At 41.6% G+C, this 69,786-nt stretch overlaps 1 protein-coding gene across 1 annotated transcript; it reads right to left on the bottom strand.

Annotated features, from left to right (window-relative positions):
* Nucleotides 1-14,835: 14,835 nt before the first annotated feature.
* Nucleotides 14,836-19,724, bottom strand: eif2s2 (eukaryotic translation initiation factor 2, subunit 2 beta). The gene is made up of 9 exons (XM_039015136.1): nt 19,581-19,724; nt 17,464-17,644; nt 17,245-17,345; nt 16,810-16,942; nt 16,602-16,705; nt 16,187-16,335; nt 15,646-15,702; nt 15,443-15,528; nt 14,836-15,110 (listed from the first exon to the last, which is right to left on the bottom strand). The coding sequence occupies exons 1-9, from the start codon at nt 19,596-19,598 to the stop codon at nt 14,935-14,937; spliced, it is 1,005 nt and encodes a 334-aa protein (XP_038871064.1). The 5' UTR covers nt 19,599-19,724; the 3' UTR covers nt 14,836-14,934.
* Nucleotides 19,725-69,786: the final 50,062 nt, after the last annotated feature.

Below are 69,786 nucleotides of genomic sequence, written 5' to 3'. Positions count from 1 at the left end.
CTCTTGGAAGTTCCCCTCTGTTGCCTCTTTTGTAGAGGGGTTATTTCTTATCGCTCCTGAAGCCACAGAACAATTCTTATCAATATTTGTTCTTCATTAACTATTTAAACACATCATGTTTCAGATTCAAAACTGTCTCCAGGTTTAATCAAAGTTATCTATATTACCAGAAAGTGAATTCATAGACTAATAAAAACTTACTGTGAACAATGCTTTTTAAAGCTAGCTGCCTGAAAGAGATCTTATGTCCCAAACCAGTCCAGTTACAAAGCCTGGACAGGTTGTTGGAGAACAGGCAGGTAAACATCCTCCTCACTCAGTCTTTGACGGACTTGCCCTCTTTAGCAGCCAAAAACCTCACCTGTAAAATAAATTGTCCATATTTAGTGGTCTTTAGAGCAGTGAAACTACAGGTTTAAAGTCCCTCCAAAGAAATGCAGTGGGGAGCTCTTCCGAGTCAGACTTTATAAGCACCCAATTACTTAACATGTACAATATCCCAAGAGTCTGCACTTTATTTAATCCCATAGACAGAGCTCTAACGATGATAAAAAGTGTCGCTGTCCAAAAACTTCTGGTGTCAACTGTATGTAGTGTGATACCATGTTCTTGCCAATTAACAATTTATCCTGAAGCTCCTCATTCCCAGCAAGCCGATGTTCAAGCTCCTCCAGCATTAGCCTGTCCTTCAGAGGAAGCACAATGTCCTCTGGCAGAACCATGTCCCCATGAGACCCATTGGTCAGTTGCATTAAGAGGTTCCTGTTTACCTTAGTCTGGTATTGCAACTCTGACATACTCTGCCAATTTCCTCAGGTGCTGAAGAATCCGGCTGTGGAAATCTTAACATATGACAGTGGGCAAGTTATAAACTTTGGAAACCTATTCCTTAAAAGATAAAAGCAGATTTGATTCTGAGTTATGGGACGCAAGGGCCAAACGTGCACAACCAATGCTGACACTAAGCCAGTGTAAGCTGCTGTCATTTACAGTAAATGTAAAATTATTATAATTTATAACTGTATAACATTCCACTTTATGTAATTATGGAGCCCTTCACACTACAACTAAGAAGCACATATTGCAGTTACCTTCAGACTGACGAGCAGCAGGGCCCAGTGATGAGGAAGATTGAGCTGTTTGAGATGAGAATTTTCAAAATAACTACCTAAGAACGCAGCTAATAAGACTACTTCTTATTTTTATTTAAATTATATTTACAGAATTGATGCTGGTAGTAGCCAGACTTTGCTTTTCTAATAGACTCTATGCAGTAAAAAGTGTACAGTGGAATACTTTAAATTACTGTGGACTGCTGCCAGAAAATCTTCTGAGGAAGAGGCATGGGAACAGGGTCTTGATGATTCTGTTGCAAATTGAGCACAATACACAAATGTAGAATTTCAGTTAAAGTAAGTAGCGCCCACATCTCAACTGGGGAAAAGTATCCAGATACAGTGACTTGGCTAGATATTCCCAATGGGAAACTTTCGCAAGGGCAAAGGGAAGCCCCCTTTACAACAATGTTTCCCACAAACTGCAACTGGCCATATGTAGTAGCATTACTAGCGCTAAAATAGCAATTTGGAAGTTAGCTACTGCTGGAGGAATGAACCACATGCAATCTTAATCAGTTAACTGACATGTTTCACAAGTGAACACATGGAGTGAACAAGACAAGTTTGTTCATGGCTAGCTAGCGGTGAACTTTCCCAGTTGGACAGCGTTTTGATTGCAAGGATTCACTTTCGACTACTTGCTAGCAAAGGTATAAAAAAAAAAACACTTTCCATTAACGTTACATTTTCTGTCACATTTTTCCGTTAATTCTATATCCTACTTGTAACATTTGTTTGAATTAAATCTAACAAATGGTTGTGTTGATAGTTGTTGCATGAAAGCAATAATTATAGTGAAACACACCCATGGTAACTTGCTGACAGAAACAGAAGTTTTTTTTAGATTAACATTGTAGAGCATTTCTCCCTTTACACCTCAGATAATATGAAGAGCAAGATCAGGTACCTTCAGACTGGTGAGCAGCTAGCCCCTGTGACGAAGAGGACTGAGGACCTGTACAGATCAAAGTTAGGCATAGTTATTTGTCCTATACATCTAGTTCACAGGCAAACTATTTCAGCATTCCTTCAAAAAACGCATTATAACATTACTAGTTCTTCAGCATAATGTTATGTAATATACGTCATTACATGCAGTACATAAGAGGCACTTACCCCCAGCAGAGAGTGACAAAGAGAGAATATATCTTTGCCATCGCGGGCCAGAATCATATTACAGGACTATACATCATGTGTATGACTGTGTTGACAGATATATCTACTGTAAATCACATCCAGATGTGCTACTTATTTTACTTTTTTCACATGCACAGAAATAAACAACATCCATGTTCTCCTTTTGGTAGGTGTTCTCATTATTAAACATGCAATGAACTGCAAAGAGGGAAAAGTACAAAAGTGTGCATTCAACACCACGGACAGAACTCTTGTTAACGAGTACAGTGGTTCTTCCTTTAAAAGTTGCAGCGTACTGCGGCGCAGCTTGCATGGTGCCGCAGAACTCTATGGCGCGTTATTTAAGTGTGAACCACTGGTACCATTAATGCTAGTTAGTGCTCGTTTGACCACCAGATGGCATCTTTGAGAAGCGTTTGATAACCTTCAATAGTGGCTGTACTAGAGAATGCAGGCACGCAGGAGAAAATAGTAAAAAATAAAGAAAAATCCTGGAATGAGTAGGTGTGTCCAAACTTTTGACTGGTACTTGCTTAATTAATTTGATTAATATTATGGTGTTACTATTCCAAGAAAAACAAAAAACCCTCTGGGTTTCCATTAGGATGGAACGGAAAATAGCACACTGTACAACGTGACTGTCAGGAGTACAGTACTGGGCTATTTAGCTAAATGGGGATCAATTCCCCGACGGGAGGAAGGAGTAGGCTGTCCTTGTAATTAAGAATTTGTTCTTAACTGACTTGCCTCGTTAAATAAAGGTTACATTAGGATCATAATATTTCTACATCCTAATTTTCTAATTCTAGTCTAACGAATACCCAAATGGAGATTCACTGAAAAATTAAAAATCTCATTGATTTATCAAGACCAGTCCCCATACTTGTCTCAGAGCAGCGCGAAACGGTGCTAAAATATTTGTAGGCTATTGCTTCTAACTTAATAATAATCATCGCTTTGTTTAAAAAATAAATATTTTGGAGATGATTTCATTTTCAAATAACGTAAAATGAGCGAGAAAAAGGACATTCTTGAACATGGGGTGAGCATTGTTACTAATTTGGAAATAAAGTCAGTTTGTTATTTAGAATTATTTATTTCTGCTTTTAGAGGGAGAGAAACCAAAAACCTACAATCTTCTCATGGGTCTCCCAGTAGAGGGTGGCACAGGTATTGAACCAGCATCTGTAGCAACACAGCTTGCACTGCTATGCAGTGTCTTAGACCGTCGTGCCACTCAGGCGGGAGTGGCCTACAGTACTACAGTAAGAGCAAAATAATCCTAACAAAACCAAATAATAAAAACCTTAGTTTTAGTAAGTAATACTGAAGTCGTGCACAATTATCAGTTTCTATATAGGTTTATGTAGCCCATTCATTGTCAGTCAAAGACACAGTAGGACGCAAAAGCATAATCAGTGTTCTAACTCCCCCTTGCGCTGGTCTGGAACAATGAAGTGGTGACGCAGGGAACCGTACTAAACCACAAATTAAGTCCCGCAGCACAATTGCAAAACTTTTAGTGGAGCAACCACTGTATGCACTAAAACACAAGAAAGACAGAGAGAGCTCAATACTACATTTAAACTACTCAATCAGTGTGAGGAGTGAAGTCTAATGGGCATTGACTAGAGCAGTGAAGTCAGGTATAGTTTCTGATGTTGCTTTGCGCAGGATTGCTGAGAAGTGAGAGTCAGTAAGGGATGATCTGTGCTTTGAAATCCTGAAAACGATGAGAAAACTTCCCGTTCAAAGCATGCAGCAGCGATGTATACTTATCCCGCTGGTCATCTGATAGGGAACAGGCTAGTAGTGTCGGAAGGTGGGTGAGATTGTTAGCTTCTACTATCACAACCGGCCGTGATCAGGAGTACCATAAGGCGGCGCACAATTGGCCCAGCATCGTCCGGGTTAGGGCAGGAGTAGGCCGTCATTGTAAATAAGAATTTGTTCTTAACTGACATGCCTAGTTAAATTAAGGTTAAATGAAAACATATCTAAAAAATGATTCATTTCTGTCAAGTTGGCTGTTGATCATTGCTACACAGCCATTTTCAAGTCTTGCCATAGATTTTAAAGCAGATTTAGGTCAAAACTGACTAACTAGTCAACCCAGAAACATTCAATGTCGTCTTGGTAAAAAACTCAAGTGTATATTTGGCTTTGTGTTTCAGGTTGTTGTTATGCTGAAAGGTAAATTTGTCTTCCAGTGTCTGTTGTAAAGCAGACTGAACCATGTTTTCCTCTAGGATTTTGCCTGTTTAGCTCTATTCTGTTTCTTTTCATCCTAAAAAACTCCCTACTCCTTGCCGATGACAAGCATACCCATAACATGAGGCAGCCACCACCATGCTTGAAAAAAGGGAGAGTGGTACTCAGTGATGTGTTGCGTTGGATTTTTGTTGCAGTTTTACTTTAGTGCCTTATGTTTTGGAATATATTTTGTACTGAATTCCTTCTTTTCACTCTGTCATTTAGGTTAGTATTGTGGAGGAAATACAATGTTGTTGATCCATCCTCAGTTCTCCTTTCACAGCCATTCAATTCTGTAACTGTTTTAGTCACCTCATGGTGAAATCCCTGAGCAGTTTCCTTCCTCTCCGGCAACTGAGTTAGGAACGACACCTGTATCTTTGTAGCGACCGGATGTATTGAGACAATATCCAAAGTGTTTTTAATAACTTCGCCATGCTCAAATGGATATTCAATGTCTGCTTTGTTTTATTTTTACCCATCTACCAATAGGTGTCCTTCTTTGCGAGGCAATGGAAAACCGCTCGTCTTTGTTGTCGAATCTGTATTTGAAATTCACTGCTCAACTGAGGGACCTTAGCATATACTTTTATGTGTGGGGTACAGAGATAAGGTAGTCATTTAAAAATCATGTTATACACTTTTATTGCACACAGAGTGAGTCCATGCAAATTATTATGCGACTGGCTAAGCAAACGTTTACTCTTTCCATAACTAAGGGGTTGAATACTTATTGACAAGTCATTTCAGATGTACATTTTTTGTTAATTTGTAAAAATGTCTAAAAACATAAATCCACTTTGACATGATGGGGTATTGTGTGTAGGACAGTGACAGAAATTCTCAATTTCATAAAAAAAAAAATTGGAACACAACAAAATGTGGAAAAAGTCAACGGGTGTGAATACTTTCTGAAGGCACTGTATATGTTCGAACCGTTGGCTTCTAGCGACGAAGAAGATGTGAATTCAGAAAACGATGTTCAACTACCCTTGCCCACGACATCTTTGAATGGTATGTAACGTTATGTAGCCTAGCTAAAGTTTTTATAGCTAGTTAACGTTACCTTGTTAAATGTATCTCTAGCAGGCACGACACTGAAAGTTCTGACAAAGCCTGTAAATAAATGTTAGCTGGAAACATTATAAACTGGAGCCTTACTGATTTGTTTATTTACTGGTTCTGAGCATACCTACTACTTGCCTGGCTACCCAGACTCTTTGCTCCAGCCAAAGGCTACGCCACGCCCACAGACATTCGTTGCTTCTCCGCAATGTGTCTAGAACTGATTACCTCCCCGACCCTTCAGCCAGGGCCGGCATTATAGGCGGGCCTTAGGGGGCCTGCCCTGCCATACCTCTTGCCCGTCTAAATAAAATATTGAAATATTTATAATTTATTTGATCGAGACGCGTGCCAACAAAAAGATGCATAAATTTCAGTTAAGCATCCAAGCGAATGAAACAGCGCCCCTCTGTCTCAGTATGTGTAGACCATGTATCTGATGCTGTCTGGACCAAAAGAGTATGGCATATCATATTCTTTCTAGCCAGACAGCATAAGATACATGGGCTACATATAGAGGGGCTCTGTTTTGCTTGCTCGGATGCTTTTTCCAGTGATTCTGTCCTATATAAGCCCAATGTGTTTCTATGGGAATAATATGCAGACCTAAGCTTGTCACCTGCCTTTCCACCTTTGGACAAAGACTCCCATTGTTAGGGTGGAGAAATGAGCATCTCGTCATTATATACAGATCGTTGGTTTCAGCCTCTTGTGAATTAGAAAGGAGAGTTGGTTGGTGCACAGTGCTGTGTTAGAATGCTGCATTGCCCTAAAGTAAATTAATGTTTCGCCAAAATTAGATAATTACTCCTGTCTAAATAAAATCATTGAAAATACTTCACCAGGGAGCATGTCTTATACACAGAGGATCATTAGTTTATTTATTTATTTTCTGTAGATTGTTTCAAAACACAAGTGTGTTTGGGAAGCCCATGATTTGGGTAGTGTGCGTGGCAATAGGTCTCGCTGATTGAGTTGCGGCTGTCACTGAAAAGCGTTAATAAATATGTGTAAAGATAATGTGTCTTGAGTATAATTTAAAATGTTGCATCAAGAAGAAGGGGAGGGGGGTGTGGCGAAGATATGGTATGTCTCTCTCCACAAGCATGCATATGTAGGAAAGTACCCATTTGGCAATGTCTGATATCTGATTGTCTTAACTCACCAAGTACACCACTCATTTTTTCTTCGCCTCACACAAGTCAACAAAGTCTGTTTTTTAATATCCATTGCGAAAGATAGTTCCTCAGTATTTGAAAAATCTTTCCAACACTTCCGGCCTCGATAATCAACAAGACCTGTGAAAGAGCAAAATATCATGACCTGATGATCCCATAAATCCACTGGAAACTTAATAAAAAAACGACTTTCTGTCCCGAGCTCACTGGCGCAGGAAACTCTGAGGGCCTGGAATAGGCTAGATGATACAATGTTGCCAGTTCGCTAGCAAAAGCTCAAGTCAAGACAGATAGAAAGGGAGGCAGACAGGCGGGGTAGATAAAAGAATGTGATTGGTAGAACCAGAATTTTCATCATCAGGACCAGGTGATGATTTGATACAATGTTGCACTTCACTAGCAATAGCTCAAGTCAAGACAGATAGAAAGATAGGCAGACAGGCGGAGTAGATAAAAGAATGTGATTGGTAGAACCAGAATTTTAATCAGAATATTTTCTACTGTTTGTATTTGTTGGCTTTAGGCCTATGTATTTTACTTAGATGACGTTGGAAGTTATAGGCCTACAGCTGGGCCTACTGCTGCATCTTTGAGTTCTATGTTTTAATTTCTTTAGCCGCCAATGCATCAGCCTGTGTCAATGTGTCCATATGGCAGAGGCTAGTGCTCTCAGCATAGTTGAATTTTTACTTTTAGATTTTTAACATTTTACTTCAGATTTTGATAAATTAAAACTTTATTATTGAAATGAAAGTGTTCCGAGAAAATGTGCATATAAAACCTGCCACGCAGATCAATCTTCTCAGTGTAACAGTTGGGATAATGGTACAATGTATTTCTCATCCCTGGGTTGAGGTACGTTTTCCGAGCCACATCTCTTGCCGGCTCCGTGGTGCCTTAATGCTGTCCGACCCTAGTGCAGCTGTAAGCAAGTGGGTTGGATCTGCTGTCTATAAGTGCAGGAGCATACAGGTCAGGAACTGAATAACTGCAGAAGACAGTCTTCATAGATAATGTACTTAGTAGACAAGAGCAAAGGGGTCGGGGATGACCTGAAACAAAAGCAAATAACTACATAAACATAAAGCCAAAGATTTCGATAACTAACCCTAGTTCTATCTGTGATAAAGCCGAGCTAGTAGGTGCAAGTCTAATACACATCATGTGATCAAGCATCATGATACCACAGGTGAATGGGGTTAGTTAGCATAATCTTTTGACCATACGTTGTAGCTAGTACATGCCAGGTCGTTGTGTGTGTAGCTAGCTAGCTAGCCTATTTGCGAGGCAATGTTCTTTTGCATTGTCACTGAAAGATGGTGGGCAATTATGCAGGAATTTTGCAAACGTGTTCCCATTATCATGCTTTGTTTACAGAATTGACTTTGTTTAGCAAGCAAAGGCAACTACAGCAAAACGTTAGCTTGCTTGGGAAGCTAGCTAGATAACTAACTAGCTAGCAAGCTAAATATTCAAAACAGTTTTTAGATGACCAGGGCAAAACATTTATACCAAGGCAAACACATTACTCATGACAACAGCAAAGGTGAGCTAGCCTACCTTTCTTGTCCGTCCTTTTTCGGTTTGGCTGTACTGTGACTTTCTCCAAAACAATGCTACTGGATTACCGACAACGGTAGTCAACTCTGCGTCCAGGTAACCTAACCTACAGGAGGGGTGGGGTTACGGCCGATGACTTAATGCCTTCCAGTTGTGGAACCTCGGTCTGGGGGAGGTCACTTAGAACCCACAGAAATTAACAGACGATTTCTACACACAATACTCTTCAGCACTCAGCGGTCCCGTTCTGTGAGCTTGTGTGGCCTATCACTTCGCAGCTGAGCCGTTGTTGCTCCTAGACGTTTCCACTTCACAATAAAAGCACTTGACCGGGGCAGCTCTAGCCGTACAGAAATTTGACAAACTGACTTGTTGCAAAGGTGGCATCCTATGATGGTGCCAAGTTGAGAGTCACTGAGCTCTTCAGTAAGGCCATTCTACTGCAAATGTTTGTCTATGGAGATTACATGGCTGTGTGCTCGATTTTATACACCTGCCAGCAACAGGTGTGGCTGAAATAGCTGAATCCACTAATTTGAATGGTTGTCCATATACCTTTGTGTATATATAGTTTAGTTCCTACATGATAGGGCTTGCTTTGTTATCCAACTGATCGTGTGTCCTTTATGTCATCCTGTGAACCCTGTTCATTGCTGCTCGCAGCTATATTTTTGGTTCTGTCTCCACTTGTTGTAGTGTGGACAGTTACCACACCACTGATATTATCTGAGTATTTCCCAGGTAATGAAGAAATTATGTAGTAACCAAATACACAATTGCTAACTTTCTGGTTCCGATTTACACGTAATGGTTATTTGAATGAATCCTGAAGAAAATAACAATTATTGGTAAGCATTGTGTAATTACCATTTTACCATGCAATTTCTCAGTCCCAGGCAATTAGCATACAGTTCATTTGAAAAATATTCTACGGTACTTTTGTATACTTTTTAGCCAGTAGTTCTGAAAGTAGCACTCATGGACCAAAAGTGGTCCCCACACATTGTGTACTGTCATATACAGTATGTGAAGATACAGTGCATTCGGGAAGTGCTCACCCCTTGACTTTTTCCACATTTTGTTACTGTAGAGCCTTATTCTAAAATGGTTCAAATATTTGTTTTCCCTCATCAATCTACACACAATACCCCATAATGACAAAGCAAAAACAGGTGTTTATGTTTGCAATTTGCAATGTTTGCAAATGTTTAAAATGTTAAACTGAAATACCACATTTGCATAAGTATTAAGGACTTTACTCAGTACTTTGTTGAAGCACCTTTGGCAGGGATTACAGCCTTGTGTCTTCTTAGGTATGATGCTACAAGCTTGGCACACCTGTATTTGGGGAGTTTCTCCCATTCTTCTCTGCAGATCCTCTCAAGCTATGTTAGGTTGGATGGGGAGCGTTGCTGCATAGCTATTTTCAGTTCTCTCCAGAGATGTTCGATCGGGTTCAAGTCCGGGCTACTCAAGGACATTCAGAGACTTGTCCTGAATCCACTACTGCGTTGTCTTGGCTGTGTGCTTAGGGTCGTGGTCCTGTTGGAAGGTGTACCTACGCCCCAGTCTGAGGTCCTGAGCAGGTTTTCATCAAGGATCTCTCTTTACTTTGCTCCGTTCATCTTTGCCTCGATCCTGACTAGCCTCCCAGTCCCTGCCGCTGAAAAACATCCCCACAGCATGATGCTGCCACCACCATGCTTCACCGTTGGGATGGTGCCAGGTTTCCTCCAGATGTGACACTTGGCATTCAGGCCAAAGAGTTCAATCTTGGTTTCATCAGACCAGAGAATCTTGTTTCTCATGGTCTGAGAGTCCTTTAAGTGCCTTTTGGCAAACTCCAAGTGGGCTGTCATATGCATTATACTAAGGAGTGGCTTCCATCTGGCCACTCTACCATAAAGGCCTGATTGGTGGAGTGCTGCAGAGATGGTTGTCCTTCTGAAAAGTTCTCCACAAAGGAACTCTGGATCTCTGTCAGAGTGACCATCGGGTTCTTGGTCACCTCCCTGACCAAGGCCCTTCTCAGTTTGGCCCGGGAGGCCAGCTCTAGGAAGAATCTTGGTGGTTCCAAACTTCTCCCATTTAAGAATGATGGAGGCCACTGTGTTCTAGGGGACTTTCAATGCTGCAGAAATCTTTTGGTACCCCTCCCCAGACCTATGCCTCGACACAATCCTGTCTCGGAGCTGTACGGACAATTCCTTCGACCTCATGGCTTTGTTTTTGCTATGACATGCACTGTCAACTGTGGGACCTTATATAGACAGGTGTGTGCCTTTCCAAATTATGTCCAATCAATTGAATTTACCACAGGTGGACTCTAATGAAGTTGTTGAAACATCTCAAGGATGATCAATGGAAACAGGATGCACCTGAGCTCAATTTCGAGTCTCATAGCAAAGGGTCTGTATACTTATGTAAATAACGTATTTCTGTTTTTAGAAATTTTTTATACATTTGCAAACATTTCTAAAAACCTGTTTTCGCTTTGTCATTATGGGGTACTGTGTGTAGATTGATGAGGAAATACATTAATTTAATTCATATTAGGATAAGGCTGTAACGTAACAAAATGTGGAAAAAGGAAAAGGGTCTGAATACTTTCCAAATGCACTGTATGTGCCTCAGGTAATTTCTCTCTCCTTTCCTCGCGCTGCAACCGCATTGGAAAACGCTGGGCAGGCCTCGTTCTAGCTGTCACTCAAGTGCGAGGGGCTGAATCTCATTGGAGAGAACTTGAATTACTAGTGGGCTGGCCCATGTGGGGGGAAATTGAGAGAAAATGGAGTGGCTCAGCTTCAAGAAAACAGTTGGTTTCAAACTAGGGATTTCGTGGCTCGTTGAGGTAAAACAGTAACTCTGCTAATAGATTATCCATGTATGAACTACACAGACACATCCAGCCCAAAGCGGGAGGTTTAAAAAATTATTTCTTAAGTCGCCAAAGTACAGGAGCATGTCTTAAAAGTAAACCATAGCAATTAAGTGTGATTTCCTACACAACCATTACCCTGATTATGTGGTACTACCTTTGAAAAAATATCAACATGTGTTCACTATACAGATCCACCATACTGCTCAACCAGTTACCTCAAACCAACTCCTGGGCAAAGAAGTCTCCTTCCAACTGAAATATAGCCCTATTGAGTAATGGCATACTTTATTCTTGGTTAATAGCTGAGCAATTTCTCTGACATTTTCATTGGAGCCCAATTACCCATAGGCTTATGGTGTGAGGCTATCACAGTTAGTCAGCCCTGGATATTTCTGGAAGTTCATGCTGGCTACACAATCATGCCTGACTGTATTTCACTCTCTCCAGTTGAGCAGATCTAGGAATGCATGTGGAAAGGCCCCCTGGAATGAACTCTTACTCAGAGTAATCCATCAGATCATGTCCACAGCGGTGCTGTGGGGCTATCTCAGAACTTGTGCAAGTCACTCAATTATCAGTAACTACTTGTAGCTCCATTACTTCTAGCCAAGGCTTGTGACACTAGCAAGATACACTTTAATTTGGAATAGATCAATCTGAGGTAAGTGAAGGGTTTCCAAAATGTTTGGCAAGGGAAACTACATCTTGTGCAATTAGCTACATAAATTATATCCTAATTGATTTGTCCTTCTTGTTCTTTCAAGTTACATATGACTTGGATGAGCGAACCTTTGAATGTCCAATGTTTTTAAGTATTTACAGATTTTGGAGCTGCCTTCTAAGACATTCCATCCCTTGACTATGTGGAAATATGCACTAGTTTTAAAGAGCCTTCTGCTCAGTCTCAGTAAGGTCAGGCTAGAAAACACGCTCATTATTCATGAATGCCTCACCTCCTCTCGGAGTGTACGGTGATGTTAACCAGGAGGGTCACATTGGAGGACATGCTGCTGCGGAGGCTGTGTGAGAGCAGCACTGGGCCTTTAATCATTGGATTAAGCACATCCTGTGTCACATGAAACCATTTTAACAAGGAGAAAAAGCAGAGCTGTTCGTGAATCGTGTCACAACAGCTGCCAGTGAACATACCCCCTTTTAGTGTGAGATGGAGTCGATTAGAGGGAGTAAAACAATTGTTGGCCTTGCTAGCATTTCCTTGCCTCCATATAAAATTAGTTATTTTTTCCCCAGACCTGTGCCTCAACACAATCCTGTCTCGGAGCAGTACGGACAATTCCTTCGACACCAAGACTCTTCCTAGAGCTGGCCGCCTGGCCAAACTGAGCAATCTTGGGAGAAGGGCCTTGCTCAGGGAGGTGACCAAGAACCCGATGGTCACTCTGATAGAGCTCCAGAGTTCCTCTGTGGAGATGGGAGATCAATCAGGCCTTTATGGTAGAGTAGCTAGATGAAAGCCACTCCTCAGTAAAAGGAACGTCAGCCCGCTTAGAGTTTGCCAAAAGGCACCTAAAGGACTCTGACCATGAGAAACAAGATTCTCTGGTCTTATGAAACCAAGATTGAACTCTTTGGCCTGAATGCCAAGCGTCACGTCTGGAGGAAACGTGGCAGCATCCCTAAGGTGAAGCATCATGCTGTGGGGATGTTTTTCAGTGGCAGGGACTGGGAGACTAATCAGGATCGAGGGAAAGATGAAAAGTACAGAGAGATCCTTGATGAAAACTTGCTCCAGAGTGCTCAGGACCTCAGACTGGGCCAAAGGTTCACCTTCCAACAGGACCACGACCCTAAACACACAGCCAAGACAATGCAGGAGTGGCTTCGGCACAAGTCTCAATGTCTTTGAGTGGCCCAGCCAGAACCCAGACTTGAACCCGATTGAACATCTCTTGAAAGACCTGAAAATAGCTATGCAGCGACGCTCTCCATCCAACCTGACAGAGCTTGAGAGGTTATGCAGAGAAAAATGGGAGAAACTCCCCAAATCAGGTGCCAAGCTTGTAGCATCATACCCTAGAAGACTCCAGGCTGTAATTGCTGCCAAAGTTGCTTCAACAAAGTACTGAGGAAAGGGTCTGAATACATATGTAAATGTGATACTTAAGTTTTATATTTGTAAGAAATTTGCAAACATTTCTAAAAAAACAGTTTTTGCTTTGTCATTATGGGTATTGTGTGTAGATTGAGAGAAAAAATAAATAAAATAAGACTAACGTAAAAATGATGAAAAGGTCAAGGGGTCTAAATACTTTCCGAATGCACTGTCAGCCATCTCTCACACTTGCTTTTCCAACTGTTATTTCCTCAAGTCACAAGGAGAGTAACATGATTCATAGTGGTCATATTCAAACAAATGTATCTGGCTGAGAAACCATGCAGGGGGACAGGTTTTAGGAGTTGGCCTATTACCATCACATCTTCTCTACCATCTTACCTTCAGCAGGAAAAAAGTAACCTTTTCGGACTTATTCGAGACCCGCCCCGGATACGGAGAACTCTGAAAATGAGCCTTAAATCCTGTTCAGCAAACTTTTAATGGTGCATTCAAACCAAAAAGCATGTCCGATGCAGCGTTAGAGAAATGATCTGTAAAAAATGTAAATTAGCATAGTACAAAAATACTCATAAAAAATCTGTCCGTTTAAGCTGACAGATGTATCTCAATCCACCGATGTCACATTTTATGCATCTGTGCTGAAAGGTGACAGAGCGGTTTGTCAGGCCATGAGACATCCCAAAAATTGGCATTCTCAGTCATCTGTAGCGTCCGGTTAGGCCTACTAACTATTATGACCCCTTTATGGAAAAATGTAACTCTCACAGTGGTGTTCTTCCTTTTGCTCTACGGCCCCCACAAGCGTCTTGGGACTCGTCTTCAGTCAATCTGCAAACTTCTGTCTGTTGCATCCAAACAGTTTGGGCTACACACTAGGTGAGACAAACACATCAGCTGTTTTGTTCTAGGTCGCCTATTAGGCTCAAGACTCAGCTTAAGGTCCTCCGTAACAATTTAAGAAATTCATGTAAGTATACATGGGTTCTCTAAATAAAAAATAAATGCTTCCTGATCTTATATCTCGCAGATTTTAATTTAACAAGGTAAGTCAGTTAAGAAAACATTCTTATTTACCATGACAGCCAAACCCTAACCCAGACGACGCTGGGCCAATTGTGCACCGCTCTATGGGACTCCCAATCACGGCCGGTTGTGATACAGCCTAGAATCAAACCAGGGTCTGTAGGGACACCTCTAGCACTGAGATGCAGTGCTTTAGACTGCTGCGCCACTTGGGAGCCACAGATTATAGGACAGATACTTCAGACCAAACCTATATATTTTGGGAGGGGGGGGGTAAACTGTTCCATGTAGTGGATCTGTTAATGAATAATAAAAAATACGCATCAGTTTGTCTGGTTTGAATGCACCCTAATACAGCCCTTTTAACTTTGGCATTCATAACACTGAGCTTTCTTTTGAAAAATGGGAAAACCTGGTGCACACACAGTGAAGGTCTGGACAAAATAATTGATTTCAAAGTAGTATAGAGTAGACAACACATTAAGTTCATCACCTTGGCCCTCCATAGTGATGGGATGATAGTATTGGGAAATATAGACAGCGTCTGATCACACAGATGGTATGCGATTTATTAATTTCTTTACAATAGGCAGCGGTAATAAATCCACAGACAGTCCATAAAAGCTTCCAGCCTGGACCATCCTAATTGGCTTTGGCGCGGAGCTGTGCCCTCTTGCCCGTGACGGCCTGGAAACCAGCCTTGATGCTGGCAACGGAGCAGCGGGAGTGGCATGTCTCGCACTGCAGGAAGTAGAGTCGTGTGTCCTTCTGGAGGATGGTGTCGGGGGAGCGGCATGTATGGCACGTCACATACTCCTCTGTGAAGAGGGAAAGAAACACTGGCGTGAGACTGGGAAGTAAAGCTAATTTATCGAATTAATCTTAACAGTAAGTTATTCAATATGCAATAAAAGAGCCTACGCTACGAATTGACATAACATGATCTCTGGAGAAACATCTCCAGCAGGTCTGGTTATGAACATGGCTTGCGAGCAATGTTGCATCCCTATCATATTAAACACATTTTTGTAAGTACAGTAGATAAACACCATCCTCTCATTTGCAATTATATGATTAACTGAAATCTGAATTATATCAATTAAATAGAGATGTGTACAAAGGTAGGACAATTGTCAACACAAACACTTACTAATATATCTTCGTAAGACATTCTCTATCTGTTTCTGCTGGAATCGTCCTTTGATGATGAGCTGATTAGTTCCGTCTATAGAACCACTGTTGCAATAAAAACAGTTTCATCCATGAATCCATAGCCTTCTTACACTCATTAATTTAACAATTATTTTTTAAGCATGATAACTGTTTTTCTTCACTTGCCAACCCAAACCGTACCTTGTTCCAAGCTCAGCCAACAAGAAGGCCAGGAGATGTTTTGGCTGGCGATGCAACCTGTCAAGAAATTAGCAAATGAGGGTAAGGGAGACTAATGAGCAAAATAATGAGATTCAACAAGTGAGAGTGAAAGTCAAAAACTCCACATCTCTAAAAAAAGGCAACAGGGGATCTCTGGGTACTGGCATATACGGTTGGCCGGTACCCAGATTTTCATAGTCATAACGTTTCTGTACCATACATTGGGTATACGGTATTTCCGGAACGGCACACAAGGGGCGCTATAAAAAAAGAGAACTTTAAATAAATTGGAACAGGGATCTTGATCCAGTAGGGATTTAATGTAGCTTGATCTTGACATCTAGTCACTTAGCTAGCAAGTTAGAAAACCAAATGCATTGCTGGAGCCCTGCGCTGGATATTATTTGACATCTTAGATTTCTTAAAGTTATAACGTATAGTTATAAGCAGTGGCATAATACTGTCTGTATTTTGAAATACCCCGGTATATCGCCCAAGCCTAGTGGCATATCATTCTCACAGTTTGCAGATGTCTGTGAAGTTAACGAAGGAGGACTTCTTGGTGCCCACTCGGACCACCTGGGGAGGCTTCATGACAAACTTCCTCTTCTCCCCAGCCACCATGTCAGGGTTCTTCTCCCGCATGATGTTGAAGACGCGGTTCAGCAGCTATAAGGGAGGGAGATGAGTCAGCCTGGATTTTAGGATGAAATACTTGGGAAACACCACAAAAAAACATTCACGTCAACAAGACGTGACCAGTTAATTTTCTAAATGAAGATATGACTAACCATTCCTTTCTTTAAGGTCATGATGACCAGGTGTCTTGTCCTACATCTTAGGTCTCTTATGAAAATGTTCAGTTGGTAATAACTTGGGTGTAATATTCCTCTAAAATCTTAAAAAGTCTCTCTTGACCCAGACTTAGACTGTACCTCGTCATATGTGTAGTCTCTCTCTGAGCCCGCCCACGCAGGGCCCGACTGTGTGCTGCTGAACGTGATGTCGTCAGTGTTCTTTCCATCTTCATCTTCCTGGGCTGTAAACCACAAGGTATGACAGACCAAAGGTCAGTTTGCATGCTGGTTGTATTAATTAAACTCATTATAGCTTTTATCCAGCCTGTAAATTTGGTACACTCACCATCATCTTTGATTTCCATGTCGTCATCCATGTCGAAATTCACAGCCTTTGACTTCCTTTTCTTTTTTCCTAGTTCTAACATCAAGTCGTCCTCGTCGTTGGTTTCGGAGGGCTCTGCCTCAATTTTCAGCTCCTGTACATCGACAGTTTTGCAATACAGTCAATTTAATACATACTACAATGCCATGCCACAATAGATACACGGTATAATAGAAACATAACATTTTTACTTTCTACATATGCAAGGATATATCTTATCCCTAAATATGAGACATGAAGTGGACAAACTACAAGGTTGAAAGGAATCCATGTTGTAGATAAGGCAACAAACATCATTTAATAGACGCTCTTGTGAAAACGTGTTAAAAAAGAAGGCAACAACCTACACACTAAGGTCCACTGGCCAGCTCTCTGGACACTTGACCTAAAACGTACCTTCATTCCATCCTCTACGTCATTGTCAAATGTCTTTGCTTTCTTCTTTTTCTTCTTCTTCTGGTTGAAGAAATTTAAGTCGTCCAGGTCATCTGAGATTTCTGGAAAACAAACAAACCAAGACCAAAAAGTTTTACTTACAACAGGTCTTAGAAAATTCTGACTACATGCAAACTCACCCTTTAGGTTTATATTATGTTAAGGTCTCGCCTTCCTCACCTTTCCTCCTTCCCTCATCCTCATCAAAGTCCACCTCTCTGTCCTCTCCTCCATCCACCTCCACCTCCTTCGTTTCTGGCTGTGGAGCATCCTCACTGGCACCGTCCCCTCCTTCTTCATCCAACATGAAAGGCTTCTTCTTCTTTTTCTTCTTCTTGGACATGTTGGGGTCAAATATCATCTGCAAAGCACAAAGCACAAAGCCAAAAGAAAAGTGTTACAAATGGCTGACCCCTATGACACTGTCAGTATTACATCTTGCAAATATATCTAGTTTAAAAAGCCTGTTGGAAATGACAAATATTGGCAGATTATGTGTTCCTAGTCAATGTTGCATCATGATAAGGAATTAATGTGTAATGTTAGCTAGCTTGCTGTCAATATGATAAAGAACAGCTGTCAGTAACTAGTTGGTATTTCACAAGTCTGATTGTGCATTTTCACTTGAAAAATTAATTGGTATATACAGCCTGACGTTAATGCCTCCAAAATCTTGTAAATGTTCCTTACAAGCCAGAATATTGAATACAATTACATTTAAACTCTGGCTCCCGAGTGGCACAGCGGTCTAAGGCACTGCATCTCGGTGCTAGAGGTGTCACAACAGACCCTGGTTCGATTCAAATCAAATCACATATTATTGGTCATACATTGTCATACAAAAAGCCTTTTGGAGTTTTTTATTTATTTAAATGTTCTATTGGGCAAATCTTAACTTGCATTTAAGTCAGATTTTCACTTAGTCATGCATTGATGTCATTTTTGTCGCGAACGTTGTCGAGAACGCGATGTCGCGAACGCTCTTTCCGGTGGATTCCTGGGCATAACGCAGCAAACAAACAGAGGTATTTGGATATAAAAAATATCTTTATGGAACAAAAGGAACATTTGCTGTCTAACTGGGAGTCTCGTGAGTGAAACCATCCGAAGATCAAAGGTAAATGATTAATTTGATTGCTTTTCTGATTTTCGTGACCAAGTTACCTGACGCTAGGTGTTCTTATTGTTTTGTCGAGCGATCGATAAATTTACACAAATGCAAGTATTGCTTGCGCTGTAAAGCATAATTTCAAAATCTGAAACGACAGATGGATTAACAAAAGGCTAAGCTGTGTTTTGCAATATCGCACTTGTGATTTCATGAAATTATATTATTTAAATAAATACTTCCTCCACTGGTTGTCTGAGGTTTTCCTTATAGAGTGCTGGTAGGTATATGGTTAGGCACAGAGATAGTTAGATTTAAACTGGACATTTTGTTTCTCTCCTCAGTAACTATTGAAACAAGCAATATTGACAAAAATGTCATTGAAATCAGGGGAGGATGGAGAACAAAAACATGTGTATATATTTCTTTATCCTCCTGATTCAGAAAATACTATTTGTATTGTCATAACATGCTTTGTTCAATAGCTAGTTAACGAGAGAAATCGAATATCCAATGTAAAACTAATTTTACATCCGTACTCTAGATAAACAATCCTTTCTTTGGATATTTTGTCTCACATTTTGAGCAGCTAAATGACAAACCGAAGAGATAACCGGTAGTTTAAATGTAATTTTATTCAACATTCTGGCTTGTAAGGAACATTTAGATGATTTTGTAGGCATTACCGTCAGGCTGTAACTACTATAAAGTAATTAGTTGTGTTAGCTAAACAATGTATCCAATTCCTTAGTGGAGCCGTATATGCTCATATTTAAGATGGCAACAACAATTAGACTGTTGACCATATGGATGGAAACTAGCAACGACGAATCACTTCCATTCGAGCACACATTGACGAAATGTCTGTTCGCTAACTATAGCAGCTAGCTAGCTATTGCATTGTCAACCACGAAACAACCACTAACAGCTGACGACTGCTTGTCAATGTCAGCCAAATTAAATTGAATCAGAGACTTTCACACAATGCCAAATAGTTCGCAAACTACATAGCTAGGATTTGACTATTTTTTTTCGAAATGAAGCAGCTAAGGGGTGGCTAACGTTAGCCAGTAGTTAGCTAGCTAGCTTACTGCCTCATGTCATGCTCACACATGTGTAGGCCATAATGACGTTTCTCATGAAGACGAATTTACAATGGTAAATCACTATATAAAACGGGATTAGTTACCTCGTCGTCTCCAGACATGTTTCCAGACTATGATAACGATTAAAATCCCGTGCAGTATGTGTTTTAACCAACCAAATCATTCAGTTTCGGGTTTCTTGCATCAGCTACCGGGCACTAGAAGATGCGCAAGCGCAGAAGTTCCATCTTTCATGCGCATGTGTAGAAATATCTACTGGGATATGTTGTTTTTGTGCTCCACCTCAACCTTTAGGTCAATGTCAATATCTACGAAGATGGAACACCTGCACACAATAGGCTTTAAAGCAAGTACCTTTCACAAATGATGCATTACTATTATTTCTAACTTTTTAACTATTTATTTTTTAAGCCACAATAAAAATCTTTTCCATAGTTTTCTTTGCATACTATTTATATTTACTACTGTATTTATATGTACAGAGCCTCCATTGAGATCCAAGGTTCACAACATGTATTTAATGCATGTTATAGCAAACTATGTGTTAGTTGCTGGAGCATTTTACTCAGAAACCCAGATATTTCTCCAACAATTTTATGGTCTCAAAACATAATTATTTTGCACATCAAAACACATCAAAACGAAACATAGGTAGCCTAGTGGTTAGAGCGTTGGACTAGTAACCGAAAGGTTGCAAGATTGAATCCCCGAGCTGACAAGGTAAAAATCTGTCGTTCTGCCCCTGAACAAGGCAGTTAACCCACTGTTCCTAGGTCGTCATTGAAAATAAGAATTTGTTCTTAAAACATCTTAGGGCTGCGATCCCGTTAATGGGATCGATATGACAACAGCCAGTGAAAGTGCAGGGCGCCAAATTCAAACAACAGAAATCTCCTAATTAAAATTCCTCAAGCATACAAGTATTTCACACCATTTTAAAGATACACTTCTTGTTAATCCCACCACAGTGTCCGATCTCAAAAAGGCTTTACAGCGAAAGCACCACAAAAGATTATGTTAGGTCACCACCAAATCACAGAAAAACACAGCCATTTTTCCAGCCAAAGACAGGAGTCACAAAAAGTAGAAATAGAGATAAAATGAATCACTAACCTTTGATGATCTTCTTCAGATGACAATCATGGGACTTCATGTTACACAATACATATATGTTTTGTTCGATAAAGTTCATATTTATATCCAAAAACCTCAGTTTGGATTGGCGCCATGTTCAGAAATGCCTCCAGAATATCCGGAGAAGTTGCAGAGCCACATCAAATAACAGAAATACTAATCATAAACTTTGATGAAAGATACATGTTTTACATAGAATTAAAGATAAACTTGTTCTTAATGCAACCGCTGTGTCAGATTTCAAAAAAGCTTTACGGCAAAAGCACAATATTCAATAATCTGAGAACAGCGTTCAGCCACAAAAGCAAGCCATACAGTTACCCGCTAAATTGTGGAGTCAACAAAGTCATAAATAGCATTATAAATCTTCACTTACCTTTGCTGATCTTCGTCAGAATGCACTCCCAGGACTCCCACTTGAACAAGAAATGTTCGTTTTGTTCGGTAATGTCCATAATTTATGTCCAAATAGCTACTTTTGTTAGTGCGTTTGGTAAACAAATCCAAAGTCACAAAGCGCGTTCACTAAAAGTCAGCTCATGGCAGACCTTACTCATTCTCCTCTCCTTCGGCCCCACTTCACAGTAGAAGCATCAGACAAGGTTCTAAAGACTGTTGACATCTAGTGGAAGCCGTAGGAAGTTGAAAACCTACAAACCTCAGATTTCCCACTTCCTGGTTGAATTATTTTCTCAGGTTTGTGCCTGCCATATGAGTTCTGTTATACTCACATACATCATTCAAACAGTTTTAGAAACATCAGAGTGTTTTCTATCCAATACTTATAATAATATGCATATATTAGCAACTGGGACTGAGGAGCAGGCAGTTTACTCTGGGCACGTCTGGGCACCTTTTCATCCAAGCTACGCAATACTGCCCCTGCAACCATAAGAAGTTAAAACTGACTTGCCTAGTTAAATAAAGGTAAGATAACTTTTTTTTTAAACAATACATAACACAAGACATTGTGCACTATACAAACAACAATACAATATCACAATGTGAGTGTGTGTTAGGGGAGGGTTTCCCAAACTCGGTCCTGGCCCCCCGGGTGCACTTTTTGGTTTATCCCCTAACACTGTACAGCTGATTCAAATAACCAAATCATCATCAAACTTTGTGATTTGAATTACAGAGTATATTACTTCCAAGTATATTACTTGCTAAAGTTCAGTCCCTGGACGATAAAGTAGACGAGCTCAGGGCGAGGATCTCCTTCCAGAGAGACATCAGGGACTATAACATACTCTGCTTTGCAGAATCATAGCTCTCTCCGGATATATTGTTCCAGTCCAGCGGGGTTCTCTCCACTGTGACGATTAGAACTTATCCAAACCAAAAGCCGTGGATAGATGGCAGCATTCACGCAAAACTGAAAGCGTGAACCACCACATTTAACCATGGCAAGGTGACTGGGAACATGGACGTGTACAAACAGACCAGCTATGACATCCGTAAGACAATCAAAGAGGCCAAACGACAGTACAGGGACAAAGGGAAGTCACAATTCAATGGCTCAAACACGAGACGTATGTGGCAGGGACTCCAGACAATCACGGATTATAAAGGGAAAGCCAGTCACGTCGTGGACACCTACGCCTAAGCTCCCGGACGAGCAAAACACCTTCTCAGCCCGCTTAGAGGAAAACACCATCGTGCAATTGGCATACCAGGTGGTGATACAGCCCGACAGAATCCTCTCAATGGTGTATCTGTAGACGTTTGAAATGGTCCACCCACACAGACAGTGTGGTGAAGAAGGCGCAACAGCGCCTCTTCAACCTCAGGAGGCTGAAGAAATTTGGCTTGTCACCCAAAACCCTGACAAACTTTTACAGATGCACAATCGAGACCATCCTGTCGGGCTGTATCACAACCTGGTACGGCAACTGCACCGTCCTCAACCGCAAGGCTCTCCAGAGGGTGGTGTGGTTTGCACAACGCATCACCGGGGGCAAACTACCTGCCCTCCATGACACCTACAGCACCCGATGTCACAGGAAGGCCAAAAAGATCATCAAGGATAACAACCACCCGAGCCACTGCCTGTTCACACCGCTATCACCCAGAAGACGAGGTCAGTACAGGTGCATCAAAGCGGGGACCGAGAGACTGAAAAACAGCTTCTATCTCAAGGCCATCAGACTGTTAAACAGCCATCACTAACATTGAGTGGCTGCTGCCAACATACTGACTCAACTCCAGCCACTTTAATAATGGAAAAATTGATATAATCAATTTATCACTAGCCACTTTATATTATATAATGTTTACTTACCCTACATTACTCATCTCATATGTATATACCAGTGGTGGGCCGTCAGGGCCTGCAAGGCCTTCTCTGCTGGCCTAAACATCATCAGAATATAATTTTTTTTTAAATATATTTTCCCACAAATATGTATTAAATTATTCCCCAGAGTAAGAGTTATACTCTTCATTTCATAGCTTTCCTCTTGGTTGCACTGCTTCCAGCCCCAGGTTGAGATTTTGAGGGCTGGTCTTTATGTTAGATCTTTTATCCAATCATATTCAGCCATCATGTGTTGCCAGGGGTCTAAAATCTGCCCTCAGGCCTTCAGAATCAACAGTGCGGGCGCTTGTAGCTTATAGTGAATGGAAATGAAAATTTAGTGTCAACCAATCAGCTTTAGAGTTGGCTATTGTACGCCTTCTGGCTGGCTCCAGTGTTACACAGGAGCCAGCTAGCAGGCGTAGTGCGTGCACGTCTTTTGATTGGATTACCAATATTGAGAGGCAGGTCCTATGGAGATCTAGGAAACTGAATTTGATAAACAAATTAATTTGCGTACTACTAAGCTGTTTTTTCAACCCACAATGGCGGAAGGAGGAGAAGATATCGATTTGGTCGAGGATATAATTATAACGCCATTCTCAAGACGAACTTTTCAAGAAAAGTTAGACATTGTAAGGAGAGGTCGCCCGACGCCACAAAGCCTGTCACAGGCGGGAAAGTGCTTCGTTCGCTCGCCACTTTCAAAGTTTCAACTACGAGCGCTGTCAATGGCTCACAGGCTCCTTGGCTCCGAGAAGCACTGCGAACTGTACTGCTGGGAATGCCTATTATTTGCAAGTGATCGATTTGGTGTTTGGAGCCACACTGGCTTTGCAAACTTGAGTTGTCTAACCAAGGCAGCAACGAGACGCCAAAGTACGGCTGGGCACTAACAAGCAATGGTGCTTTTGAAAACTTTTGGGGACACCGGAGTGGATCGACAGCTCAAAGAACAAACGCGCAGGGCAACGGAGCTGCACAATGAAAAGGTGAAGGGAAATATTGAAAAGACTCATTGATTGTGTCATGTTTTTGGGTAAACACTGTTTACCCAAAAATGTCAATTTGTCAATTTCAAGGTGACGCAACGCCTGGTTATACTGTGTTTCTGTCTAAATGTATAGTTTCTAGAGCCATGGCATCATAATGAGGTGGATTAATTCGGGTGGGACTGTGTAGTACCTCACTGAAGGCCCAGGCCCCAGGCCCACGGCACGCCACTGGTATATACTGTACGCTATACCATCTACTGCATCTTGTCATCTTGATGTAATTAAATGTATCACTAGCCACTTTAAACAATGCCACTTTATATAATGTTCTCATACCCTACATTACTCATCTCATATGTATATACTGTACGCTATACCATCTACTGCATCTTGCCATCTTGATGTAATGTATCACCAGCCACTTTAAACAATGCCACTTCATATAATGTTTTCATACCCTACATTACTCATCTCATATGTATATACTGTACTCTATACCATCTACTGCATCTTGCCTATGCCGTTCGGCCATCACTCGTTTATATATTTTTATGTACATATTCGTATTCATTCCTTTACACTTGTGTGTATAAGGTAGTTGTTGTGAAATTGTTAGGTTATATTACTTGTTAGATATTACTGCATGGTCGGAACTAGAAGCACAAGCATTTCGCTACACTTGCATTAACACCTGCTACCCATGTGTATTTGACAAATAAATTAGATTTGATTTTGATTTGAATTATATATATTTTAAATGTTCCATCCTCGTATGTCTGATTGAAAATGGGGTAAATCTGACTCACGAAATGTCCAGCGCCCCAACTATTTGACCTGTTTTGGCATTGAAAATCATCATGCTTCTTCACATGAAGGTGACATATGTCAGCATACATTTGCACCATATTCAGTGGTAGGCTATACAAGGCACGGAAAGGCAAACATTGTCAAATTTAATCAAGTCGCTATTTCTATCACGTTTTAGGGAAGACCCAGATGCAGATAGTGTCAAAGTAACAAAAGTGTATTACTAGAACAGGGGGAGGCACAACGACAGGTCAAGGGCAGGCAGAGGTCAGTAACCAGATCAGAGTCCAAAAGGTACAGAACGGCAGGCAGTCTCAGGGTCAGGGCAGGCAGAGGTCAATAATCCAGTGTGGTGTGACAATTTACAGAATGGAAGGCAGGCTCAGGGCAGGTAGAAATGGTAAAAACTGGAAAAACAAGAAAACAGGAACTAGAAACAGATAGGAGCAAAGGGAAAACCGCTGGTAGGCTTGACGAACAAAACTAACTGGCAACAGATAAACAGAGAACACCGGTATAAATACACTGGGGGTAATGGGGAAGATGGGTGACACCTAGAGGGGGGTGTAGAAAAGCACAAAGACAGGTGAAACAGATCAATGTGTGACAATTTCCAAAGCACATCTCTGCTATTTCTGTTTAAAAAACGCAGCATAGCAAATCCAGAGCTCCAATCACAACACGTTTTCTGCAAAGATGCAAACGTAGGCCAATCTTTGCAAATCATTTATTTTGTGTTTAACATAATTTTTGTTTTTTACACCTTTAATATCCCTGCCTGCCCTGTTTGTTATTATGGACGATGCGATGCGTGCAGATTGGGTCATCAGCGGCGGTCCCTCGCAGTCCAGTCCCAACTTGGTGGTAGAGTGTTGGTGTGTGATCCACTGCAAACTGTCAATGCATAAATCATGAATCAAAATTGTGTCGATACTGCAAGAAAATATTGTCATTTCACATAACCATACCACAAGGTAGCTACTCTTCCTTCTTCATTCATTACGAGAAAACTAACTGGAGCAAGCAAGCTAGCCAAGTTTTTAAGTAGATTGGCTAACTAACCAGTAATACAAAATATGCCTAAACATTTTACAACGTTAGCTGTCACCTTGAGGATTGATAGGGGGTAAAAATGTTCTTCCATAAAGGGAAAGCAATTTCGTTATTACTACACAGTAAAAGTGACATTCAAGAAAATGTTATTCTGACAAAGATTTTTTTTTTTTTTTTTCCACCTTTATTTAACCAGGTAGGCAAGTTGAGAACAAGTTCTCATTTACAATTGCGACCTGGCCAAGATAAAGCAAAGCAGTTCGACACATACAACAACACAGAGTTACACATGGAGTAAAACAAACATACAGTCAATAATACAGTAGAAAAATAAGTCTATATACAATGTGAGCAAATGAGGTGAGATAAGGGAGGTAAAGGCAAAAAAAAGGCCATGGTGGCGAAGTAAATACAATATAACAAATAAAACACTGGAATGGTAGATTTGCAGTGGAAGAATGTGCAAAGTAGAGAGAAATAATGGGGTGCAAAGGAGCAAAATAAATAAATACAGTAGGGGGAGAGGTAGTTGTTTGGGCTAAATTATAGATGGGCTATGTACAGGTGCAGTAATCTGTGAGCTGCTCTGACAGCTGGTGCTTAAAGCTAGTGAGGGAGATAAGTGTTTCCAGTTTCAGAGATTTTTGTAGTTCATTCCAGTCATTGGCAGCAGAGAACTGGAAGGAGAGGCGGCCAAAGGAAGAATTGGTTTTGGGGGTGACCAGAGAGATGGAGCGCGTGCTACAGGTGGGTGCTGCTATGGTGACCAGCGAGCTGAGATAAGGGGGGACTTTACCTAGCAGGGTCTTGTAGAAGACCTGGAGCCAGTGGGTTTGGCGACGAATATGAAGCGAGGGCCAGCCAATGAGAGCGTACAGGTCACAGTGGTGGGTAGTATATGGGTCTTTGGTGACAAAATGGATGGCACTGTGATAGACTGCATCCAATTTGTTGAGTAGGGTATTGGAGGCTATTTTGTAAATGACATCGCCAAAGTCGAGGATCGGTAGGATGGTCAGTTTTACAAGGGTATGTTTGGCAGCATGAGTGAAGGATGCTTTGTTGCGAAATAGGAAGCCAATTCTAGATTTAATTAACTTTGGATTGGAGATGTTTAATGTGAGTCTGGAAGGAGAGTTTACAGTCTAACCAGACACCTAGGTATTTGTAGTTGTCCACATATTCTAAGTCAGAACCGTCCAGAGTAGTGATGTTGGACGGGCGGGCAGGTGCAGGCAGCGATCGGTTGAAGAGCATGCATTTAGTTTTACTTGTATTTAAGAGCAATTGGAGGCCACGGAAGGAGAGTTGTATGGCATTGAAGCTCGTCTGGAGGGTTGTTAACACAGTGTCCAAAGAAGGGCCAGAAGTTTACAGAATGGTGTCGTCTGCGTAGAGGTGGATCAGAGACTCACCAGCAGCAAGAGCGACATTATTGATGTATACAGAGAAGAGAGTCGGTCCAAGAATTGACGTCCAAGAATTGACGCATCACCATAGAGACTGCCAGAGGCCCGGACAACAGGCCCTCCGATTTGACACACTGAACTCTATCAGAGAAGTAGTTGGTGAACCAGGCAAGGTAATCATTTGAGAAACCAAGGCTATCGAGTCTGCCGATGAGGATGTGGTGATTGACAGAGTCGAAAGCCTTGGCCAGGTCAATGAATACGGCTGCACAGTATTGTTTCTTATCTTAAGATAACAGTTGGTCCCAGTCCAACAAGAGTAAAACATACTCTGGAAACAAAGTAATTTTTTTCAGAGTTGTATTTGTTCAATTTAGTGTTGATATTTAACTTGTGTTTCACTCTGTACAGTATTAATTTAAAATAACTGTCACTTTTTTTAAATCTCTGCAATGTTGTTCAGTATTCTAGAGTTAATTGTTGAGAGTAATATTTACTCCTACCAGTGTCATTTGTGAGAGGGAAATACTGTTATTGCATCGAATGGTTGTTTTATGAAAAATAGGGTTCTTAGAACTCTATTCTGCCCTCCCAAGCAAAAAGGCAGTAACTGCTCATGACGTGGAACTGAGAAAAATGGCTTCAAAGTTGTTTAATTGTCCAGCCAAATGAATTCTAGGGAGATCATTGGAGTGATCTGTTGCCTACTATAAGTACATTGTTATTCATGTTGACCCTTAAATGGCAGTTACTGCCTTCTTCCTTGGCATGATATTGTAATGAAACAGCAGGGAGCAGGTCTCGAACCCTCGACCTCCTAGCCCGAGGTCCGGCGCGCTATCGACTGTGCCGCAAAAGCATGCTCGTGCGGCAGAGTCGATTTCCGCGCTTATGAACCCAGGGTCGTTACACTACTCCCTCCTTTCAAAGAGCGCGTCCTCGCGCTAGCTTGCGACTCTACGTCTTACAGGAACGCGCTCACCGGCCAAGCACACGCACTGTCGTGGATGCAAGGTCCGATCACTTCTGACACCAATGTAATGAAACAGCAGGGAGCAGGTCTCGAACCCTCGACCTCCTAGCCCGAGGTCCGGCGCGCTATCGACTGTGCCGCAAAAGCATGCTCGTGCGGCAGAGTCGATTTCCGCGCTTATGAACCCAGGGTCGTTACAATATGTTATAAATTGCAGGGTCATAACAAAGCAAAGAGCAGTATCTGCCATTTTCATTTGTTAGTTTACTATACTTTTCATTTATGCTATTAATACAAGAGCAGTGTAATTACTGACAGTGCAACAGAGATGAAGCTGCATCCTTTGTGTGTCTTCCACTAAGATACCAGTTGCATTTCCATAGAGATGTAGGTTCTGCTTCAGTCACATTACATACTGTGTTTGACAATGTAGCCCATGTCTTGTTATAAGAATAAATGTGAAAAGCAGCACTGCAATTGTTTGAATTACATGAAACGATTACCTGTCTTGTAATATATAATGATGGAACATGATAGAAGTATGATGTAGGGTAATACTATTTATAAAAAATGACCATGAGATTGCTAATAAAAACATTTTATTTGTATTTTTTTAAATTACACTTTTGAATGAATAAATAAATAACAGCTTTAAGAATACATTTTAAACATATTTACATGTTCATATTCATAAGAGGACACAAATTACATTTAGCTACAATTGATAAAATGCTGAATCGTTAAATTTCATTTTTAAGTAACATTTCATTTTAAGTAAAACTTCAGTGCTCTTCCATATCACTCTTCATCCTCAGCAATGCTGTTCACAGCCAAGGCATTCCAGAACTGCCTTCGATTTGCAGGCATCAGAGGACACAGCTTGGTGAATATGTCCATCTTTTTGGACTCTTCTATCCCTCTATCCTGTGTACGTAGTGTTGAGGGTGTCTCTAGAGTGACTTTCTTCATGATAAAGTCAAGCTCTGTGAAGTCCTTTTCTTCATGGGAGACTGTAGAAGAGGCTCCTGGATCCACGCCTCAACTGGATCTCAGCCATGTCTGCCAGCTTTGGTGCTGCTGCCTTTTTCAGCTTGACGATGGAATGGCCAGCTTTCCATACCAGGATGTTTTCCTTTTTCATTTCGACCACCTCCACCTTGCCTGCGTTAGAAGTGGCGACCACATGGAGGAAGTCCCCAAAGTCATACACCACACCTCTTCATTTGAGACTTCTTTCCAGTGGTTGCGAATGTCTCATGATAGGAAACTATTCTTCTTATGAACAATGCTGTTTTCACACCTGGCATGCGAGGGAACATGATTACTTTTTGCATATCAACGCTCCTCACAGACCAGTCCTCAGGCCAATCTTTCTGTGCATCAGCCTGGTAATGGCTTCTGCTCTGCCCTGCAGACTTCTTATGTTCCTCATATTTCCTACATTGCATGCAGTCTGGGTTGGTGATGGTGAATTCAGGTGCTACATGGCTGATGTCTTGGCAGGCTTGGGTTTCCATGGCCTCATTCTCCCTGTGCTCCATCTTCAGATGATGACCCTGCACCAAACAGCTCTCACTCCTCCTCTCCAAGCTTCACTGTTACGTTCCCCAGTTTCTGTGTTGTTGTGGGTTTGTATGTGTGTATTTCAGGATGGCTTCCTGGATTCCAAAGCAGCTGATTGGTCGGCCCATCACTAATTGGAGCTCTGACCCTTCCCTCTCGTCAGGGGATACAGCTGTCTGCAATTACCGACTCCTTCTGCAGCTTGAAAAGCCAGTGTTTCTTTGTTAGGAGAGAGCTTCTTTGTATGTCCTGTGTTGCTTGTTGGTCTGGTAAATTTGTAAATTATTTTGTAGCCGCTCCTGCAGAGGTATGCTGTAGGACTTAGTGTTTTTTGTATTTATTTAAGTTGTTCACTAAGTTTGGTGAATTCTGTTTCATTTGTTCCCAGGGGGGGAAGGGGAAGGCACCTTGGGAGTGTTTAGGCAAGAGGCCTGCAGGCATACATATACCTGTAGTATTTACTCTGTCTATGCACACTAGGTAAGACCTGGGTGGACCACCCCCTGTATTTTGGTTAGCGCGCCAGGTGGTGCTAAGAATAGGTAACCAGTGGGTAGGCAGGTAAGGTAGGAGAGGGGGAACTTTTACTTTCTTTGCTTTGGTTCCGTCCAGCCCCTTTTCCCCACCTTACCGTATGAAGGAAGAATACATCCCCTGTAAATGGTAATATTCTCTGCCTCCGTCATTCTTGCCCACACCTACAATCACATACCTTTTTTCACTCGCTGGGGAGTTGAGTTGTAGCAGGATGTGGAACATGCTCTCATCTGTAGTGGCTGATTTGGGGATGGAAGGATTGGATTCATGTTCAATTTGCTCGTGGAACATTTCTTTCCCCTCTGATCCTTTGGTGGAATCAGTTTGGTGGTGATTGACTTGCCCATCATGACAATCAGCTTGTCATTTTTTGGGGTGGTAGCCCAATGTTGTCAGAAACACTTTGCATACCTGTTGTGCAGAACCACTCTGGTTTGGAAGATGGTACAGAAACGACCTGCGTCGACTGCCAGCGCCGACAGTGACATTTTTCTTAGATTGCTGTATCACCATGTGGAAGATCCATGTCCTCTTCTCCTTATACTTAATTTCCCAATACTTTTCCCATATTTCCTTTTGCCTACCCTCTGAAATATTCTGAGTAGATTGCCTTTTGCATTTGGGACCACATGGCTTACCCATTGGTGGAATCTTGGATTTCTTGTTTGATAGTATGTCTGGAGTTGTGTCCACGGGCTCAGCTGCCACTTGTGCTGGAACATCCAACTCTGAAGGTGGATGATCATCATCATTGGCAATTGATTTCTCATTTGATAGACTGATGTCTAAGTAGTCAGACACCACCCACTGGTTCTCTGGCATGTCAAAGCTTGTTGTACTAATTACATATGCCACCAACAAAGGTGATGGACATCATTTGGGATTTTGGGACGTCCCTGACTGGGACGGTCACGCAATACTGGAATATAAAAGAACCACAAACCCTGAACATGTGAATAGAAATATTATTAATGAGCTAGCAATGCTGTGCTCAACCGGAAAATGAGTGTGCGTGGCTTTTGACATCAGTATGGGGTGCACGTCCAACTGACTGTCAGCTGGCTAGAGATCGTGTGTGGGGTGTAACGTTACTGATTCAATAACGTTACTGATTCAAATAACCCATGGAATGTCAGAATACAACTATAGGGATTATATTTATTCTAGATATAATAAATTGAAGCTAGGATAAACTGCTGATAGTCTGTTATGTGAGCATGTAGCACAAATCGATTGCTTCATGCTAATGCTAGGTAGGTAGGTTTTGACGTTTTATGGGCACGTCAGTTTTAGCTAGGTGGTTGTCACTGGCTAGAAATCATATGTATGGTGTACTGATTCAAATAAACCATCAGATGAAATTTCAGAATATAATTCATTATATGGCTAATAGATTGAAGTTAGTATCAATTGCAGATCTCTTATGAGAGCAGGTAGCATTGTTAGTCTATGCTCGCTAGCTAAACTCAGCAAAATAAAGAAACGCCCCTTTATCAAGACCCTGTCTTTCAAAGATAATTTGTAAAAATCCAAATATCTTCACAGTGCTACACGGAGACAGGACAGACAGCTGATCGTCCTTGCAGTGGCAGACCACGTGTAACAACATCTGCACAGGATCGGTACATCACACCTGCGGGACAGGTACAACAACTGCCCGAGTTACACCAGGAACACACAATCCCTCCATCAGTGCTCAGACTGTCCGCAATAGGCTGAGAGAGGCTGGACTGAAGCTTGTAGGCCTGTTGTAAGGAAGGTGCTTACCAGACATCACCGACAACAACGTCACCTATGGGCACAAACCCACCGTCGCCGGACCAGACAGGACTGACAAAAAGTGCTCTTCACTGATGAATCGCGGTTTTGTCTCACCAAGGGTGATGGTCAGATTCGCGTTTAGCGTTCAAAGCAATGAGCGTTACACCGAGGCTTGTACTCTGGAGCGGGATCGAGGTGGAGGGTCCGTCATGGTCAAGGGGCGGTGTGTCACAGAATCATCGGACTGACCTTGTTGTCATTGCAGGCAATATCAATGCTGTGCGTTACAGGGAAGACATCCTCCTCCCTCATGTGGTACCCTTCCTGCAGGCTCATCCTGACATGACCCTCCAGTATGACAATGCCACCAGCCATACTGCTCGTTCTGTGCGTGATTTCCTGCAAGACAGGAATGTTAGTGTTCTGCCATGGTCAGCGAAGAGCCCGGATCTCAATCCCATTGAGCACATCTGGAACCTGTTGGATTGGAGGGTGAGGGCTAGGGCCATTCCCCCCAGAAATGTCCGGGAACTTGCAGGTGCCTTGGTGGAAGAGTGGGGTAAAATCTCTCAGCAAGAACTGGCAAATCTGGTGCAGTCCATGAGGAGGAGATGCACTGCTGTACTTAATGCAGCTGGTGGCCACACCAGATACTGACTGTTACTTTTGACCCCCTTTGTTCACGGACACATTATTCCATTTCTGTTAGTCACATGTCTGTGGAACCTGTTCAGTTTGTCTCAGTTGTTGAAACTTGTTATTTATACAAATATTTACACATGTTAAGTTTGCTGAAAATAAACGCAGTTGACAGTGAGAGGACATTTCTTTTTTTGCCGAGTTTAGTTAGCTTGCTAATTCATTTTGATCTCAGATCTACTTAGCTAGCTAGTTCTTACCAGTGTCTGGATGTCGGCGTTTCAGAGCAATTTCAACAATAATTTCCCCCCGGGATTACTGTGCCATGGTGTTGTATCCCTAGGTTAGCTATGTGTGTGTGTTCAGCTGTCAGTCAGTGTCATACAGGTTTGATTGCATCACTATCAGAATAAAATGATACCAAGGTAAAACTAACTGCAGCCAAGGGCAGGTTGAAACCAAGTTAAAAGGCAGTAAATTCAGTTACTGCCATTTACCTTGGTTTCACAGTAACTTTTTGCAGTTACTGCTATTATGACCCCCATTTTCTCCAAAACACAATACAATAGAGGCAGGATACTTGTCCACATGATTAAGGATGTATTTACTGTAGCAAAAATGACTGACTAATTTTTTACCAAATGAGCAGTTACTGCCTTTTTGCTTGGGAGGGCAGTATTGTGTCTGTGTGAACTGAGAGGAGCTTCTGAGATTTAACTCTAGCAACTGATTTATGATGGTCTTGTCCTCTCTTGGAGCCCGCATTCCATATAATGAGTTAGAGTTTGTGTGCCGGGAGGTACCAGGGTGGAGATAGCTCGGGTATGGATAATTATGAGAGGAACCTTGTTTTGGGGGCCAGACCCTGGTTTCCACACAATGAGAACGGTCTTTACAGCAGATACTGTCTGCTGTGAATTATTAATTTATTTCATACGAATCCTAACCTTGTGACCCATTCCACACATCTGTTGTTTGTCATGTAGACAAAGGGGGTGTATCTTTGCTATAAAAGGTGTTTGTATTCTTTGTCTCAGGGCTCTCAACCCAACAGCCACAATGTTGGGTCGACCAGCCATCGTTATTACTCTATGCTTTTCTTATTGATAAGTTTTGAATAAAGTAATATCCTGATTGGTGATTGACCTTGTCTCTCCTCATTATTGATCAGAATTTCCATGACACATTACAAAGTACTCTGACACATAATACTAAATAAACAGAATCTGATCAGGCTAGACACAGAAAAGTTATATTACTACCATAAATAAGTCAACACAAAATATTGCATAACATGATTTATTTATTACACAAGATGGCCAAAACAGCCCTTTGTGTTTCTTTCAATCTTTGAAATAAAACAAAACAATAAGGACAGTACGAATTGAAAGGCACACCCCTGTGTGTAACAATCGTCTTCGGGAGAAAGAGAGGAGGACCAAAGCGCAGCGTGGTAAGTGTTCATGATGATGTTTTTTAATTAAACTCAGAACACTAAACAAAACAATAAACGATGTGAACAAACGAAACAGTACCGTGTGGCGACAAACACTGACACGGAAGACAAACACCCACAAACCAAAAGACAAAACAGGCTACCTAAATATGGTTCCCAATCAGAGACAACGACTAACACCTGCCTCTGATTGAGAACTATATCAGGCCAAACACAGAAACAGACAAACTAGACATACAACATAGAATGCCCACTCAGATCACACCCTGACCAAACAAAACATATAAACATACAAAGCAAACTATGGTCAGGGCGTGACACTGTGCCTCTGTGGGGGAATTTCTCCCCACAGGTGCATGGCCTTCTGATTTTGTACTCTTTCTACATGACATCTGTATATGTGTGCAAAAATGTACAATTGTTCTGGTACTGTGTACCAGAGTGGAAATGAAATCACATGAAGCAGTACAGGATCACAATCAAACTTGAATCATCGCCATCATACATTTGTATGTCGAATGCTTTGTGATACAAAATATCTTTAACATCAACAACATGGGGTCCCTTTCTTGTCCGTACAACTATAAATGCATGAACATTTTTATAAAAGGGTGCGTTCGTAAATTCACTCTGGCTATCTGCTCCGATTTCAGAGCGCAGAATAATGAATGATGAATTTACGAACACGCAACATCTGCTGAATATGACCAGCGTCGGTAAACGTTGGCAAAAAAAAGTAATTGTAACTGTGCTGCTGGCAACAATTGAGTAACTAACGCTCTAGATAACATGAAAACCGCCTAACCAGCTTTGCTAGGGCGAGTAAAATGGTCAGAGTGAGGTGTTCTCTCATTTCTGTCTGGAAGTAGCTAGCAAGCTAGCCAACTTTAGCCAGTTAGCTTGGACGCTCGGATAAACCCAACCCCTTGTCCGGAGCGTCCAGTGTGCACTCTGAACACTCCAAGAGTGAAATGGTTTGAATTTACGAATGGACAATCTGACAACACTGAATTTAAGAACAAACCAGAGCGCAATTTATGAATGCAGTCGACACAGTGTGTCTAAAGCAAAAGGTAACCAGCAGTACATTGTTAACTTTTACAATAAAGATTTTGTGAAATATTGGCGTCTCACAATGAACTTTAACACAAACAACCAAATCTGAACGTTATACATTCTCTTGATGTTTGGCCCATTTTACACTGAAATCCTTAGTAGAAAAAGGCACCTAGAGTCTGTTTGTGCGAGTGCTATCTCATGAGCTCCTTTTATTACATTCAAGGACAGCATTTTCCCTTTACCAATATCCATTCTATCTATATATACAGTAGGTCAAATGTTTGCCAGTTTTATGCCATGTCACTTTAGTATTTCTTGGCCAATGTTTAAATCGTTTTTAAAGCTTTTCACTTGTTTAAAAAAGTGTTTTCCTTGGTAGCGCATAAACCAGCTATGGAGAATTGGCCCAATTATCTGAATACATTGGGGATAATGCACCATAAAATAATGCTTGGGTAACATCTTATTTCAAGGAAATTAATGCATAAACAATATGGGGTGTTCTAAAATCAAGTGCTTCAAATAGACTGTAATACCATCTGATAACACTGGAGAAAATACAATGTTGACTATTTGAAGCAACAGAAGCAGCAAATGCCGGTGCTGATCATTTGGACACACCAAGTCACCAAAGATAAGTAGTAGATTGCGTATTAGACCCCTCAAGTAACTTCACTGCAGGGGGTCTGTTGTTTCTTTCCATATAACCCATAGTTGAATGTCACCTCATATTGCCCAAAACCCTCCAAGATGTCATGCATGATATCTCACTTTTGTGAAAATACTGTAATGAATTTAACAGGCAAGATATTTTAACACCATCACATAGGGCAAAATGGGATTTCTCTCCAATGTTTGGCAGTGTTCCACGTGCATCTGTTTAGTTCGCAATACTATCGTGGGACTGTCTTCACTAAACTCTGTTTGAAAGTCATCTTTCTCAGCAAGGCAGAAACGGCAGCAATATCTTGCACTAAAAGATTCCACAAAACGAAATAAACCATGAATACCAAGGTTGTCACCTGTTACTTGGACAATAGTTCCATGAATTTGGTGATTGTACAAGGGAACCTTAATTCAATCACTTTCCAAAATGTTTACATCTCGTACAATTGTGTTAAATAATGAGTAAAGCCCATATGTTTTTATATCTTGAGCATGAAATAGAGAATCCAGGTGAATATTGAGCAGAGAGGAATTGCACTTCAGTGAGACATTTCTTAAAGTAAAATAAATGGCACCCAATTTATGTATGCCACACTTCGATCCAAGAGGATTAGCTGTTTCAAAGTCATCATCTTTTTCTTCGCATTTCTTTTTAATATTTTTTTCTAAACTTCAACTACAAAATACTCTCCTGCAATGCACCTCACCCAATGTGGTGTGGATCTGTTTTTTCTAAAGTATTTTTATTTACCTCGAATCCGGAATCCCCCAACAGAAGCTAGCCAGCTCACTAGCTAGTAGTCAGCTAACCACTGCTAGCGATCATTTTAGCTCGGAAAGCTCTCGCCAGTTTGTACAACGCGACTCAAACCAGAGCATACCGGATCTATTTTCTCTCCATACCCCCGGATTCCTACCGCAAGTTCTGGACCTTTTCACCTGGATCATCGCAGCTAGCTAGCTGCTATCCGAGTGACTACTCCTGGCTAACGTCGGTCACGAAGCAAGCACCAATTAGCCTGGAGCTAGCCCATGCTAGGCCCTTTCTCACGGCTAGCTAAGGAGGCCCATCAGCCACTACTGGGCTACAATACCCGGACCCCTTCTACTGCCGGTACGGGGCACGGAACCCCTAGATCCTTCACGACTGGCCTACGACGTAATCTGCTCGAGGGGGTACTCAACTGGCCTCTACATCGCGACGTCCCCTGAATGCCCATCTGCTAGCCGCGGCCTGATAGCTGCTTGCCACGGCCCGCTAGCTGTCTAGAGAATATTGAACTGTCAGCTGTATAGATCTATCGGCCAATTTCTTGGGCCACTATACCTTTTTTGCCAATTGGACTTGGACCCCTCTGCTACTCGGAACCCTACTAATCCATCATGACTGGTCTATCGACGTCTCCGCACGCAGAGGCTAAAACAGACTTTCCTCCGTTGAGACGTCCCTCTAAGGCCCTTCTGCTAGCTTGCTAGTCCCGGCCTGCTAGCTGTCTGAATCTCCAGCCACCCCGGCCACCCTACAATCTAAGCTTGATGCCCTCAATCTCACACAAATTATCGATGAACCCACCAGGTACAACCCCAAATCCGTAAACACGGTCACCCTCATAGATATCATCCTAACCAACTTGCCCTCCAAATACACCTCTGCTCTTTTCGACCAAGATCTCAGCAATCACTGCCTCATTGCCTGCATCCGTAATGGGTCTGCGGTCAAACAACCACCCCTTATCACTGTCAAACGCTCCTTAAAACACTTCAGCGAGCAGGCCTTTCTAATCGACCTGGCATGGGTATCCTGGAAGGATATTGACCTCATCCCGTCAGTAGATGATGCCTGGTTATTCTTTAAAAGTGCCTTCCTCGCCATCTTAAATAAGCATGCCCCATTCAATTTTTTTTTAACCAAAAACATCCTGTGGCGTTCTGCATTAGCATCGAATAGCCCTCGTGACATGCAACTTTTCAGGGAAGTTAGGAACAAATATACACAGGCAGTTAGGAAAGTTAAGGCTAGCTTTTTCAAGCAGAAATTTGCATCCTGTAGCACAAACTCAAAAAGGTTCTGGGACACTGTAAAGTCCATGGAGAATAAGAGCACCTCCTCCCAGCTGCCCACTGCACTGAGGCTAGGAAACACTGTCACCACCGATAAATCCACTATAATTGAGAATTTCAATAAGCATTTTTCTACGTCTGGCCATGCTTTCCACCTGGCTACCCCTACCCCGATCAACAGCCCTCCACCCCCCATAGCAACTCGCCCATGCCTACCCCATTTATCCTTCTCCCAAATCCAGATAGCTGATGTTCTGAAAGAGCTGAAAAAATCTGGACCACTACAAATCAGCCGGGCTAGACAATCTGGACCCTCTCTTTCTAAAATGATCTGACGAAATTGTTGCAACCCCTATTACTAGCCTGTTCAACCTCTCTTTTGTATCGTCTGAGATTTCCATAGATTGGAAAGCTGCCGCGGTCATCCCCCTCTTCAAAGGTGGAGACACTCTAGACCCAAACTGCTACAGACCTATATCTATCCTACCCTGCCTTTCTAAGGTCTTCGAAAGTTAACAAACAGATTACCGACCATTTCGAATCCCACCGTACCTTCTCCGCTATGCAATCTGGTTTCAGAGCTAGTCATGGGTGCACCTCAGCCACGCTCAAGGTCCTAACCGATATCATAACCGCCATCGATAAGAGACATTACTGTGTAGCCGTATTCATCAACCTGGCTAAGGCTTTCGACTCTGTCAATCACAACATTCTCATTGGCAGACTCAACAGCTTTGGTTTCTCAAATGACTGCCTCGCCTGGTTCACCAACTACTTCTCTGATAGAGTTTAGTGCGTCAAATCGGAGGGCCTGTTGTCCGGACCTCTGGCAGGCTCTATGGGGGTGCAACAGGGTTCAATTCTCGGGCCGACTTTCTTCTCTGTATACATCAATGATATTGCTCTTGCTGCTGATGATTCTTTGATCCACCTCTACGCAGACGACACCATTCTGTATACCTCTGGCCCTTTTTTGGACAAGCTTCAATGCCATACAACTCAACTTCCGTGGCCTCCAACTGCTCTTAAATGCAAGTAAAACTAAATGCATGCTCTTCAACCAATCGCTGTCCGCACCCGCCCGCACGTCCAGCATCACTACTCTGGACGGTTCTGACTTAGAATATGTGGACAACTACAAATACCTAGGTGTCTGGTTAGACTGTAAACTCTCCTTCCAGACTCACATTAAACATCTCCAATCCAAAATTAAATCTAGAATCGGCTTCCTATTTCGCAACAAAGCATCCTTCACTCATGCTGCCAAACATGCCCTCGTAAAACTGACCATCCTACCGATCCTCGACTTCGGTGATGTCATTTACAAAATAGCCTCCAACACTCTACTCAACTAATTGGATGCAGTCTATCACAGTGCCATCTGTTTTGTCACCAAAGCCCCATATACTACCCACCACTGTGACCTGTATGCTCTCGTTGGCTGGCCCTCGCTTCATACTTGTCGCCAAACCCACTGGCTCCAGGTCATCTACAAGTCTCTGCTAGGTAAAGCACCGCCTTATCTCAGCTCACTGGTCACCCTAGCAGCACCCACCCGTAGCACGGTATTTCTCACTGGTCACCCCCAAAGCCAATTCTTCCTTTGGCCGCCTCTGCTGCCAATGACAGGAATGAACTGCAAAAATCACTAAAGCTGGAGACTCTTATCTCCCTCACTAGCTTTAAGCACCAGCTGTCAGAGCAGCTAACAGATCATTGCACCTGTACATAGCCCATCTGTAAATAGCCCATCCAACTACCTCATCCCCATACTGTATTTATTTATTTATCTGGCTCCTTTGGGCCCCAGTATCTCTACTTGCACATTCATCTTCTGCACATTCTACCATTCCAGTGTTATATTGCTATATTGTAATTACTTCGCCACCATGGCCTATGTATTGCCTTACCTCCCTTATCCTACCTCATTTGCACATGCTGTATATATACTTTTTCTACTGTATTATTGATTGTATGTTTGTTTATTCCATGTGTAACTCTGTGTTGTTGTATGTGTCTATCTGCTTTGCTTTATCTTGGCCAGGTCGCAGTTGCAAATGAGAACTTGTTCTCAACTGGCCTACCTGATTAAATAAAGGTGAAATAAAAAAATAGAAGAGTTGAATTTGTATCGCATGCTTTTCTTTTGAGAATAGAGCATGATTCTTAAAGAAATATCCATCACACAAGTCTTAAAGTAGACCTTCTTTGGGACCAGGCTGCAACATTTAGTGTATGTATTTTTGTAAATCGACTAAAGTCTGCAAAATGGATATGTACATGAATTTATCTGAAACAATAACCTGGTCATATGTTCTATTGCATTGCGTGTCAAGTCTTGTGCCAAGAACATATTCAACTGAATCTACAGTTCCCCACTTCTATGAGAAATATTTCAACCTTTTGGTTTCAGAATTCAATACACTGAAAGGATTTTCAATTTGCCCAAAACAATGATCTATTTTACACCCAATATCATTGTTGCCAGTTTCCTGTAAAGGCACTCTTCTTTACTGACTCTTTAGCTTGACTGTGGATATGATCAACTATCTCTTCCATGGAACTGACTAGTGTTCACTGTTATGTCACCAACTCCTGCTGCTTTAAGGTTAGCTGTTGTTGCGGCACAATTATCCACAATATTCTTATTATACAGAGCTGAATCACAATGTGAGCTTGGTGCTGGCACATCACCAAAATTGTTTGCTGCAAAACTTTTAGCAGCGGTAGAGGGGGCTGCTTCGGTATGCTCTTCATGTGCCTTGTTCAGATTTCTAAATCCAGAAAAAGTACATGTGAACAACCAGCCTGACCACATTTTAAAACGCAGAGATTTCCATGGACAAAGACCATGAATTAATTTCAGCTGTTTTCAAGGCTATTTGCTTGTGCCTGTCAGCATTTGCAAACAAAACAGAACATTTCTGTGTCTCAAGCAGATCTGTTTAATGCAACATTCTGGCACTCGGCTCTGCTACACTGGGATTTGCCTTAGTTGTATCAACGTCAATGTCGTAGATTGTCGTTTGTAGAGAAGTGTACATGTTTGCCAGACCCTGACTGTATGAGGTACAAAAGACAAAGTGAGCTTTGAAAAAGCTCAACAAAACAGCTCTGTGAGCCAGATACCTTACAAGGTACCGCATGTTTGTCAATCACAATGAAGTAGGCGTGAATGCTCATTCTCTGGGTCCCCATGGCAAGCAGATAGGGCTGTTGACTCCCGATGATGCCATCAAGATGCTGCAGGATGCTGGTACAGCAACACAATTTGATACAGCGACACAATTTGTCTTTAACAAATGTGTGTTGAATTGTAGCTTGACCTTAATGAACTTCACAAGATGTTCAGCTGCCTGTCTTGCAGACATCTTTCCTGGCTTGTTGCGGCATTAAGCGGAGGGAGACAAAAGATGGACAAGGAGAAGAATGGACGACATGTCACTGTCCCAGTCTAGAAACACAAATTAGAATTCTGACATTAGAATACTTTCAGAACATGCCTGCCCGGACGACGCTGGGCCAATTGTGTGCCACCCCATGGGTCTCCCGGTCACGGCCGGCTGTGAGAGAGCCTGAACTTGAACCCAGAATCTTTAGTGGCACAGTGCCGTAGAACACTGCGCCACTCGGGAGGCTCTAGCAAATATTTTGTATAACTTACCCTCATTGTTCTAGTTTGCAAACATTAGCTACTGTAGCTAAATGGCCAAGCTAGTTAACGCTAGTTATTAGCTAGCTAGGTAACATTACCCTGGTAGATAACGGTTAGCTAATGTTAGCTATTTGTTACGGTAACATTACAAAACAGTTAGTGTCCAATTGCCATACGTTTATTTGTTTATTCAACTGTGGTTAATACAATAAAAATAAATTGCCGCTTCAAGTACCTACCTTGGTATGACCATTCTGTCAAACTGAGCTAAAATGATTAGCTAGCTAGCTAACGGTAGCTACGCTTTGATAATGGAGCCAAGACTGGTTTGGTAAAAAAAAAACAGGATATATCGACTGCTAGGTAATAATGAATATTTGGCTTGGAACTAGCTAATGATAAATTATATGGACACGCCAGTCTAAATGGTTGACTTAGGCCAAATATGAATTTCAAAACAATATTATTTACCTGATTGCAAAGACTACTTCTGCCCTGAGGTGAATGCTAGGAAGAAAACATGAAGGGCGGCAAAATCAAAATTTAACTGCTAATTTGTGGGCGGATCACATTGACTTTAGCGATAACTAAAAACACTATTCGAATTAGCTCTGTGTTTTACATCCAACTCCAGTGGTCACAATCAGTCACTTAATTCCAAAAATAGTTAATGCTGCTCTTTTCATATAAAATAATAGTAACTCTGCTGTAATGACTTTCCATTATTTGCAGTGTACCAGTTAGCTTTTACCCCGCTATCAAGCCTAACATTAGCTAGCTAGCCCTAGTGGCTACTGGCCAAATTAGCTAACGTTCATCATTCTAGTTACTAAAATAAATCAAATATATCTCAAATTAGCTACCCACTTTAGCTTTAACTTCTTATAGGTATTTTCTGAACAGCTTCTCACTTCTTTGTTTCTCCAATTGTCAGGTCAACCACGCATTACACACTAATTTCTGGCGCCCAAATAAAAAAACTTACAGTTGAAGCTCCGCAGCAGATTCTTGTTGCTAGGCTACCAGTTACAGTGCTTTTAGCTTGCGGTTTGTCATGCCTTTATCCAGAGGGAATCCAAAAATGATATGTGCATGAAAGAAACATATGGATTTCCTATTTGCAAATTATTGAGCATGTGCTGAAAACTCAGAAATGCATCAGAAATCACCCTTATTTTCAGCATTTCAAAAAGCATATCAAGATCCAGATATGGGCCTCAGCCAAGAGCTTCCAATCTTGAATGTGCTGAGAAAACACAGATATGCTATTTATACAATCAGTATTTGTCAACATCTCAGGAAATGTTCATGTGTGATATTCGGATTAATCCCATATCATATACTGTTTTTTTAAAGGAACAAAAGATCTGCTCAACTCTCTAATCCACTGTCAACTTGATTCAGATGTACTACTCGTTGTGCTACTACTCATTGTGCAGTTTGTACATCTGCATTCCCCATGCTAAAGGCCTATAATCAATTGCCAAATTCCTAAAGTCACGTGACGACTCAATGAATCCCCCTAATACTTTATTTTGGAGTTCTTGAACTTGGTACTTAGAAATAACTATTTCAGGTATGATGACAAATTCTACCTACAAACCAAAGGCAGAGCAATGGGCACAGCAGTAGCCCCGATTTACGCAAACCTTGTCGTTGGAGATTGGGAGGCAGTTCATGTTCAAAATATAGACAATAACCCATTTCTTCCTCACATTAAGTTTTGGAAGCGCTAAATTGATGACATGATTTTATTTTGGGGTTCATCAAAAGACAATCTTGATGACTTTGTCCATTATCTGAACAACAAAACGACGTTCCTTCAATTCACTGTTGAAAGTGACCCCAACAGTAGCAACTTCCTAGATCTCAAAATATTCAAGGATGATGCAAACAAAATCCATACTACCTCTATCGGAAACCAACAGAGAGGAATACTGTGCTCCACTTCAACAGTAATCATCCACGACATCTCAAAAGCAGTATCCCGACTGGACAGTCTCTACGCCTGAGACGCAACTGCTCTACACTCAAAGAGATTGATGCTCAGACAAAGGACATGTCCAATTGTCCAGCACGCTCACCTCTGGGCTCGGGACATGCCCAGACCGTCACTTCTAGCTCAGAAGCCCCAAAAGAACAGCATGATTTAAATCATTGCTCAAACTAAATCAAAACTGCAATCCTAAAACACTGGCCTATTCTACAAACAGAACCGATGGTCCAGCCTCTGGCGGAAACCCCCTACAGACGGGAGCACACGATCAGGGACACACCGATTCATTCTTTCCAAAAGCATCACTATCCAAACTGTAAACTACAGTTCTATATAGGATGTTGAGATAAGACATACAAGTAATGGGGCCTGATCTGTGACATGCCACAGAATGTGTGACTCTATCCCTCCAAACAAGGGAAGTAACTATACAAGGGAACTAACTATAAGTGTGGAAGATGTGCTCAATGTAACAACACAGTAAACTGTAAATACTTTACAAACTCTCTTACTGGCCGAAAGTTCTACCAGAGAAAGTTCATAAATTGTAACTCTACCAACGTTGTGTAGGCCTATATACTTACGTGCCCTTGTGGGCCAAACAAAAATATGTTTAAAAATAAGATTCTCTGAACATAAAACAATGATCCGCACTGGCAATATTGAATATGCTATGGCAAAACACTACTTAGAAGCCAAACATGGCCCACTGTTCTCTTTGCACTTTGTGAGCCTGGAACAGATCACGTCTATTAGAGGTGGTAACCTCCCTAAAATGCTCTCACAACAAGAGATGTTTTGGATTGATAGATTAAATACCATGCAACCTTGAGGTCTGAATTGTGATTTCTCATTCAGACCTTTTTTGTAGATTATATGGCTGCGCTGTATTTTGAAAGCTTATGTATACAGTATATATATTTTCCTCTTTTCAATTACAACCTTTCTATCCAGATTTTTTTATTTTTTTATTTTATTTCACCTTTATTTAACCAGGTAGGCCAGTTGAGAACAAGTTCTCATTTACAACTGCAACCTGACCAAGATAAAGCAAAGCAGTGCGATACAAATAACACAGAGTTACACATGGGATAAACAAACATACAGTCAATAACACAATAGAAAAATCGATATACAGTGTGTGCAAATGTAGTAAGATTAGGGAGGTAAGGCAATAAATAGGCCATAGTGGCGAAATAATTACAATTTAGCAATTAAACACTGGAGTGATAGATGTGTAGATGTGGCGGCGGAAGAAATGGCAGCAGTTTTACGGGCGCCCAACCAATTGTGCTAGCCTCGCTACTGTATATAGGCTGTCTTTTTACTGTTGTTTTATTTCTTTACTTACCTATTGTTCACCTAATACCTTTTTTGCACTATTGGTTAGAGCCTGTAAGTAAGCATTTCACTGTTGTATTCGGCGCACGTGACAAATAAACGTTGATTTGATTTGATTTGTGCAGAAGATGAATGTGCAAGTAGAGATACTGGGGTGCAAAGGAGCAAAAATATAAATAACAATATGGGGATGAGGTAGTTGGGTGGGCTATTTACAGATGGGCTGTGTACAGGTGCAATGATCGGTAAGCTGCTCTGACAGCTGATGCTTAAAGTTAGTGAGGGAGATATAAGACTCCAGCTTCAGTGATTTTTGCAATTCGTTCCAGTCATTGGCAGCAGAGAACTGGAAGGAGAGGAGGAGTTGGCTTTGGGGATGACCAGTGAAATATACCTGCTGGAGCGTGTGCTACAGGTGGGTGTTGCTATGGTGACCAGTGAGCTGAGATAAGGTGGGGTTTTACCTAGCAAAGAGATGACCTGGAAGCAGTGGGTTTGGCGACGAATATGAAGCGAGGGCCAGCCAACGAGAGCGTACAGGTCGCAGTGGTGGGTAGTATATGGGGCTTTGGTGACAAAACGGATGGCACTGTGATAGACCGCATCCAATTTGTTGAATAGAGTGTTGGAGGCTATTTTGTAAATGACATCGCCGAAGTCGAGGATCGGTAGGATAGTCAGTTTTACAAGGGTATGTTTGGCAGCATGAGTGAAGGATGCTTTGTTGCGAAATAGGAAGCCGATTCTAGATTTAACTTTGGATTGGAGATGCTTGATGTGAGTCTGGAAGTAGAGTTTACAGTCTAACCAGACACCTAGGTATATGTAGTTTTCCACATATTCTAAGTCAGAACCGTCCAGAGTAGTGATGCTAGTCGGGCAGGCGGGTGCGGGCAGCGATTGGTTGAAGACATTACATATTACATTACATTTAAGTCATTTAGCAGACGCTCTTATCCAGAGCGACTTACAAATTGGTGCATTCACCTTATGATATCCAGTGGAACAACCACTTTACAATAGTGCATCTAAATCTTTTAAGGGGGGGGGGGGGGGGTTAGAAAGCATTTAGTTTTACTTGCATTTAAGAGCAGTTGGAGGCCATGGAAGGAGAGTTGTATGGCATTGAAGCTCGTCTGGAGGTTTGTTATCACAGTGTCCAAAGAAGGGCAAGAAATATAGAGAACGGTGTCGTCTGCGTAGACGAGAATCACCAGCAGCAAGAGCGACATCATTGATATATACAGAGAAAAGAGTCGGCCTGAGAATTGAACCCTGTGGCAGCCCCATAGAGACTGCCAGAGGTCTGGACAACAGGCCCTACGATTTTACACACTGAACTCTATCTAAAAAGTAGTTGGTGAACCAGGCGAGGCAGTCATTTGACAAACCAAGGCTGTTGAGTCTGCCGATAAGAATGCGGTGATTGACAGAGTTGAAAGCCTTGGCCAGGTCGATGATGACGGCTGCACAGTATTGTCTTTTATCGATGGCGGTTATGATATCGTTTAGGACCTTGAGCGTGGCTGAGGTGCACACATGACCAGCTCGGAAACCAGATTGCATAGCGGAGAAGGTACGGTGGGATTCGAAATGGTCGGTAATCTGTTTGTTAACTTGGCTTTCGAAGACTTTAGAAGGGCAGGGTAGGATAGATATACAGTGGGGCAAAAAAGTATTTAGTCAGCCACCAATTGTGCAAGTTCTCCCACTTAAAAAGATGAGAGAGGCCTGTCATTTTCATCATAGGTACACTTCAACTATGACAGACGAAATGAGAAAAAAAATCCAGAAAATCACATTGTAGGATTTTTAATGAATTTATTTGCAAATTATGGTGGAAAATAAGTATTTGGTCACCTACAAACAAGCAAGATTTCTGGCTCTCACAGACCTGTAACTTCTTCTTTAAGAGGCTCCTCTGTCCTCCACTCGTTACCTGTATTAATGGCACCTGTTTGAACTTGTTATCAGTATAAAAGACACCTGTCCACAACCTCAAACAGTCACACTCCAAACTCCACTATGGCCAAGACCAAAGAGCTGTCAAAGGACACCAGAAACAAAATTGTAGACCTGCACCAGGCTGGGAAGACTGAATCTGCAATAGGTAAGCAGCTTGGTTTGAAGAAATCAACTGTGGGAGCAATTATTAGGAAATGGAAGACATACAAGACCACTGATAATCTCCCTCGATCTGGGGCTCCACGCAAGATCTCACCCCGTGGGGTCAAAATGATCACAAGAACGGTGAGCAAAAATCCCAGAACCACACGGGGGGACCTAGTGAATGACCTGCAGAGAGCTGGGACCAAAGTAACAAAGCCTACCATCAATAACACACTACGCCGCCAGGGACTCAAATCCTGCAGTGCCAGACGTGTCCCCCTGCTTAAGCCAGTACATGTCCAGGCCCGTCTGAAGTTTGCTAGAGAGCATTTGGATGATCCAGAAGAAGATTGGGAGAATGTCATATGGTCAGATGAAACCAAAATATAACTTTTTGGTAAAAACTCAACTCGTCGTGTTTGGAGGACAAAGAATGCTGAGTTGCATCCAAAGAACACCATACCTACTGTGAAGCATGGCGGTGGAAACATCATGCTTTGGGGCTGTTTTTCTGCAAAGGGACCAGGACGACTGATCCGTGTAAAGGAAAGAATGAATGGGGCCATGTATCGTGAGATTTTGAGTGAAAACCTCCTTCCATCAGCAAGGGCATTGAAGATGAAACTGGGTCTTTCAGCATGACAATGATCCCAAACACACCGCCCGGGCAACGAAGGAGTGGCTTCGTAAGAAGCATTTCAAGGTCCTGGAGTGGCCTAGCCAGTCTCCAGATCTCAACCCCATAGAAAATCTTTGGAGGGAGTTGAAAGTCCGTGTTGCCCAGCAACAGCCCCAAAACATCACTGCTCTAGAGGAGATCTGCATGGAGGAATGGGCCAAAATACCATCAACAGTGTGTGAAAACCTTGTGAAGACTTACAGAAAACGTTTGACCTCTGTCATTGCCAACAAAAGGTATATAACAAAGTATTGAGAAACTTTTGTTATTGACCAAATACTTATTTTCCACCATATTTTGCAAATAAATTCATAAAAAATCCTACAATGTGATTTTCTGGATTTTTTTTCCCTCATTTTGTCTGTCATAGTTGAAGTGTACCTATGATGAAAATTACAGGCCTCTCTCATCTTTTTAAGTGGGAGAACTTGCACAATTGGTGGCTGACTAAATACTTTTTTGCCCCACTGTAGGTCTGTAACAGTTTGGGTCTAGAGTGTCTCCCCCTTTGAAGAGGGGGATGGCCGCTGCAGCTTTCCAATTTTTAGGGATCTCAGACGATAAGAAAGAGAGGTTGAACAGGCTAGTAATAGGGGTTGCAACAATTTCGGCAGATCATTTTAGAAAGAGAGGGTCCAGATTGTCTAGCCTAGCTGATTTGTAGGGGTCCAGATTTTGCAGCTCTTTCAGAACATCAGCTATCTGGATTTGGGTTATTTTCTACCGCAAAGTATCATTTTTTGTAGGCTTTACTGTGCAGTAGGAAGTAACTAAATGCTCCAAAATTTCTTACAAACCTTAATGCTATTTTTCAAGTTTATTCTGCTGATCTGTGTATATGTTTTTGTATGTACAGTATATTGTAACAATTCTTGTTTCATTCATGTTTTTATTGCCACTATGTGCCACCCTCACACAGGTGTGGCAATTGTAATTATCACATAGGCACCTGCATGTAAAAAACAAGGGCTTTTGCACATCTCTTGATGCTCTGATGAAGGCATAACTGCCTAAACACGTTAGCCTGCCGGCTGAAAATAAAAAGGTGAAATGAGGTGACATCTTCTTGTCCTTTAAAAAAAGAATGTTGGGAGTGCCTCCTTTCCCAATGTTCTTGAACTTGGAATTTCATTTGAAGTCATTGTCATTTGGCAGAGCACCCAATTATTAAAGTGAGAGCGCACCAGTTACCCACTCCACAGCCACAGTATATTATACTGTATGTCTGAAAAACGCATCTGGATTCAGAATTTGTCAGGATACGGTGCATATTCACAAAACTCCAAATATGCATCGGAAATTATCTGTATTCTCTTGAATATCAAAAATGTGTTGTGAAAAGATATTCCCTAATATGGACTATTTTCGCTCAGTGGCATTGCATTGTGGGTTTTGTAGTCGACTTGAACAGCAACAGATTGTCTCTCCCCCACTCCTGCGCAACGGTCCTGGCAACCCATCATTAGACACACCTGGACATCGTTACTACTCAGATTACTCCCCTTTATCTAGCACTCCCTAGGGCTTAGCATCACTCTTCAGGCAGTATTGGTTCTGTGTTGATGTCCAGACGCTGCTCGTTTTGTATCGGTCTGTTTATTATTATTATTATTATTATTATTATTATTATTATTATTATTATTATTATTAAACTCACCAACTGCACCTGCTTCCTGACTTCCAGCGTCATTATATCACAGATTTTCACATGTTGCTACCAACCTTGTTATAATGACAAGATAAAAAATGTGTTCACAAAAAAGATTGTTTTCACATATTAGTGTTTTTTAACAGTTTAATGCAGTTAATCAAAGGAATTAGTGTTTTGGGGTGGATTATCCCTTTGAGGTTTCGAATGTGGATCGGTACCCCTACCATGTTTGACTGTAGCAACGGCTCTGGCTACGCCTACAGAATGATGTCAGGGCCAGGCAAGGCCTCAACCAAGCCTGGTCTCATAGACTAGATGTAACATAGTAAATGTAAATCCGAGATACTGAAATTATATGTTACGTTTGGTATGGTTACATAAGACATATGGTTACTTAAGGCAAAAACTAAAGTAGGGTGGTCGGTTGGAGTGGATGGTTGGGCGTGTAACTGAACATCTAGCAACCCAAAGGTTGTGAGTTTGAATGTCATCACGGACAATTGTAGCATTTATTTAATTAGCAACTTTAACTACTTATTACTTTTTTGTCACTTTGAAACTACTTAGCATGTTAGCTAACCCTAACCTTAACCCTTTTAACTAACCTTTCTGTGAACCCTAACCTTAACCCTTTAACCTAACCCTAAACTCTAGCCTAGCTAACATTAGCCAGCTAGCCACCTAGCTAGAATTCTTAACATATAGGTTTTGCAAATTTGTAACATATGTTACAAATTACAATTCGTATTATATCACAGGAAATGGGTGATGGACATCCACAAATTAATACATACCATATGAAACGTAACATATCATATTAAATGGAGTGCATTGGATTTATATACAGAATAATACGAAATGCTCTGAAACCAGGTTGCTCAACCAGTCACTCCAAAAACAGCCAATAACAACACAGTGCTTATTAGGAAAGGGTATTACAGTTTCCCACAGAATATTAATCCATAGTGAATAGTACTAAAAGAAAATCTAATAACATCCATGGTTTTCTCTGTTTTCAAAAAATTGTAATGCACATTGGAAAAACTTAATTTGAATTAGATTCCTACATTATCATTGGGTCTTATCTGGGCCTGTAATTCCACTCCACCCATGATTATCAGATATGAAGGTAAGACCCAGATGCAGACCACGTCGAATAAACAATAGTTTAATATTTCAACAGGGGCAGGTGATAGACAGGTGAAGGAAGGTAGGGGTCAGCAAACCAGAGGTGGGGCAATGGTACCAGACGGCAGGCAGGCTCAGGGTAATCCAGAGGGGGGCAAAGGTACAGGTCGGCGGAGGCAGAGTGGTCAGGCAGGCGGGCTCGGAGTCAGGACAGGGAAGGGTCAAAACCAGGAGGGCGAGAAAAGAGAGAATGGAAAAAGCAGGAAGGGTGACACGAACGCTGGTTGACTCGAACAAACAAGACAAAATGGCAACAGACAAACAGAGAACACAGGTATAAATTCACAGGGGATAATGGGGAAGATGGGCGACACCTGGAGGGGGGTGGAGACAAGCATACACTGTAGACAGGTGAAACAGATCAGGGGGTGACAATGATACACTTTTTGTGTATACGTCCCTTTTTCAGGACCCTGTCTTTCAAAGATAATTCGTAAAATTCCAAATAACTTCACAGATCTTTATTGTAAAGGGTTTAAACACTGTTTCCCATGCTTGTTCAATTAACCATAAACAATTAATGAACATGCATCTTTGGAACGGTCGTTAAGACACTAACAGCTTACAGACGTTAGGCAATTAAGGTCACAGTTATGAAAACTGAGGACACTGAGGAGGCCTTTCTACTGAAAAACACCAAAAGAAAGATGCCCAGGGTCCCTGCTCATCTGCGTGAACGTGCCTTAGGCATACTGCAAGGAGGCATGAGGACTACAGATGTGGCCAGGGCAATAAATTGCAATGTCCATACTGTGAGACGCCTAAAACAGCACCACAGTTGGAGACAGGACAGACAGCTGATCGTCCTCGCAGTGGCAGACCACGTGTAACAACACCTGCACAGAATCGGTACATCCGAACATCACAACTGCGGGACAGGTACAGGATGGCAACAACAACTGCCAGGAACGCACAATCCCTCCATCAGTGCTCAGACTGTCCGCAATAGGCTGAGAGAGGCTGGACTGAGGGCTTGTAGGCCTGTTGTAAAGGCAGGTCCTCACCAGACATCACAGGCAACAACGTCGCCTATGGGCACAAACCCACCATCACTGGACCAGACAGGATCGGCAAAAAGTACTCTTCACTGACGAGTCGCAGTTTTGTCTCACCAGGGGTAGTTGTCAGATTCACGTTTATCGTCGAAGGAATGAGCGTTACACCGAGGCCTGTACTCTGGAGCGGGATCGATTTGGAGGTGGATGGTCCGTCATGGTCTGGGGTGGTGTGTCACAGCATCATCGGACTGAGCTTGTTGTCATTCCAGGCAATCTCAACGCTGTGTGTTACAGGCAAGACATCCTTCCTCATGTGGTACCCTTCCTGCAGGCTCATCCTGACATGACCCTCCAGCATGACAATGCCACCAGCCATACTGCTCGTTCTGTGCGTGATTTAATGCAAGACAGGAATGTCAGTGTTCTGCCATGGCCAGCGAAGAGCCCGGATCTCAATCCCTTTGAACACGTCTGGGACCTGTTGGATCGGAGGGTGCGAGCTAGGGCCATTCCCCCCAAAAATGTCCGGGAACTTGCAGGTGCCTTGGTGGAAGAGTGGGGTAAAATCTCTCAGCAAGAACTGGCAAATCTGGTGCAGTCCATGAGGAGGAGATGCACTGCTGTACTTAATGCAGCTTGTGGCCACACCAGATACTGACTGTTACTTTTGATTTTGACCCCCCCCCCCCCCTTTGATCAGGGACACATTATTCAATTTCTGTTAGTCACATGTCTGTGGAGCTTGTTCAGTTTATGTCTCAGTTGTTGAATCTTGTTATGTTCATACAAATATTTACACATGTTAAGTTTGCTGAAAATAAACGCAGTTGACAGTGAGAGGACGTTTCTTTTTTTGCTGAGTTTATTTGAATAAGAAGCATCCATAAAAACCCAATCTTTTAAATTTAGATATATAATGCATTTACATATTTAATCTGATTATGTAATGTAATATATTAGCTAGATATATTTTCTATTGTATATTCAGTGAAAACCGAACCTGAGTAGGCTGCTAAACCCATGTCCATGTCATTCACATTCCATTTCAAATGTAGCCATATCTACCAGCCATGCTATATGACGCAATTCAAGTGACAATACTTCAGTCAATTTATCTGTAGACCACAGTGAGCTGTCAAGATGTTCATCTGTATCTACTTACAGTACACAAACATGAAGTGCATGAGAATACAGACTTTGACTTGTTTGTGCCTTGTCTCAAAATAGTAAATGAATGGCCATGGGAATGTCCCTGAACCAAGATGACCAACTCTCATTTGTTCCAATGATTGATGCATGCATATATTAGTAAACAAGCTTGATTCGTTAGTGTACTGTGTCTTTGAGGCGTCAAGGAATTAATAAGCAAAATAATTGAGTAAAAGAAGCAAGCACATAGGTGTAACATTGAGAATGATCCATTGTGATAAATATAATCTTTCTTGCATACAGTATCTCTAGTAGTCGGTTTGAAAACAACATTTCCAAAACTTTGGACTGTATTTCACCTCCCTTTATCTACAGAATTACATAATGGCCCTCACTTTATTTCCTTAAAACTGAAACATATGCAATATATTGTATGGGAGTATTATGTATTTTTTTTTAAGGCAGCAGATATTTGCAATCCCGTATTAATATTTCAACCTCAACTGTTGCATTCGAACAAGTATGCATTCGAACAAGTAAACAATCTGGCAAAATGTGGTGGTGTCTTACAAAAAAGACAGATTAAGTTCCATGTGCTAGGATTTCTTTAAGCTGTGGATCGTTACATAGAAAACTGGAACCAATATGTATAACTTATCTGATGATCATCATCAAAGAACAGAGGTGGAAATGTCATGAGGAAATCTTTTGACAGTGAGAAGGCCTTTAGTTTGCTAGACGACTGTGATTTGTAACTGCAGACTGCCATATACTGTGGTGAATGATAATGTGCCAACACCACCATATCATTAATGATACCAACAATGCTTAGAGCTTAGCAGTACTTTTATTAGGCATTTTACTAGGACTGTCTGGGAGTGGTCTGAGTGGAGAGGGGAAAACTGAAAACTCGCTAGAGAGATTTGGAACTCTTTCTTATTAGTCTATTAACTAATTTACCACCTGGTGATGTCACCAGGCAGGCCAAAACTCCATCCCATCAAAACAGGCTGAAATTTCCGACAGTCTTTAAAAAACTGTTACAGTAAAAGGGCATTATCATTTCCACAATTCCACAGTATTATTCCAACCTTATATTGTGGAAATATATAAAAAATACAGGACAATCACCTTTTTGACTGCACTGAACTTGTGGTAGGTATGTGCCCAATTGTGGTATGTCCGAATCGCTGATTTCTGAAGATGTTATGACCAATAATTGCAATATTTAATCTTCAAACATCTAAAATGGATATGTAAATGTGAATAGTTATGGATGTGATCTAATTAAAATTATATACAATGTTATGCTAAAATGTCACGTCCTGACCGTAGATTTGTATGTTTCTATTTTTAGTTTGGTCAGGGTGTGATGTGGGTGGGTATTCTATGTTGTAGGTCTAGGTCTTCTATTTCTATGTGTTTGGCCTGGTATGGTTCTCAATCAGATGCAGCTGTCTATCGTTGTCTCTGATTGAGAGCCATACTTAGGTAGCCTGTTTTCCCACTTTTGTTTGTTGGTGGTTATTTTCTGGTTAGTGTTTGTTGCACCTGTCAGAACTGTTCGTTGGCCATTTTGTTGTTTTTGTTCGTGTATTCATTTTTGATTAAAAGTATTATGGATACATACCACGCTGCACTTTGGTCCTCCTCTCCTTCTCCCGACGACAATCGTTACATAAAAACTGTTTTCATAAAACACAGGATTAGAAATTTGCCGCATACATGATGATGAGAGCAGCAAACTATTACACATAGTTCATCTAAATGAAGATGTATTCTTACTATGGGCCATAGCAGATTGGTCTGTTACTAGAACACTAAAAGCAATATAATTAGCCTCAACCGGTCTAACGCTGTTTGGCTGGTCAGATGGATGACAGACAAAGGACTTGCTTTTGGGTCTAATTTATTCCTGGAAGACAGACAACGTATGAATGTCTTCACACAAGGGTCATTGCAAACATGACAGGACCTCCAGCATGGGAATAGCTTTGTCTGCTTTTCCCCCTCTTTCTTTTCAATATGCAATTATAGGCTAAATTCTCATAATACAATTTTCTTTACCTATTAACATCAATATATAATCCACAATCCAATTTTAAACAAGTGATTGTATAGTTTTAGTACAATAAAAATCCAATTAAAGTCCAAAGCATTTTCTACATTTTCTCATTATAAACAATTAAATTACATTCAACCAGATTTCCAAATCAGAACAATCACATGGCCTTGCATCATGGGCTCTGCAGGAGAACCAACATGCATGCACAACACACTGAACAACACATATTAAAAACATACCTGGAAGACAGACAATGTATGAATGTCTTCACACATGCACAAGGGTCATTGCAAACATTTACTTTTCATAAATCTGTAACGATTCTCGTCTGGTGAAGGAGAAGAGGACCAAAATGCAGCTTTGTAAGTGTTCGTCATAATTTAATAGACAACTGAACACTACACAAAAATAACAACGAGGAGAAAACGAAACAGTTCTGCAAGGTGAACAGACACTAAACAGAAAATAAACACCCACAACCAAAATGGGGAAAACAGGCTACCTAAGTAGGATTCTCAATCAGAGACAATGATTGACAGCTGCCTCTGATTGAGAACCATACCAGGCCAAACACAGAAATACAATAACATAGAAAAAAAAACATAGACTACCCACCCCAACTCACGCCCTGACCAACCTAACATAGAGACATAAAAAAGGAACTAAGGTCAGAACGTGACAAAATCACTTAATACACTATCGTCGTACATGTGCAGCTAGCATCAGAAATGTGATGAGGTCGAACACTCGCTAGCTAGCTTGCTATCTAGCGTACAACAACATGGCGCGGAGCAAAAAGTCCATTATTGTTAGCAAGCTAAACTGTACATCAACATCACATTACATGCCAACATGGATAATAATTATAATGCATTAGCGTTTTCAACTTAGAACACATCAATTTTTCTAAAACTTATGAAATATTGCGGACAGCATGTTTCAGGATACATACAGTACCTCCACTGGTAGACTTACAAAATGTTGGTGAAACTCACATATTACCAAGACTACATTTTTAACTCTGTTACATCCTCCCCCACTGAATTTCGCCAAATATTAAGATACATCAGAGCAATGCAATAACCAAGGTACCATAAAATAAAATGTAGAATAATACCATGGATACTGGCATTTAAACAGATCAACCTAAAAAGAATCCCCAAAAGGGATGAAGTGATGCAGTCGACACCCCAACCAAACCCAGTCCCTTCTAAAACATTTACCTATTCTCAGACTTGTATATGGTGACATATGACATATAAAACATTCCAATATGGGAACAATAAAAAAATATTCCACAATAAACAACTCACTGGAATACTTGAAGCATTGACTCAGTGACCTTGTCAATAAACTGATCGGCATCACTAATAACATCTTGCTTGGACATAGTGTATAGCAAGCGATTGACTGGTTTGACTACGTGACCAACACGTGTTCTGACTTGGTTTATGGTGCCAGAGTGATCAGAACGTATAGAGGATGTGTGCACACTGACTCCACTTCTGAAGGGGAACATATGCAGCTTTGCACAGTGTTCCCTGTCTGAGCTTGAGCTTGTGAACTGCCTGTATGTTCAGAGTAACTGTCCATACATTGGTCTTCATCCAGTAAACCATCTCCAGTGCTGCATCTCACACTATCCTCTTCATGAGACAGACTACTGATCCTTTCCTGGGTTCTGTTTCCAACATCATCCTGCTCCACTTTGGAAAGAAGTCCATCCTCATCCGCTTGAAAGGACACAAAGGTCTGGTTTGACGTACTATCCACATCCAATGGTAAGAAGTTAATGAGCATCAGCAGATTCCGGTGTACAACTCTCTCCTGTCCAGATAGAGGGTTTATGATTTGTGTGAGTAGAGTCATTCATCACTGTGTACACTGTGGACTCCCATCTGTCTGCTATCTTACATTTTCCTCTCTCTTTGTTAGAGACCAAGACTCGGTCACCCACGGTGATGGACTTCCCTTTGACTCTGCGGTTATATACATTTGCTTGATGACTCTGCTCTTTGTTGACGTGGTCCTGAATAACAACCATGGCCTCCTGAAGAACTTTGGTTAGAGAAACTATGTAGCTATCACAAGTACTAATCTCTGGGTTATTCAGGATGTTCTTGAACAATACGTCAACAGGGAGACGTGGGACACTACCATAAATTAAATAATGGAGGATAACCAGTGGTCTCGTGTACTGTACAGTTATACATGAACGTCAAGTTCTGAAGGTGTTGCGGCCAGTTGTGCTTTGCATCAGACAAGAGAGCACCGATTAGACAAGAGAGCACTGATCATGTTTCACAGCATTCTGTTAAAACGCTTGATGCTGCCGTTACCCATGGGGTGGTAAGGCGTTGTGTGGGACTTCTTGACACCAGCCACCTTTAAGAGCTCACTTAACAACTGACCCTCAAAGGAATCACCTTAGTCAGAATAAACTCTCTCTTGGAACCCATAAATGCAGAAGTACTTGTCCCAAAGATGCTTTGCCACTTGTTTTGCAGACTGATCATGGCAAGGAAATAATTGGGCTAACCTGGTAAAATGATCTATGACAACTAGGACATCAACTGACTTGTTAGAATCTTCTGCAGACCAGAAGTCAATGCACATTATCTCTAAAGGCATAGAGGGGATCTTCCTTCAGGATCAGCTGTTTTACTGATAACACATCGGGGACACTGACCCACATAGTCCTTGACATCTCTGTCAATGTGTGGCCAGACTCAAGCTATGCAATCACCCTCCTGAACTTGTGAAAGGACAGCACCTAAGCCATCCAAGGAGGCGTCTGTGGACAGCACAAAGAGACGTGTGAAGTCTGGATGAGCCAACACTACACAGTTCACCAGTGACATCTTCAACTTCTCAAAAGACTGCTGATGATCATCCAATCAGCAGGAGCTAACTTTCGGTGCTGTGAAGTGCGTTTCAAGCGTTGTTTTCCTTTGCGTTTTTGCTTTTGACTAGCCCGAAGCTCAAATAGTGGCTTTGCTTTAGCGGAATAGTTGAGAACAAAGTGCTGATAGTGGTTCACCATCCCTAGAAAGGATCTGATTTGTGACTCCATCCAGTGACGCCATCCAGCTCCATTAGATCTTCAGTGGTCATCTGACTGATAGCATCAACTATGCTCTGATCTGTAGACACCCGTGATTCATCTATAACATTACCTAAAAACTTTACTGACCTCTTGAGCAACCAAAACTTCTTAGGGGCTAACTTCAGGTTGTGCAGGCGTAGGCTCTGTAGGGGCGAAGTCTCTGTAGGGGCGAAGACTAAGAGGTCATCGAGGTAGCACAATAGACTGAGAAAGTTCTGGTCACCAAATATGCTGGTCATCATTCTCATGAAGATGCCAGGGCTGTTGCACAGGCCCTGTGGAAGGCGATTGTACTCGTATAAACCCATTGGTGTCTTGAAGGCTGAGTACTTCCGATAATCCTCATGAAGCGGCATATTATAAATGCCAGAAATCAGATCCATTGTACTGAAAAAGGCATTTCCACCTAGAGCGGCTTGGTGTGGCAAAGGATGAGCATCCTTCAGTGTCCGTTTATTCAGCCAGCTGAAATGAGCGCATACTCGCAGGTCACCATTGTTCTTCCATACAAGGACCAGAGGGGAAGCATACTCACTGGAAGACTTTCTGATTATGTTTTTTCCATCTCATTGAGGACTTGACGCAGCTTTTGATACTCTGCAGGTGGCACACGACGATAGGGAAGACGGAAATGTTTCTCATCTGTGAGATGGATCCTGTGCACAAACTCCTTAGCTTTGCCACAGTCAAGGTGAGAGGCGAGAGAAGACATCCTCATACTGCACCGCCAGGTCAGCCAGCTTGTTCTGCCAATCTACTGAGACATTACATGACCCGAGGTCAAGATCACAGAGAGCCAACACGCTTCAGTCTCTCCTGCACATCACGGACATATCCAGTCCCAGTCGATATCCCCACATGGTTGTTAGTGACAGCTGGTGAGCTGAACCTCACATTGACGTGACTTCGAGTTCTTAATTTCTTCCAGAGCTAAACAGGTGTAGTCATCAGCAAGCTTGGCATTCTTCCGCAGGGTAACAGGACTATCAGAGATATTTAGCAATTTTAGAGGAACCCATCTATCCCCCCACAATGGTGTCACTACTCTGAGCTGAGCGAGAACAAGTAGGCTCAGTAATAACCGTGCTGCCTGGAGAGACTTCGTCATTCTTTGGAAGTTTACCCTACACTAAAAACTCACTGCCAGCTGGCAGAGTAACAATCTTGTTGCATCTGACTGTTCTTACTTTGTCAGGGATGTCATCACCAGTCCACCGGTTCAGGTCAGCAAGAAGAGAGAGGAACTGTTCAGATTCAGGGCTGCTTGGGGCGTACACGGACAAGGCCTTGCAGTAGCTACCTAAACAAGGCTACCTAAATTCTATCAGCATAATGATTGCACTACGGGCAGGGGTCAATCACTGCTACTCTAACTTCTGCGACGCATACAAAGCCCTCCCCCGCCCTCCCTTAGGCAAATCCGACCACGACGCCATCTTGCTCCTACCGTCTTATATGCAGAAACTCAAACAGGATGTACCAGTGACGTGAACCATTCAACGCTGGTCTGACCAATCGGAAGTCACGCTTCAAAATTGTTTTGATCATGCGGACTGGAATATGTTCCGGTCAGTCTCAGAGAACAACATCAACCTATACACTGACTCGGTGAGTGAGTTTATAAAGAAGCGCATTAGAAATGTTGTCCCACTGTGACTATTAAAACCTACCCTAACCAGAAACCGTGGATGGATGGCGGAATTCCCTCAAAATTGAAAGCGTGAACCACCGCATTTAACCATGGAAAGAGGTCTGGGAATATGGCTGAATATAAACAGTGTAGCTATTCCCTCAACAAGGCAATCAAACAAGCGAAATGCCGGTACAGGGAGAGGGTGGACTCACAATTCAACGGCTCAGACACGAGACGTATGTGGCAGGGTCTACAGGCAATCACGGACTACAAAAAGAAAACCAGCCACGTCACAGACACCGACGTCACACTTCCAGATAAACTAAACACCTTCTTTGCCCGCTTTTAGGATAATACAGTGCCACCATCGCGGCCCGCTAACAAGGACTGCTCCCCCTCTCCTTCTCCGTGGCCGACGTGAGTAAAACATTTAACCTTCGCAAGGCTGCTGGCCCAGACGGCATCCCTAGCCACGTCCTTAGAGCATGCGCAGACCAGCTGGCTGGTGTGTTTACGGAAATATTCAATCGCTCCCTATCCCAGTCTGTTGTCCCCACATGCTTCAAGATGGCTACCATTGTTCCTGTAACCAAGAAGGCAAAGATAACTGAACTAAATGACTACCGCCCCGTAGCACTCACTTCTGTCATCATGAAGTGCTTTGAGAGACTACTCATATCGTCTCCACCTTACTGGCCACCCTAGACCCACTTCAGTTTGCATACCGCCCCAACAGGTCCGCAGACAACGCAATCACCATCACACTGCACACTTCCCTATCCCATCTGGAAAAAAGGAATACCTATGTAAGAATACTGTTCATTGACTACAGCTCAGCATTCAACACCATAGTACCCTCCAAGCTCATTATCAAGCTGGAGGCCCTGGGTCTCAACCCTGCCCTGTGCAATTGGGTCCTGGACTTCCTGATGGACCGCCCCCAGGTGGTGAAGGTAGGAAACACCATCTCCACTTCGCTGACACTCAACACTGGTGACACACAAGGGTGCGTGCTCAGCCCCCTCCTGTACTCCCTGTTCACCCACGACTGCGTGGCCATGCACGCCTCCAATTCAATCATCAAGTTTGCAGACGACACAACAGTAGTGGGCTTGATTACCAACAACGACGAGACAGCCTACAGGGAGGAGGTGAGGGCACCCCCCTAGCCACATCGAAGGGACAGCAGTGGAGAAGGTGGAACATTTTAAGTTCCTCGGCGTACACATCACAGACAAACTGAAATGGTCCACCCACACAGACAGTGTGGCGAAGAAGGCGCAACAACGCCTCTTCAACCTCAGGAGGCTGGAGAAATTTGGCTTGTCACCCAAAACCCTGACAAACTTTTACAGATGCACAATTGAGAGCATCATGTCGGGCTGTATCACAGCCTGGTATGGCAACTGCACCGCCCTCAAACGCAAGGCTCTCCAGAAGGTGGTGTGGTCTGCACAACGCATCACCGTGGGTAAACTACCTGTCCTCCATGATACCTACAGCACTCGATGTCACAGGAAGACTAAAAAGATCATCAAGGACAACAACCACCCAAGCCACTGCCTGTTCACACCGCTACCATCCAGAAGGCGAGGTCAGTACAGGTTTATCAAAGCGGGGACCGAGAGACAGAAGCTGTTTTTCAATCTAAGGCCTGCTAAACAGCAATCACTAACTCAGAGAGTTAGTGAGACCCAATCACTAGCCACTTTAATAAATGGATCACTAGTCACTTTAAACAATGCCACTTTAAATAATGGCACTTTAATAATGTTTACATATCTTCATTACTCATATCACGTGTCACGGCTCCTCCTCTGCCTTGCAGGGGCGGTTCCTCCTGCAGGCAGAGGAGGGTCGTTAGTGATTGGAGCCACCTGGGCTCAGGGTATAAACTGTTTCACTAATCACTTCTCTCTCTCTCTCCCTCTGCTCCTCCAGGTATGATCCTGTTTTGTTTGTTCCTTTGTAGTTTTGCATAGTTTTCACTCAGTCATATTCACACACACAGATTCACGCATCCATGCACTTTACATACACCTTACATTATGATACTTCCACACCTCATTCCTTTTTCTTAGTTTAAAGTTAATGGTTTTGTTTATAATAAAGAACACTTTTAATTGGCCTATACCTGTTGTTCGTGTCCCCTCATTTTTGTCACAGGCTATGAGCCGGCTTGTGACACATGTATATACTGTATTTTATACCATCTATTGCACCTTGCCTATACCGCTCGACCATCGCTCATCCATATACTTATATGTACATGTTCTCATTAACCCCTTTAGATTTGTGTATATTAGGTAGTTGTTGGGGAATTGTTAGATTACTTGTTAGATATTACTGCAATGTCAGAACTAGAAGCACAAGCATTTCACTACACTGCATTAACATCTGCTAACCATGTGTATGTGACCAATACAATTTGATTTGAAGAAGAGAGCAATGTCTTTGAGCTCAAATACTTGATAAGCCATCCTAAATGTTAAAAAAGCAATGCACGTTGACATTTGAGCGCTAAGTAAATATTCCCCTGAAGTAAACCTATTAGTTAGGTCTTTCATGTCCAAATTGTTTTCCTTTTATCTATTACACAATCAATGCATGCAAGTCAAAAGCTTGCTTTTCCAATTACAGACACCAAAAAAAAGTGGACCACTTTTCCTATAATTAGAATGCCTTTATTGTTACGGCATGTTCAATGGAACAAAGATTTTAAAACTCTGCGCGTTTCGGCAGCATGGACTTCGTCAGGGAGTACTCCCGTTTCGGCAGCATGTGGAGACCTGAGAACAAAGTAACAATTTTAGGATTTTGCTTAGTCTGAAAATAATATTTGAGGTAAATTGATAATATTTTTATACAAAAAACAAATATCTTAACTACCATTACACACTGTAATGAAGTTTCTTGGACATACCACCCACTGGGCAGATGGTTGAATCAACATTGTTCCCACATAATTTCAATGAAATGATGTTGAACCAACATGGAATAGACGCTTGCTTGTTAATAGTCTTCTGTGGAGATGGGAGAACCTTCTAGAAGGACAACCATCTCTGCAGCACACCACCAATCAGGCCTTTCATATAGAGTGGCCAGACGGAAGACACTCCTCAGTAAAAGGAACATGACAGCCCACTCGGAGTTTGCTAAAAGGCACCTGAAGGACTCTCAGACCATGAGAAACAAGATTCTCTGGTCTGATGAAACCAAGATTGAACTCTTTGGCCTGAATGCCAAGCGCCATGTCTGGAGGAAACCTGGCCCCATCCCTACGGTGACGCATGGTGGTGGCAGCATCATGATGTGGGGATGTTTTTCAGCAGCAGGGACTGGGAGACTAGTCAGGATCGAGGGAGAGATGAACGGAGCAATGTACAGAGAGATCCTTTATGAAAACCCGCTCCAGAGTGCTCAGAACCTCAGGCTGGAGCTAAGGTTCACCTTTCGACAGGACAACAACCCTAAGACAACTCAGGAGTGGCTTTGGGACAAGTCTCTGAATGTCCTTGAGTGGCCCAGCCAGAGCCCGGACTTGAATCCAATCTAACATCTCTGGAGAGACCTGGAAATAGCTGTGCAGAAAAGCTCCTCCTTCAACCTGACAGAGCTTGAGAGGATCTGCAGAGAAGAATGGGAGAAACTCCCCTAATACAGGTATGCCAAGCTTGTAGCGTAATTCCCAAGAAGACTTGAGGCTGTAATCGCTACCAAAGGTGCTTCAACAAAGTACTGAGTAAAGGGTCTGAATACTTATGTAAATGTGATATTTCAGTTTTACATTTTTAATTTGCAAACATTTCTAAAAACCAGCTGTTGCTTTGTCATTATGGGGAATTGTGTGTAGATTGATGAGGGAAAAGGCTATTTAATCCATTTTAGAATAAGGCTATAACTTAACAAAATGTGGAAAAAGTCAAGGGGTCTGAATACTTTCCGAGTGCCTTCAGAAAGTATTCACACCCCTTGATTATTTTCCACGTTTTGTTACAGCCTGAATTAAAAATGTATTAAATTTGGATTTTTTGTCACTGGCCTACACACAATACCCCATAATGTCAAAGTGGAATTATGTTTTTTGAAATATTAGCAAATGTATTGAATATGAAATATCTAATATCTATTCACGAGCTCTCCAATGTATAAATGTTTTGAAAGTTTAAAATTAGTAAAAGTCCATGAACAGTTCATTAATGTATTCCTATGTTGTGTAACTAGCAAGCTATTGGTGATGAGATAATATTGTTTAAATACTAAGTGATGCAATGATAAGTTGACTATTTTAGGTAGTCTAATGTTAGATATCTGGATCTTTTCCTTTTCAACTGCAGTTTCAGATGAGCAGCACTCAGTGAGTCAGTGTTCACCCTAGTGAAAAAGAAGATAGTGCCCCCTTAGTGGAGGTGCCAATGCCAAAGAGGATGAAAGTGCAGGACATAAACATTTTGGGGGGAGTGCAGAGGCCTTTAAGTAAATGAATGAATGGCTATGTAGCTATCTAGCTAACTACACTGTACAATTCATAATAGACTGGCATTATGTAGTCAGCTAGCTAGTAAATAAATTATTTTGCTAATAAAAAAAAGCTAAATCTAATTCATGTTAATAAGCTAACCCCATCATTGTTAAGGCCAGCCATTTTTGTCATATGATAATGGTATTTGGTCAAGATTATTGCAGGACTCAAAGATAGGCAATTGAGAGAGAGAGAGAGAGAGAGAGAGAGAGAGCACTGCCCATGTTGAGGCAGAGAGAGGATGAACAGGTCATCAGGTGGAAGTTTGGAAGTTTGGTAAAGCATATTGCACAGCAATTTACAGCGCACACAGATTGGAACTATCGGTTCAACTCATCTTTGCTGACTGTACCCCAAGTGCTATAACAAATGTTTTTGCCTGCATTCTGATTTAATTTGGTTGTCAAGGAGGTTAAAGATGTGGCTGCGCTCAATAATGACACAAAGCAGATTGACATCTGTCATATCGTAGGAGAAGCTGGATACCATAGATAGGAAAACAATATGCCCAAATGTTATTTCTGGCAGTGACAGCCGTAAACAGGTATTTGGTGCGTTTAAGTGAATTGAGACTGTAGATCTGACCTTTCTCTGTACCACTATATGCCCACCTTTGAATAAGGTTGCACCAGGTTATTGAATGTTATTGAATGTTCATGTTTTTTACTTTATGGTGATTGACAATGAGTTGTTGTATTTTTTTAAGTCTATTGCTTGAGCATGATGCCATACTGATTGGTTTATTTTGAAGACTATTGCTTGATCCATATTGAAAAGTTATATTTGGACTGTCACTGAATTATTTTATGAATTAATACTCCAATTAAAGGGATACTTTGGGATGTTGGCAACAAGGCCCTTAATCCAGTGTTGTAAAAATACTTTAAAGTACTACTTTTTCAGGGTATCACTTTTATCACTTCCACTTTTACTTGAGTCATTTTCTATTAAGGTATCTTTACTTTTACTCAAGTATGACAATTGGGAACTTTTTACACCACTTTCGTTATCTACTTCCACAGAGTCAGATGAAGTTGTGGATACCATTTTTATGTCTCTGTGTCCAGTATGAAGGAAGTTTGATGTAGTTTTGCGAGCCAATGCTAACTAGTGTTAGCAGAATGACTGGACGTCTATGGGTATCTTCTTCATGCTAGCAGATACCTATAGACTTCCAGTCATTGCACTAACGCTAGTTAGCAAATGCGCTAGTAAGCAACTTCCTTCAAAGCACAGAGAAATAAAAATGGTATCCACAAGTTTATCTGACTCTGGGGAAGAGGATAAAGTGCCTTATTGCCAAAATACTGAAGTATCCCTTTAAATTGTGTAGCCAAGTAAGAGATTTCTAAACTTGGATTTCAGATTGCCTTGACTCTTTTTAGGGCACATTTTCTTAATTGTGTATAAGAAATTAGTTATTCAAGACCATATACTAGCCAAGCCCAGTGAAGGGTACATAAATGGAATAATGGGTTTTGACATTTAAATGTAGTTAAAGAAGAGGTGTCGTGGTGACCCCCCCTCCACACAGACACATACACACACACCCTGGACAAGGAGGATAAATCAGTACAAAATAGGAGACAGGAAATCCAGAGTTTATTTTAATCAATGCCTCATTGGTGTTTTCCCTCATGGCTTTATAACAGCATGAAACAATTTATCATGGCTCTCTGCCCTTGGAGTGTGTGACATCCAACTTCAAAGCGATACCCAATTGTTTACACCTCAGTGAGCACATTTACAGGGTTTCGCATTTCTACTTACAATCATCTCTCGGAAAAAGTTCAATACATTATCATTTCAAATGTTTTAATTTAGTTTTTGTTTTATTCAAATGGAGTGTGTCGCACCTCAACTTCTGATTAATCTTTTGGTTTTCTAACATGGCACCTCTAATCCAGTTGTTTGAGCATGAAACCCCTTTTTTCTGTCATAGAAATTACCCATGGAGTGTGGATGATAAGCAGGGGGTCCACTTATCTCCATTGATTTGGCTGTAGGGGAGAGTGAGGTAAGTTGAGTCAAATGAGTAAGTTGAGCCACACTATAATTAATAATTTGACCAAACATTTAGGAAGAGGTCATCATTTCATGAGTCTGGAAAAAGTGGAAGGCAAGTTAGGTCCCCCAAAAATATTTTCACCAACTCAAATTAATTTATTGTGTTAGGTTTCATGATGCTTGTATCTAAATGGTGGCATGTAGCCTAGTGGTTAGAGTGTTGGACTAGTAACCGAAGATCAAATCCCCAAGCTGACAAGGTAAACATCTGTCCCTGAACAAGGCAGTTATTGAAAACAAGAATTTGTTTCTTAACAGACTTGCCTAGTTAAATAAAAATAAACCAAAGTAGATAGTTCTACACATCAGTTGGGGTCTCTATAAGCTTCAATGTGAGGTCATAACCCTAGTATGAAAGTACATCCTTGTAGCTGTGTGGGCTAACGTAGTCCAACTGTTTGTCTTGGGGCTAAGTTGAGCAATGGCCATGGGGTATGGAGCAAATTAAGTTCTTTCTTCCCAGGTGTAACTCAAGGCATTATTGCTGGAATATGACGTAACAGGGCCCCTGGCCTACGGCAAAAGTGTTTAAAAAAAGTACAAACTGTGATTTCGAGGCCTATCTTCAGCAACTTTACCATTTGTATCCCGGGAAATGCAGTTGGTCATATTAGTAAAACTATGGGGCACCTGTTCACTTAAAAATATAGCATTAGCTTTCTGTGACCGCTCATTATGTTCATTATGTGACTACTCACAATGTTTTACATAATGAAGCCCAGGCGTCCCCATAAGGTCATAACCTACAGTTGTAAACGTCAGATCCTGCAACTCCTCTGGCGCATATGTAAAAACCCTGTCGTGGAGATGCATGCCCTGGCCCAGTAATCCCAAAAGCTCCTTCAAAAGAGGACAATGGATTTTAACTGGTTCCCAGCGCGTAGCCATGCATCTTCCCAAAAAGGCTGGCCTGCTTGGTAGACTTCTTTTAGACTTTTTTCTAAAGGTGGATCCGCCCCTGCCTGATTCCATATCTTAAACATTGCCCGAGCACATGATCTGGTTGGTATTTCTCTGTCGATTAGCAGACAACGAGTGAGGAGCAGCTTTTTAGCCTGCAGGAAAAAGTGGGAGATAAACGTTGATCCTGTCAATCAAAAACTACAGAGGTAAGTAACTCTGGAAGCTTGAATGGCTTTTCTGTCTTTGAAGGATATGGAAGACAAATCAACCAACAAAAGCATTAGTCATGAAACTGCACATTTGCTCTGCTTTTTTTAGAGGCTGGAGCTCATATCACTCAAGAAGAGCATTTACTTTAACACTGTAAAAAAAGATTGAGTTGTTTCAACTAATTATTATTAAGTAACTGGTTCCACAGGATATTGTTTTGTTAGCAACAATTTGAGAAAACGTTGGCAAAAATTCAGTCAACTTAAAATGCGTTTTTCAAATTGTCTCAATTAGAAATTGTTATTGGGGCATCTTATCAACAACAACAAAAAGGCGGTGGAATTCGCTACACACATACAATGTTTTCAACGTACATATTTGACACACGTTGACATACATGATTACATTGAGCATGTTCATTTATACAGTCATTCATATTCAACATGATCTCACCTGAGATTTGAACTTACAACCTTTTGGTTCACGGCAATCCCATCTTCCTGCTACACCACCATGTCGGTGTCAGTGACTGATTTCACCTGTGTTGCTACACTTTGCACTTCAAAGTAAATCTCAGCTCTTTGAAAGTACTCAAGAAAAACAATTTTATTTTTTCAATAGTGATTAAGGAGTAATATTAAAATAGCTGAAATAGGTCAGAAAAATCAATAATGAGAGAAGTAAGATGAACTGATAATTGACAGAGACATGGTGATGAATTTCCAATTCAAATATTTGTGTGGACGTACAAAAGTAAAACCCTTAATACTGACAGCAAAAAAATTTAAATAGCAAATTTAGCATTGACATGTGATACAGAATCAATGCAGCACTTTTGTCAAATTAATACTACTCCTTAAATAATGTTAATACATCTCTCTAAATCTCTTTAAAAGTCTTCATCCCTTAAACAATGTAAACTAGCTTTGATCCGATTGTTGCTCACACAATCTATATTTGGCGCAAAATTGAAAATGCCATCGAAATGGCATGCCCGTACTCCAATATTTCACAATAATGCCTTGCGATCTGTAGGGCAGCCTTTTGCATCCACCAATGGTCCAAATATGGCATCCGTACCCTTGCTGATATCATGGATAGTAATGGTTTAAGAACATTCCATGATTTGAAAGGCACATACACATTACCAGACAACACATTTTTTCTATATTTAAAACTTTGATCCCCTATTCTGGCCTTTCAATCCCTTAGGAAATCCAACTACCGAACCATCCAATGATGGGATTCATAAATCAATGATCTGGGCTCCCGAAAGTACTAATCTCTATAATATACATTGAGGGTACAAAACATTAAGGACACATGTTCTTTCCATGACGGACTGACCAGGTAAGTCCAGGTGAAAGTTATGATCCCTTATTAATGTCACTTGTTAAATCAGAGTAGATGAAGGGGAGACAGGTTAAATAAGGATTTTTAAGCCTTGAGACAATTGAGACATGGATTGTGTATGTGTGCCATTCAGAGGGTGAATGGGCAAGACAAAATATTTAAGTTCCTTTGAACGGGGTATGGTAGTAGGTGCCAGGTGCACCGGTTTGTGTAAAGAACTGCAACTCTGCTGGGTTTTTCAACACATCAAAAATGCTCCACCACTCAAAGGATATCCAGCCAACTTGACAACTGTGGGAAGCATTGGAGTCTGTTGTGAGGACAAAAAGTATGGTCCACAGATCTAAGTGAATCTGAACAACCCTTTAATTGGAACAGTATATGGAAAAATATGACCTTGGCATCCAATAATCCGAACCATCAATTTATACATTTGAAGTTTGTTCACAGAATGTATTTAAAACCAAGGAAATGTTTTACGGTGAAATTGGTCTCAAATGTTCACTGTGTCCCCTAAATCAGGTAGGCACATCCCTTCATATGATGTGGGAGTGCCCTGCAGTTAGAAGTGCATGAATGTAAATATTCAGTGCGTTGCATCTACTATGTTACTTAACGATGATAGCTCCTTGTATCTACATTAATCAGAGACGATTACTTCTGGCAGGCAGCACTGCCGCAAAAAAAGATGCTGGCTATTAGAGGGCAATTACTTTACTCTCTCTCAATTCGCCAGTGGATACAGTTACTATTAGAAGTTATAACGTTAGAAATATCAGCAGCGATAATGAACGGCGCTAGTCAAGGAACAATTGAGGCTTGGACAAATACACTTGACTCTGTAATGAATAATCTCCGCTAAAGCCCAACACATACAAATAAACAACCTACAAAGGCCAACACATACAAACAAAATATATATATACAAACAAAATATATATACACACATTGTTTGCTTTCAGGGCCATGGGGAAGGGGGGAAGACATGTTGGATGGGTGGGGTTGGGGGAATGAGATGGGAGATTGGGGGTGAATGCTCACTTCTCTTTGTTTCGTTTCCTTTAATACAACATTTAACTACATAATATGATCACAATGATCAATACTTTGTGGGTATGTACCTCTATCTACCACCCCAATGAAAAAAAGGCTAAATAAATACATTTTTGGTCACAAAAAATGTACTATTAAACTCTGGTCAAAAAGCTATTTTATCATACATATTATGAACGGTTTAAAAATGCTTTTTGTATGG

Source organism: Salvelinus namaycush, chromosome 2 (assembly GCF_016432855.1).
Source record: "Salvelinus namaycush isolate Seneca chromosome 2, SaNama_1.0, whole genome shotgun sequence".
In the NCBI taxonomy this organism is placed as follows: domain Eukaryota; kingdom Metazoa; phylum Chordata; class Actinopteri; order Salmoniformes; family Salmonidae; genus Salvelinus; species Salvelinus namaycush.
The sequence above is the reverse complement of the archived record's forward strand: the minus strand, read 5'-3'. Positions and strand labels throughout refer to the sequence as shown.

Coding starts and splice junctions, on each gene's coding strand:
- eif2s2 (XM_039015136.1), bottom strand. Junction 16,943..17,244: donor ACGTAGAGGATGGAATGAAG/GTACGTTTTAGG, acceptor GTCGATGTACAG/GAGCTGAAAATTGAGGCAGA. Junction 15,111..15,442: donor TGTCTTACGAAGATATATTA/GTAAGTGTTTGT, acceptor CCCTCTTCACAG/AGGAGTATGTGACGTGCCAT.